The 72,089-nt window shown below is 41.0% G+C and overlaps 1 long non-coding RNA gene and 1 pseudogene across 5 annotated transcripts; both read right to left on the bottom strand.

Annotated features, from left to right (window-relative positions):
• Positions 1–6,870: 6,870 nt before the first annotated feature.
• On the bottom strand, positions 6,871–10,417 carry LOC149985658 (uncharacterized; annotated as a pseudogene).
• Positions 10,418–37,819: 27,402 nt separating this feature from the next.
• LOC149985657 (uncharacterized) lies at positions 37,820–48,680 on the bottom strand. Of its 5 annotated transcripts, XR_016483138.1 has the most exons (7): positions 47,967–48,680; positions 47,537–47,598; positions 41,357–41,558; positions 40,305–40,374; positions 40,023–40,195; positions 38,257–38,310; positions 37,820–38,167 (listed from the first exon to the last, which is right to left on the bottom strand). It is a non-coding gene; the product is annotated as an uncharacterized LOC149985657 (long non-coding RNA). The 5 variants fall into 5 exon arrangements; XR_016483135.1 differs by having other exon boundaries at positions 40,305–41,558; XR_016483136.1 differs by having other exon boundaries at positions 40,023–40,374.
• Positions 48,681–72,089: the final 23,409 nt, after the last annotated feature.

Below are 72,089 nucleotides of genomic sequence, written 5' to 3'. Positions count from 1 at the left end.
ATTTCTCAGCAACAAAATAGTGATTAAATGAAGATCTTACATCTGTATTCAATCTGTATGGGGATAGGTAGTTCTGGGAAGACAGTGAGGGGGAGGGGGTTGGATTAATGTACTACCTTAAAGCAGTAGAGTGGCTGGATTTGGGGGAAACTGATGGACTGTCCTTAGTTACTCCGCCTCCATACCATCACTTCTCATCTAGCTATTTTACAAGGCATTCTTAGCATCCCAAGTCAGACACAAAAGGAGTAGGAGGAAAAGAAAGACCAGGAAGTGAGAGAGGAGGGTGGGAGTTGAAGGTGTGAGTGTGAGATAAAACAGCTGTCATATTCACACACTTCCACTCCTGAACTCTGTTTTGTATGTTGGGCAGTCATATTCAATATAATTTCTCTGTCTCTTTACTGAAATCCATTTACTTTGCCAAAAATGTTTAGCTACTATCTTTATGTCTTTGTCTGGGGAAAAACACATCCGTAACTGTTATAGGGATCTTATCGTCCTTCCTCTGCTAACCTTTGTGCACTCGAGGAGTTAAATAGTTTGTTGTATTTTTTTTAATTAAAACAGATATTATCCTGTGTGATCTAAATTATGATCTGGAAATGCAGGCTTCAGACAATCTAAAAGACATGTGTAATGATCTAAACCTAACCCAGCTGGTTACTAAGCCTACACGGCCCAAAGTCAACTTTGATTGATCTTATCCTAATAAATACACCAGAGAAAGTGTCTTTGCCCAAGACATTAGTGACCATTGCCCAGTTGTTTGTGTTAGAGATGTGAAAATACAAAAATCTAAGCCTTGTGTCATCACAAAGAGGAACTTTAAAAAATTCCGTTAATAGTTATTTTTACAAGATCTTTATTTTTGTGACCTTATTTGTATTTCAGTTTTCTCAGAACCTGATTTAGCTTTGAGCCTTTTTAGAAATGTCTTCAATGCTATTGTGGATAATCATGCTCCCTTGAAAAAATTAAGGGTTAAAGGTCGATTGAATGCTTGGTACACTCCGGAATTATCAGAAGTCATTCATAAAAGAGATAATGCTTGTGTCAAGGCCAGGAACACAGGCTTAGGACCGGACTGGTAAGCTTTTAAGCAACTGCGGAATCATTGTGTAAGACAAATCAGAAAGGCTAAATCTGATTATTATGTAACTGCTCTATCGGATTGTAATGGGAACCCGACAAAATTCTGGAAAACTGTAAATCTCTGAAGGATTCTACTTCCTCTTCTCTGCCACAACAAATGAATTCAGAGACTGGCCTCATTACGGGAAAAAATGGCATCATTGAAGCATTTAATCATAATTTTATTTCAGTGGGCTATCTCTTTGAAATAACTTCTAAGCCAATTCACAATGATATTAGGCTGGATGCTGATAGGGGAAACTTCCTGAATGATCAGAATTATAGTCAAAGCTTTTCTTTTAGGCTATTTACAGAAAGCAATAGACAACCATAAATCCACAGTGGCCCACTTTTTTTATCTGGGAAATTGTCACGCCCTGACCTTGGAAAGCCTGTTTATTTCTCTATTTGGTTAGGTCAGGGTGTGATTTGGGTGGTCATTCTAGTTTTCTATTTCTTTGTTGGCCGGGTATGTTTCCCAATCAGAGGCAGCTGTCTATCGTTGTCTCTGATTGGGAATCATACTTAGGCAGCCTGTTTTCCACCTGAGTTTGTGGGATCTTGTTTTTGCATAGTAGCTGTATTAGTCCTGCAGAACGTTATGTTTGGGTATCTTTTTTTTGTAGTGTAGATGTACACTTTCCACGCTTTGGTCTCATTCCGATGACGGACGTAACAGAAATGTATTTTGAATGTAAACCAATCAGGCCTGGGCGTAGCACTCTTACAGCAACCACTTAGTTGTTAATGATCTTGTCAATACTTTAGACATTAAAATGAAATGTGCAGCTTTGTTTGTGGACCTTGATACTGTTGATCATGATATTTTATTAAACAAGTTGTCCTCGATAGGCCAGAGCTCTGACGCCTGTTCATGGTTTCATGATTATCTTAGTGACATAACTCAGGCCATCGTGATTGATCGGGTTAAGTCTGAATTTCCTGAAGTACATAAAGGTGTACCACAGGAGTCGATTTCAGGAACGATTTTCTTCACTATTTATATTAACACCATTGGTCAATCTGTTAAAAATTGATAACTTCATCTATATGTATGCTATTATGTATGCCCGACTGTTGATCTGTCTGTGTCAAAACTACAGTCAGATTTTATAGCAATGCAGGAATTCCTTTGCTGATTTAAAATGTATGCTTAATATGAGCAAAACAAATGACATGTTCTCAAACTCTCCTTAGATGGTTCTCAAATCGAAATTGTTCCCTCGTATAAATACTTAGGCACATTTGGATTGATGTGGATGAGCTGGTTAATAAGAAGCTACGTTGTAAAGTTGGCTTTTTCTACAGAAACAGATCGTGCCTTTCTCTAAGCAGTAGGAAGCAGATTATTAAGCCTACGTTTTTATCCGTTCTTGATTATGGTGATATTATTCATCAAAGTGCAGCTGCTACTAATCTTAAACCTTTGGATGCTGTCTACCATAGTGGGCTTTGTTTTGTTACAGCTGACAGTTTTGATACTCATCACTGCATCCTGTATCAAAAGTTAGTCTGGACTTCGCTAAAGACCAGTAGATCTCTACAATATTTCAAAATACATTTTATCTTAATGTTCTGGTGCTGTTTGGGCAATGTAAAGCATTGATTGGGGACTTATTTGTGAAGGAATGTAACTTGTTTTTCTGGGTGATTTGTGATGTTTTATTTGTGTTTCCCATGACTGTGTTGTTGTTTTTTTCGTGTTTGTATATAGGTTGGGCATAATGTGTGTATTTATGTTGTATATACAGGGTGGATGTGTTAAATAGACCTACAGTGAATTCCGAAAGTATTCAGACCCCTTGACTTTTTTCACATTTTGTTACGTTACAGCCTTATTCTAAAATGGATTAAAATGTTTTACTCCTCATCATTCTACACACAATAACCCTTCACGACTGTAGGTCTCAATATGTAGGATCTTACACTACATCACCAACAGTACGTGGACACCCCTTTAAATTAGTGGATTCGGCTATTTCAGCCACACTCGTTGCTGACAGGTATATAACATCGAGCACACTGCCATGCAATCTCCATAGACAAACATTGGCAGTAGAATGGCCTTATGAAGAGTTCAGTGACTTTCAACGAGGCACTGTCATAGGATGTCACCTATGACAACGAGGCACACAAGCCTAAGATCACCATACACAATGCCAAGCGTTGACTGGATTGGTGTAAAGCTCACCGCCATTAGACTCTGGAGCAGTGGAAATGCGTTCTCTGGATAGATTAATCACCCTTCACCATCTGGCAGTCCGACGGAAGAATCTGGGTTTGGCAGAGACTAAGAGAACGTTTCATGACCCAATGCATATGACCAACTGTAAAGTTTAGTGGAGGAGGAATAATGGTCTGGGGATTTGTTTCATGGTTTGGGCTAGGCCCCTTAGTTCCAGTGAAGGGAAATCTTAACACTACAGCATACAATGACATTCTAGATGATTCTTTGTTTCCAACTCTGTGGCAACAGTTTGGGGAAGGCACTTTCCTGTTTCAGCATGACAATGCCCCTATGCACAAAGTGAGGTCCATACAGAAATGGTTTGTCGAGATCAGGGTGGAAGAACTTGACTGGCCTGCACAGAGCCCTGACCTCAACCCCATCGAACACCTTTGGGATGAATTGGAACGCCGACTACAGGCCTAATCGCCCAACATCAGTGCCTGACCTCACTAATGCTCCTCTTGCTGAATGGAAGTCCCCGCAGCAACGTTCTAACAATTAGTGGAAAGCCTTCCCAGAAGTGTGGAGGCTGTTATAGCTGCAAAGGGTGGACCAACTCCATATAATAATGCCCATGATATTGGAATGAGATGTTCAATGAGCAGGTGTCCACATACTTTTGGTAATGTAATGTAAGTTGAGGAAATATAAAACGTATAGTGTATTTGAAGTTTTAAAAGGCTTCTGAAGTCTGTAATTTCCACTTTGAAATTTCCACTTGATTTTCCCTTACGAAAAATTTATCAACCCCTACGAAAATGTCCATTAATTTTCGTCCACATAATAATTTACATTTTCCTGTTGCTGCAGGATTATTTTCCTTCTGTAGCAAACTGTCTCAAATGAAGATTCTACATCCTACATTTTTTCAGAAGTTTTGTGTTTAAAAAAATATTTGTTATATTTTATATTTTTGATGCAGACTCTGTGTTGTCAAGCCCTACTGGATGATTTGGAATGTCTTTGTGACTGTGACTGATTCATTATCTCAAATTGGCATGTGGGGGAGAGCACCGACCATCAAGCACACAAACCATCATAGACGACATAAGGAATGACAGATCTAGAACAAACATGCTAGTTAGGGTAGCGAAGCCCACACAATTTGAATACATCATTTCAGAGAAGAAGAAAGAACAAGTTCAGCATGACTCAGACCTACCATCCTCCCCAACCTCCTACCCACTCTGCAACCCACCCCCCATCCAAACTTCTGTCTGTGGCCGACAGTGTCCTACTCAATCATGTCTTCCTTTGCTGTCACTTCCCCACGCTACATCCCATCACATCCCAACATGCTCCCCTGCTTTTGCACTCTCAAACAATATAACAAAACCCCTGAAAAAAATTCTCACCGTGAACATGTTGCAAAAGTACATCATTCATGATGTGCTGTATTATTGAGGAATTTAAATATTTTTTTGCGGGGTGAGGGCAAACTAAAATAGAGGCACAGTAATTGTGTTTAGCTCTTATCGTCATTGTCAGAGACAGAGGTGAGGCACAGCAAAGTGTCAACAGTGTTTAGAGTGGAGAAATGTACATGGGAAATCAGCAGGCTCACAAAAGCCGCTATTTGATGTAATTTGGGGATAAGGAGAAGTGGTGTTTTTCTGTCGTTTGAAAAATGACTCTGATTTAATGAAATTCTTCTCTCATTACTTTCCGCTATCTTGCTTTTATCAAGGTGCTCACAAATGTTTATGTTGCTCTTAGCAGCCGCACTCGCAAGCAAAAGTCGGCTTTATGCGTGCGGTAAAGAGTGAGCAAATAGAAAGGCTATTTATCTAATTCTATCATTGCTTTACTCATGGAACACACTGTTTGCCCCCTCAAGGCTTCTAAATTGCGAACTGGAGTGGATGAAAAGCAGTTGCCTTGTTGTGTTGTAGAGCTGTGACTGGTGTGGGGTTTAAAATTGTGTTGGTGCTGCAGGTTAATGTTTCCTGTGTGTTTATTTCACTTATTCAGATCATTCTTAATGTTTTATTGTCTGCCATGATTGCTATAAGCCTAAACCAGGGGTTCGATAGGGTCAATTGTGTCATCAAAATTGTGTGCCTTAATTATATACATTTAGGCTGGTCTTCCCTTGTGCTACTGTCCCGTTCGAATAACACTGTGGATACAAATGTAGATATTTTCTCAAATTGATCACCATACATAACATCACTACTGAGCATGTTCATAGGGAAAAAGTCGAAGGGGGATTTAATTAATGCAGACTGTCTTTTGTCCCAACTTTGCTTTGTTGCTGAATTGCTTTCTTTTTTAGATAGTGTGTTTTCTCCAACAAGTGCTCCTGCATAGAGGATTAGCTACATTGCAAAAGGTCAGCTCTCAAAAATAAGAAAAAAAACAAGAAAGGGGAAAATATTACTTTAAAAAAAAGAAGATAAAATATTGCCAAATATTTCACTTGCCAAGATTTTGTAAAATATCTAGTCTCAAAGAACGCACTGATATCTTAAAACTAGAGTGGCTAGACTAAAAACAAGTAATTTGTCTGGATACAAAGAAAATATTTAAAATACTTTTCTCAATATGTAGAAAAACGTGCTTAAATTTAGAAAATGCTAGTGCCATTGTCACGTTCTGACCTTTATTTCCTTTGTTTTGTCTTTATTTAGTATGGTCAGGGCATGAGTTGGGGTGGGCAGTCTATGTTTGTTTTTCTATGTTTGGTTTCTGTTTCGGCCTAGTATGGTTCTCAATCAGAGGCAGGTGTTGTTAGTTGTCTCTGATTGAGAATCATACTTAGGTAGCCTGGGTTTCACTTTTGAGTTGTGGATGTTTGTTTTCCGTGTGTGTGTTTGTTGCCACACGGTACTGTTTCGGTTTTGTTCGTTTCACGCTTATTGTTTTGTATTGTTCAGTTTATGTCTTTTAATAAACGTTATGGACACTCACCACGCTGCGCATTGGTCCTCCGATCCTTCTCGCTCCTCCTCAGAGGAGGAATGCCATTACAGCCATCATCTTGAAATAAGGCTATATGTTGAGTAAACATATCTTAAAACCAGTACAGCTACACTAAAAACAAGTACATTTGTCTGGATATAAAGAAATATTATTTTCTCAATTTGTAGGAAAATGTGCTTAAATGTAGAATCCAATGCTATTGCAATCATCTAGAAATAAGGCTATTATCCCTGGAATTTACAGAAAAATTGCATATTGTGCTTAAAATAAGTAATCCTGACTAAGGTAAATGTACTTGTACTACCACTAGAAATTAGATTGGCTTGCTTATAGAAAGAAAAAAGAAATTAGATTCGTTCTCACTTCTTTATTGAGGACTCAGTATATCCAAAGGCTGACATGGGCAGAACAAAGGATGCAAAAACAACAACAAAGACCATTGGTGGTCAAGGTGAAAGTGAAAATGTAAGACCTATGGCAAGATAACAAACGTAGCAGTGCTTTAAACCTTCATATAATAAACAACAAATGCCCTGCCTATTTATTAAAGGTTATCAGATCGGCCGATACACACAGTTCTGTTATCAGGACCGGAAATGAAAGAATTGTATCGTGCAACCCCAGTCAGTAATGAACTTTTTCCACTCGGCCATAGCCTTTTTACATGAAGAAGTCATGTCCTGGTCGTGGATGGCGTCTGAGAGGACTTCTGTCTGCAGCACGGAGAGGAGTGTCACAATGCACTTAGGATATGTGAGGTGAAAAGGCGTAATAACACACCATGAGATATGTTATGCTAGCATAGATGTCCTCTTTTGGGAAGGTCACCACAGGCATGGTACCAAAGCCAGTATGCATTTGGTTTCGCAGACAATCACAACAGGGCTGAAGAATGGTCTTGCCTGAAGAATGGTGTTGGGGTCTTCTGCAGACTGACACAAACACAAAGAGAAAATCAAATATGACCACAAAAACAATTCACACTCTTTTTATGTTATGGTCAAGTAATATGAAAATTATTATACATGCACACATTTCTTACCTCAAGGATGTGAAGTGTCATGACTGTCCTGATCAGGTCAGGTTACAGGAGACCACAACCCTATCTCTCAACCCCAACAGAGGAGGAGAGATCTAGGGGTCTGAAGATGTGGGGGTTTTATGATCCCTCACGCCCCTGGTAAATCTTAGGCCACAGACAACATCCCTTTGTCCCCTCACTATGGAGAACCAGCCTCAGAACATTAGACATTAAATAAAGGGACTTTGGAACAATGGTTCCCGTCAGCCACAATAGTGGTCATGACGATAGATGGAATATGAAAAAATATGTCATTTTTGTTTTGTTATTAAAGATTAATAGATGACGTTATTACGGAGACATTGTAACTGTAAGAGTTTTTCTAGGATATGCTTGGTAGGATATGCTTACATTGTACGTTGTGTGGAAAATGTCCAAATCAAAGAGAATGTTTTGGTAAAGATGAAATGTGAAGTTGTCTAAAATTGGATTTGAGTAAAATCTAGACCTTGCCTCTTAACTTGGTACGCCCAGAGAATTGCCCTAAAGGTGGTTTGACCCCACTTCTGACCCGAGGGTATAAGACATGTGAGTGAAGAATTAACATAGCAGACTAAGTGACCCAAGCTGCAGCCGAGGTCTGAAAAGTCGACGAACCCAAAACTCAACCCAAGGTTGAAGACAAAGAAATATTTTTCTACCCAAGCTATGGATGAGTAGCTGTGTCTAAGCGGGTGAATTCAAGCCGGACCACCTAACCTCCACTCTCCATCGAATCGTGGTATCTACACTGTTTCATTCCTACGCTATGAGCTCTGAGCTACAGGGCTATCTGTCCTCAGAAGACCCCTCCCAGAGCAAGGGCGAGGAATCAGACCAAAAGGACACTGACACCGTGAGGACTACCAGAGAGTTGCCCTGGAGAAGTGCGTCATTGAGAGGCCTAAACGACCCACGCGGAGCTTCCCATCTGAGACCTCCAGCACGTAATTACATCATTATATTCTGCCCATAAGAGCGGCAGTTTGCTCTTATGGGTCAGGGTTAGGGTAGGGTTAAAATAAGCATAGCTGACAAATGCACCCAAATGTATATTGCTCTCGTGTACTTTCTCTTTTTCTCTCTCTTTTAAATCCCCATTTTGGGTAACACGCGGCATAGTGTGTTGGCCCGTTATACTAAGTTCTAATCAATATCATAGAATGTGTTTTTGTGTATCTTTTATCATCATTTTAGCTTTCTAGTAAATAAATACTCAACCAAGATTGGTGTGGTACGAACTCATTGGTGAGACCCGGGTCCGTGCAGATTCCCGGATTATGCGAAGTTCAGAATGAGACTGTAGAGGAAACGGATTAATTAGCGACTGTTGTAAAATCGATATTCTGATATTCTTTGAGTTAATTTGGGAAATAGAAACTCAATAAAACTAATTTTCCCATGTTGCCCCAGGTTAATGAGTTAATAATTGCTTGATTCAGTTAATCATGCAATTAGAAACCTTTAATCATTCAATGAGCAACAGTAGTCACATGAACTAATCCAACGTCACGACAGAAGCATAGTCTCACTTGCATGTCCTAACTTCTTCGGTGGAGCCACAGCTGATGCCACATGTCTGAAGCCACAGCTGAAGCCACATGTCTGGTAAAGCCTTCATCATTGCAATTGAGTGCTTCACTTACATTTTTTTTTTTAAATAGTCTCATTTGATTTACAGCAGCCAGTTATTTAAACAAACATTCTCCATTGTCAACAGAGCCAGTTATTACCTTTGTCCAGCAGCGGTGGCTTCATCACCTTTTTGAACACTCCATAAAACTGTGCCTTGTTGTAAAAGGTCCCCCAGCAGGTCTTCAGTTTAGGTACGAAGCGGGAGTTCATCCATAACCTCACACACACACACACACACACACAGAGAGAGACAGAGAGAGTCTTACACTATCTAGCTGGAGGCATAGAAAGCATTAGCCTGGTTACTACCAGACCGAATTCTTGCGAGCTCACTGTTTTACATTTGCCCGAAGTAGTTTACCCCGGTTCCCGCTATGGCTTTTCACTAACCAGGCTAAGGAAGCATAGGCCTACTTAAAAATAATACATTTGCTTGCATGATCCAGTTCTCTGAAGCAGGGATACGCTTGAAGTATCTTGGTAGGCCTGTCCTGCTCCTTAATATTAGAGTCGATAAAGGCCCGTCTGGCTTGGAATTCAAGGTCCAGGAGCTGGGAAACATCATTCTGGTTGGGTCTGACCTTGGTTTTGTACATCTCCTGTAGAGTTTTATAATGTCTCGCCTGGTTCTGTAGGCTCTCAGTAGTTTCTGATGCCAGAAAACATAACAAACCCAACCAATTAACATTTAAAAATGTAAACTGAAATTAAGACCAACGTTTCCACTGGGACTACCCCACCAAACCTCTCATTCCACAGGAAACACTGAAGACTAAATAATACATTTGTTTCTAGTTCCTCGTTTAGAGTGGGGATAGAAGTTGCATTTATACGGAAACACTATCCACTATTTCAATTTGTGTACTTACCCCCCAACTGTTCAACCTCTGGGGTGCCGGATCTAGATTGTGGGGATCTCGCCAAGATCAAAGTTGAGAAGGTGTACTCATCAGTCTCATCAGTGGACATCTCCTGGCTGCTCTTACAGCTAAGGCTTCGTGGCCTCTTTCTTGAAGGGGTCACTCCCTGCTTCTTTTTGGGGGTTGCCACATTCTGAATATTTCAAAAGCTCCTTCTTCACAGATTCCTAACAAACAACAACAAATTGTTTGTGTTATAAATCACATTAAACAAAATCAAACCCAGAAGTGAAACGATACAAGCAGACACATGTTGCCCTGATTGATCTGAATGAAGCACATCCCTCCTATTTTGAGTGTCAGATGTTTGCACTTTGCCTGCCAGGTATCCAACAGCGCTGCATTTGGAAACATGTGTTGAACACCTGAGTTGTGACTTACCCACTCAGCTCCACTGGTTGCAGATCTGTCCCGCTGCATTGGGTAGTATTCTATGAGACACTTTTCCATTACAGTGAGTTCACGGCTGTATGGATACTGGAAGTCATCCCCTGCTGCTCTCTTAAAGGAAATCATGCTTGTTACTGTATTCCTGATTAATCAACAACGAAGATCTTTGGAAAGCATATTTGGAAAGGGTGATTCTTGATTGCTCCAACTCTGTGTTTGTGTATAAGACATACTGTGGGCTGACAAGCTGTATGGTTCTGGTCTACACAGGTCTGATTCTTCACCCTGTGTAAGACGTACATTTATTCAATGGTAATTATAAAGAAAAAATAACACCACACTGTAACAACAACCTAACAGCAAACACCAAAACAACTACATCTTCAGATACATGTGTTGTAATGATGGCTAGGAAATGCTTCTTTGATAACAGGAAACACTGCCTGCATGGCTAGATTAAATCTCTCCCAAATGTCAAAATCTAACATTACCTAATTTTCACCATGAGTAAGTCTCCAAATGGTTCTCTGGCCTGGCAAAGAGATCACGTAAACCCTCCTTAAAGAGGCTGGGCAGCATGTCTATGCTTATATTAGCAGCTGAAAAAAACCATTTAACCACATAGTTAAATAGTTGAGTAATTAGCAATTAATATATAGTTTATAGATGCAAAGTGTCATATTGATATAGGTTATGAGACATTAGCATACTGTCTTCCCTTTCCAGTTAATGCAGGAATGATTTACCTAGCTTGTCACACCCTGATCAGTTTCACATGTCCTCTTTATTGTCTCCACCACGTCCAGGTGTCCAGTTGTCGCTTGTTTTCCCCGGTGTATTTTTCCCTGTGTTTCCTGTCAGTTCCTCTTATATGTTTCCAAGTCAAACAGCTTTTTTCCCGTTCGACTGCTTTTTGCATTCTCCTTTTTCTAGTCCTCCCGGGTTTGACCCTTGCCTGTTTCTGGACTTTGCACCCGCCTGCCTAACCGTTCTGCCTGCCTTGACCACGAGCCTGTCTGCCACTCTATACCTCCTGGACTCTGATCTGGTTTTGACCTTTTTGCCTGTCCATGACCATTCTCTTGCCTACCCCTTTGGATTAATAAACATTGTAAGACTCCAACCATCTGCCTCCGGTGTCTGCATTTGGGTCTCGCCTCGTGCCGTGATAAAGCTAGCTAATGTTAGCTAACAAAATTAGAATACCAGTATATCTTTGACGTTTATTACTTTAAACCAAAATATAGTGCAAGCTAATGAAACTAACATTAACTCTAAATTGGCGGCCATATTGAAAATCTTAGTTATGTTAATCTTTGCTTGCCTAGCTTATATTGTAGATAATGACTGACAGCTCGATAATTTAGCTTGATTCCTTTTCTATTGTCATTAGAAAGGGCGCCAAAGACAGCGAAGCTAAATAATCGACGGTATCAGTCATTAGGGCACATTTACACCTTATTAACACTACTTCAGGCCATAAACACTATCAATCAACCCAAAGTTCAAGTGTTTTCAACAAATGGCATATCGTGCAGTTATTAACTGCTAACAGTCAACGTTACCTCGTTAAAATTAGCATGCCAACTTTCCAATTCAAATGAATGTTAGCTAAAGTTATCTTGCTAAGGAGAAAGGTAGACGGGTATAAACAAATTAACTTTACCTTTTAATACTGCGGTTGATATATGATCCATGCCCGGATATGTGTCATCCATTCCATCTTCATTCATGGTGTTGTTAGATGACTCAAAGATTTGGACCGTCTTTGACTTTTTATTTATAGGCCTCCCTTAAGTAGCTAGATAATGTGATGACCGTACATCAGTTAAGCAATATCACACGAGAGGGAGTGCTGAATATCAGCACAGCTGTGATTCAGTCGTAGGTTCGGGGGCCGCAGGCCGAGTGCCGAAGATAATAATATTCAGTATAACAGCACGACCTCGAGTGTGATATTGCTTTAATACAACAGTTCTACAAGCTCCATTTATTAGTTAACAGTAATAAGCGACAACAGATTATGATTTGTTTATTTATTTAATTGTTTATTTGGCTCCTCCAACACACATATTTCCCCAACTGGACTGGGGCAGGACTGTTGCCAAGCGCCACATAAACATTTTCCTACACACTAGCTTGCTACTTTGTGTAGGTCTACACGTTACCGTCCTCTCCTGATGACCATTCATAATCTAACTCAAATGTTATTTGTGGAAATATATTCATCTTTGCGATGCGAAGTTTGTTACAATCTAAGATAGATAACAATCGTTAATGTAATTAACGGTTCTTGGAACACCTGTAAAGCGGAGTGATGCATGTATAGTCAAAAGTGCGAGTGCTGTTATACTCTACTCTACTTGGTTGTGTTATAAATACTTGTGAACATAATTTTCAGTACTTTCCGCCCTTGTCATTGAAAGCAGTGGGAACGTTTTACTTGAGTTTGCTTTTCGTAACGTTCAAGATGCTTTGGCGGTGCTTTATCTGCTGCGTATTTGCTACTTTTTCAATGAAACTGTTATTGAGCCATATCAATAGATTGCACAGTCGCAGCCCTGATTTTAGGTTGCTCTGTGGTATTGACGGATGCACTGAGGAATATAGCGTGTACAATTCCTTCTATCATCATGTAAAGAGAAGGCACCCGACCAGGTGAACAGCCATCAGAGGAAAGCCAAGTACCACCGGAACAAGTAAGTAGCTAGCTAGGATTTGTTTTTGTTTTCTGGATTAAAAAAATAATAATTATGAACGGACGGTACACGGACCAAAGTCATAGGCTATTTGATTATTTTAGCTATAACGATTCTTATGGCTAAAGCTGGGTTAATGTGAAAATAATCAATGATAAATTGGAGCAAAACACTTAAATAGCTCTATTGGTGAAACTAAATAATAATCTGTTTCTTTGATATGTGGTACACAGGACAACATTCAACCCAATTAGCTTCTAGCTAACTCCAGCATCACTGATCAGCAACTTCATACACCTGACTCAGATGAAGGGAAAAGGTGCATTGACCAACATGGAACTGTCACAGGGCAACATAATGTACCATTAGTCAAAAGTCTAGAAAAGTTCTCATCACACCCAAGGATTTTGTCTATGGTTGAAAAGGGGCCCCAGATTTGCAGGAAAAGTTTTTTTTCATGACATTGTTGATGGTGCTCTTCTAAAATCACATCCCTTATTTTCAGAGAATCCAAATGCATTGCAGATGCTTGTCCTGCTAAGGATATTGCCGTTTGTTTTGGAGAGTTTGGAAGTCAATGCATATATACAACTGATAATTGAGCTAACAGAGATTGTACAGATAGTATTTGCACCTGTTCTTTCCATTGCGACTGTGTCTAGGTTGAAGTTAATCATTGAAAATCATTTGAAGCATTGGAAGGAGCTTTTTCCATGTTACACCTAAACAGCATTATATGATTTGTTTGCCTTCACAGATAAAGTCATTGGGTCCAATGGTTAGACATACAGTATGTGTAAGAGGTTTGAGTCTAAACATTGTTTCTTTAAACAATGGGCTTCCAAGCTCAATTTTTTAAATATTTGATCAATCAGAACCAAATATATGAAAGGTCCCAAAATGTTGACAGTTCAATGCACCCAATTTTTTCAAATGAAAGGGAGATGGGACCTCTGTCAGAGGTTAAAGATCTACAATATTTACATGGAAAATTGAGGGACTTCCTAGGTTTCAATGAAGTAAACCATGCTGTATCACTCAAATGACTTGTAATAAATATATAACTCAGGAGTCCATGATCTTTGCCAAAGTACTGAATGGTAATATGGCAGAATTTGCACTAACATATTTCTTGTTGATTCTAGGCTTTATTGTTTGGAATATCAACCATTTCAAACTATACACTTTGATAGAAACGTCATGGCTTATCAAGTTGAGGTCCCACACCTTGCACAGGCCACTGAGTTAGTGGATGCTGAAAAGCTGGTAGATTTGAACTCCTATTACACAATTAGCAAAAAGAGCCAAACTTATGAACATGTCAAATACCATCTTGGGTATGTAATAGAAGTGTACAACAATTCAAATGACTCATAGTGTGTTCCCCAGATATGAAAAGTGTATTGTCTTTGTTCTGTACTGTATTTTGTCTACATGATTGCTGTGCTGTATGTAAGATTGACAATAAAACAGTGAATTCCATTTGGTCATTATCTGTTCTTAATATGTGAAGAGATGAAAAGGATAAGGATAATTCCAACTTTGACAAAGCAGGTTTGTACTTGTCAGTGTTGATCAAACAGCTTTATAATTCTGGTAATTCTAGTTTCAAGCATTAAGTTACTCAGAACCAGAAATACAATCTCAGTAACAAGTTAAATAATCTTATTAAGATAATTTAAGGACAAAAAAGCTTGAAACAAGTGAAATGCTCTAACAAAAAACTGCCTGAATATCTTGTCTGACAAAAAACAAGAATATATTGCCTTGATTTAAGATATTTAATCTTACTTAGATTTCAATTTTTGCAGTGTAGTTTGTTTGTAGTTCTCTTGCATAAACGATTGGCTAGTTTGATTGTCTCATCCACAACATCTCCAACCTTTACATATACATTTAATATTAAACACACACATGGATGTTCACGACCATGCTCACATGCATACACAGACACTCTGTTTCTGTCTCTCTCTCTCCTTTACTGTAAAATGTATCTAATTGGAATGCAACCTGAAAAAACGTGTGGTTTGAGATGAATCAGACATCGTTTTTGGACAAGTGTAACATTTCACAATTTTTCACAAGAAAAAAATCACGTGAGTCAGACACATGGTATTCAGACACGTGTACATTTTACGTGCATTTTTCATATGTACATTTTTCACGACTCAGGCACATCGTATCCCAACAATTCACATGTGATATTATAAGTTACACAGGTGTGCTTTTGTAACAGCCAGAATCAGAAGTTAGAAATGTTTAATTTTCAGATGTGAATGTTTCATACATGTCGAATCAAATCAAATGTTATTTGTCACATGGGCCGAATACAACAGGTATGGATAGACCTTACAGTGAAATGCTTACTTACAAGCCCTAACCAACAATGCAGTTTTTAAAAATTATCAAAAAATTATAATAAATAAATAACAAATAATGAAATAGCAGCAGTAAAATAACAATAGCGAGGCTATATACAGGGGGTCCCGCTACAGAATCAATGTGCGGGGGCATCGGTTATTCAAGGTAACTGAGGTAATATGTACATGTAGGTAGAGTTGTTAAAGTGACTATGCATAGATAATAACAGAGAGTAGCAGCAGTGTAAAAGTCTGGGTTGATTAGATGTTCAGGAGTCTTATGGCTTGGGGGTAGAAACTGCTAATTTGATTTTCACCTGTGAACTTACAATTTCACATGTGGAGTTCTTACATGTGAAACTGCAAATGAGATTTTCACTTACAGTATGATTGTTTTTCACATGGGAACTTGCAATTCCACATGTGAACGAGTGATTTTCATACGATTTTTTTTTTTAAATGGCTAACTACAAATTTGATGTGTTTTTTTGTAAGGGTGTGACTACTGATTGATCAGAGTATGAACAATACTCAACTTTACAGTTCATTCTCCTCCCCCTCCCCTATCCCTCTCCTCCAACGCAACATGCTAGCATAAACGCACGGATGCTCACATCCATGTAAATATACTCACAGAACGACAGGGAGGTAAAATATTTCTGTTATTCTGGTGAGCTGAACTTTTTATTAGGGGGGGCTATCAATGATCCCCTACTGTTGTCCTTTCCCCAGTTTAAGTATGGCAGATTTTTGTCAACTTCATGTCTTTCCTTCTTATCAACAAGGAATCTTGCATTTGTGCCTGATTCGCTTTGTGATATAAGTGGATATTTTAAAGATGTTTGAAAGTAGTGCAGATCAATTCAAAGGCGCCTTTATAGAGAGATAAAAAACAGCTTGTTCAAATGGGAAATGTTGTGTAAATACGGGAGTGCGTGTAGACGTTGCTCATCCTTGATCCTCAGCAGCCTGGACTTTATGGTTTAGGAGATAAGAGAGAGAAGGGCAATCGTTACTGACAAGCTCAACTTGAGGCGGTGAGCATCTCACGATAAATCCTCTGGCTCCTCACGTCGTGGCAAGTAGATGTTGGCATCTTTAAGTGAAATGAATGGAAGCAATTATGACTGGATGAGTTTGGGTTTTTCCCCCCTCAAAAATGTTTAAAGGACCAGGTAGTTTAGGGAAACCAGCACCTCATGGTTAAAACATGTATTTTTAACTTTTCGTTTGAAGGGTCTGGTTTTTGTTAATAACCATACAGTGTTTTGATGTGTCGGGATATGATATTCCTGGAGTGATAGACCACAGCAGTGCAGCACTAGATTAATTGCCAACAGGCATTACATAGGGAAAAGAAAGCCCAAGTAGCCTTCAGAGGCCTACAGTCAGAGTTCAGGGAATGGAGGGGTCATTTTGGGTCGTAGAGTTTATATAATTATTGTAAATCCCATTGACTTAAATATTTAGTGGTCTCTTGAGCCACATCCCCTCCCCCTCAAAAGCATAACGGTAAGCAAACACACACAAACGCATTTAGAGTATACCCAGATGAACATTGGTAAGAGAGCACGGTCGGTCTCCTTTCCCCGACCAGAAGCGTCTGAATGTAACTTTGCCAGTTATTGATTTTTTTTAAAGCGGCCAAGCACTGCTATTCTGGTCTGAGAGGAGTTGTCAATACAAATCTTATTGCTGCATTGACAAAGCAAAATAATTTCATTCATTCTACGGGAAAGCAGAAGGGAGAGCAATCTGCTCTGGCCCGAGTGTGGACAGAGCAGTGTGTTTTCACTCAGACTGACCATTATCTGACTGGTTGTGTTAGAGGGGAAATTCTGCAATCTTGGCAAGATAAATGATTAGAGTGAGGATGTAAATTATCCAATAAATAACATTCAAAACCAACAAATGTTCTATATCAGAAGTGACAATAACACAAATATGATTAAAACACCCATTATTGGTGCCTCATTATTGGTATTAGAGATCACATGTGAATATTAATAGGATTTGAAGCCAAGCTTATGATATTTCCAGTGGCTTTAGGGTGCTATTTTTATGCTCCAGTTGACATCAATGAAATAAATCAGTCATTATACCACTGCTGCCTCCTTTGGATGCCTGACCTGGATCGCATAACCATTGGTGTTGAACTGATGAATACCAAAGTGCTTTCAGCATTTCAGGAAATCACAATCATTTCAGGAGTTTTGTTTCATTTCATTTCCTCTGAGAGGCAGTTAATTTAGAAAACAGATTTGGTCTCCTTTAACACACGAAACCTAGTTGTCAGGCTTAACACTTCTAAAACCCACAGATACAACTGTCTCCAAGGACACTCCAAGGACACTGTAAATTACTACATATAACTGCCATAGTTTAAACAGTGAATAAACAAAGTTTGAGTAATAGCGGTCCTGTGATGAATTGAAGGTTTTGCAAGTAAATCCAATCTCTCAAAGTATCATAATGTCAACCGAATCATGTCACTGGTAAGCCATGTTTGTGACATGGGACAATATAAATGGTTTGATAGAGCTAACAATTATTAATGAAAAACAAGTTTATGATGGGAACTGGGAACTGTGTTGATTTGAAAGACAACAATGTTAATAGCAATTCCAGGAATGAGAGTGTGCTCGAAACTCATATTGACTGATCATTTTTTCAAGGCTAGTATTTTATTCTCATTAGCGTCCTTCCATTCAATTTCCCTAAAAGAACGTTAATGCAAAAAAAGTGTCCAGCTGTGATGGCTCGATAGCTGTGTCAGAATTGTAGTCAATTTGAGAAACACATTTTTTCCAGAGATTTGAGTCTCACTACTGTATTGGTTTAATGAAACAAACAACATCCATTTCCCTTCCCTTCCCTCCCCCTCAAACCCCAAGCTATTCACACTTTCAACACCCCCCCCATCTGATCCCCCCTCTTTGCAGCTTTACTGCTAGTACCTATGGAATGTCCTATCTTGGTAGCGCTGAGCCAATTAAAACCTAGCTGGACAGGGGAGAGCACAGAGTAGTGTTAGGGAACAATATAGGATCAGCAACTCACTCATAGTCAGCAAGCTACTCAGTCATAGTCAGCAAGCTACTCAGTCATAGTCAGCAAGCTACTCAGCTGCAGTCAGCCTGCGATTCTGCTAGGTACTGTATTGGCTTGTATGTCAGCCCTGCTCCAAACTCTCCACAACACCCAGTCTTTAGCCACACACTGAGTAGGATGAACTCCTTGTTTACAATCCTCTCAATAGTAATGAGTTACCTGATTTACACACAACACTCAGGACTCCTTTATAATTGACACATATTGGATATATATATATGGAATGTGTTACTTGATCAGAGATAATGTAGGTACTACTGGTAGGCAGGGCAAACCCTTTTTTGTATATTTCTGGTATATCATCAAAATAAATAAATCGCAGCATGTTTTTACCTGATTAAGTACAATATTATTGGAAATTAATCTTGAAAGTTCCATTTATATTCCTAAAACTCCTGTTGAACATGATGCTGTCACTGCTTCCTGTTGACAAGACATTTTGATAAATAGCCCAATGTAAGACAAAGTTTTAACTTGTCCAAATCAATAACCAATAAACACATACAGTTTGTGATATATTGAAAACCTAAACTTGACATGTACTATCTACACATACAAATACAACAATAGAAAATCATATTACGTAAAAAATAGTTTTTTATGTGCACCTTATAAATTGCACATGCATTAAAACCCTGTTGTTTTGACCAGTGGTGTGAAGTACTAAAATAAAAATACTGTAAAGTACTACTTAGGTAGTTTTTTGGGGTATCTGTACTTTACTATTTATATTTTTGATTACTTTTACTTTTACACCACTACATTACTAAAGAAAATATGCAACTTTTTACTTCTTAAATTTTCCCTGACACCTAAAAGACTCATTACATTTAGAATATTCTTTTTTTTTTTTTTTTTTTTAGAATAGTACTTTTTCTACCACTGTACTTAAGTACATTTAAAACAAGATACTTTTACACTTACTCAAGTAGTGTTTTACTGGGCAACTTCCACATTTACTTGAGTCATTTTCTGTTAAGGTATCTTTACTTTTACTCAAGTATGATATTTGAGTACTTTTCCCACCACTGGTTTTGACAAGTGGCAATAAATCACTGAGAAATCGGGTTGTACGAGCTGTTGAAGCTAATGCAACAAAAACAAAAAAATAGCATGGTAACTGGAGATATTTTTTTCATAACTGGTTAGAGAACAACCTGTAAAAGACAGTGAGCTACATTTTGGAGTGATGCATTTTGATTTGGGGGTCACCAAAACGGAAAGATAAACGCAACACTTATCTTCCCGGTTACGACCTGCCCTGAACCTGAGCCTGCCGTTCTGTCCCTTGTTGACACTGCCTTGGATTACGAGCCACAAACGTGCTCCTTATTCCAGGGCCTGGTTGCATAAAACATCTTAAGTGTTCCCCTTTACCTCAAGGAATAATGTTCCCATACCAAAGGGAATTGTTTAAGGGTGTTGCATAGAGCCACTCAAACACTTCCTTAGGTAAGGGCATCATTTAAAGTGGAACTGACAGCGTATTAGCAACATGAAATATGGTTAAACTCATATACACTTTTTTAGTTTTTTGACATTTTCTGACAAGTGAGCGCATAGATATGGTCATTTTCAGGTTTTCATAAATTCATAGAATTACATACATCGTAGTTCGGCTATTAAGGCATTTGAGAAAATTCTATAGCAATATAGAGTGGGAAAACGGACGTGCGTTTTGACAAATAATATTTACACTGCAGAAAATACAACTGAATAAAAACATGTCTGGTCCAGGACCGGTGTCTACGCAGACCGGTGCGCCATATGCAAATAAGCCATTTGCCACATGCAAATAAGCCATTTGCCTTCCACCATTCACTTTGAATTGGACTGTGTGTTTACAGGCAGTACAAACTGTGCAACTTTAGATCATTAGAAAGCATCCACCAAAAGCCACAAAATACACCTGAGTGGATTTCTGCTAATATGTAAATACCACGGGAGTCCTCTTACATTTGGGAACTTCACAATCCTATTGATCAAACAACCATGAAAGGGTTTGATATCTCCCTCAGTCGCCTATACACATCAACAAGATCAACTAATGCTAGCCAGAGTGAGATGAGCTAAAAATCTAATGAGGGAACACTAGATAAACCCTCAAAATTGCACTGATAAATGATGGTGAATAGCCTGTTCGTCCTTCTGCAGTTTGCCTGCCAATGCATGCTTTTCCTAACCCATGTTTTGACAACTGAATGGGAACTTGCTTGCTTGCCAAATACATTTGAGTGACAACTAAGAGATACATATGCTAACTGGGTAACGGTCGTTCAATTCAGCATAGCTAGCTAGCTAACCAAGCGATTCACATTTCTGGCTAGCTAACCAAATTACACCTGCATCTCTAGCCACTGAAAAAGTCAGTCACCCCAATCACATGAGTGGCTTACATGTTTCTCCTTTGCATGGTGTTTTGAAGAAAGGTTTAGGTTTTCGGTTATTAATTGTCAGGCTTTAATTTCAAAGCTAGATTCCAACATTTTAGTAGCCTAACTAGGATGTGTCTGTACACTTTGCCTCCGCTGCGCGCTATGAGCAGGACACACGAAAGTTGAATTCACCAATGCGAGCGCATCAGGCTGTAAATTCATAAGAAGATGACTCAACTGTTGACTCAATTACACTCACTTGTATGTCCTAATTGGCTGATGGACATTGTGTTTGACACATGTGCACTAGCCTATTAGCCACGTTATGCCAGACGTGATCAAATCAGATCAAAGTTTATTTATCACGTGCGCCAAATACAACAGGTGTTGGTAGACCTTAGAGTGAAATGCTTAATTACAAGCCCTAACCAACAGTGCATTTTTAAGTAAAAAATAGGTTTTTAGGTGAACAATAGATATGTAAAGAAATACAAAAGAAAAAGAAAACAGTAAAATTACAGTGAAAATAACAGTAACTAGGCTATATACAGGTGGTACCGGTACAGAGTCAATGTGCAGGGGCACCGGTTAGTCAGGCTAATTGAGGCAATATGTACCTGAATGTATAGTTAAAGTGACTATGCATAGATGATAAACAGAGAGTAGCAGCAGCGTAAAAGAGGGGTTGGCAGGACACAATGCAAATAGTCCGTGTAGTTATTTGATTACCTGTTCATGAGGCTAATGGCTTGGGGGTAAAAGTTGTTGAGAATCCTTTTGGTCCTAGACTTGGCGCTCCAGGACTGCTTGCCATGCAGTAGCAGAGAGAACGGTCTGTGGCTGGGGTCTTTGACAATTTTTAGGGCCTTCCTCTGACACCGCCTGGTGTAGAGGTCCTGGATGGCAGGCAGCTTAGTCCCAGTGATGTACTGGGCCATATGCACTACCCTCTGTAGTGCCTTGCGGTGGGAGGCTGAGCAGTTGCCATACCAGGCAGTGATGCATCCAGTCAGGATGCTCTTAATGTTGCAGCTGTAGAACCTTTTGAGGTCCTGGATGGCAGGCAGCTTAGCCCCAGTGATGTACTGGGCCGTATGCACTACCCTCTGTAGAACCTTGCGGTTGGAGGCCGAGCAGTTGCCATACCAGGCAGTGATGCTCTTAAAGTTGCAGCTACAGAACCTTTTGAGGATCTGAGGACCCATGCCAAATCTTTTCAGTCTCCTGATGGGGAATAGGTTTTGTACGACTGTCTTGGTGTGTTTGGACCATTCTAGTTTGTTGGTGATGTGGACACCACCAAAGAACTTGAAGCTCTCAACCTGCTCCACTACAGCCCCGTCAATGAGAATGGGGGTGTGCTCGGTCTTCCTTTTCCTGTAGTCCACAATAATCTCCTTTGTCTTGACTACGTTGAGGGATAGGTTGTTATTCTGGCACCACCCGGCCAGGTCTCTGACCTCCTCCCTATTGGCTGTCTCGTCGTTGTCGGTGATCAGGCCTATCACTGTTGTGTCATGTGCAAACTTAATGATGGTGTTGGAGTCAGGGATCATTGCCCTTGCTAGCTTGATTGTATTGACATTCCAAGCCTTAGTTGCAGCCATCCGTTTTTGTTCAAAATATTGATTCATTAAAATTGAAACAGTGCATTCCGAATGGGTGGAGGCAGAAAAAAATTTACCAGGCCAGCTATGATTTACAACCTGATAGCAATATTTTTGGGACTACCAAGAAATGTATTGGTGAATGATATTAATCATGCATTGAACTGCATCCACCTATTCTGCCAACAATGCCTTACTATATGTCATTGAATGTTGAGTAAAATATCACCTATTTTTTTTAAAACACTTATTAAATAGTTTTTGTAGAATAAACTAGGAATTTTATATTTCAAACTGATATTGTGATTGTCTGTTTCATATCTGCCAAGTAGTTAAAACGCTGTCAGTTCCACTTTAAGAGTTTATGGTTGTTGGAAGGCATGTATGGCAGAAAGAGTCTCTGGTTAACATGGAGAGGACCTGATTCACTGAGTGAATATCTAGTCAAAGAGATCTAATTTATTTTGGTAGATGGAGATGACAGATGAAAGCAACATTCACCTCCACAAATGCTGTTTACATTGAAATCCATACTGAATGAAGCCGTTAAGGGACCTCATGGGCACCCTTAACTGTTTCACTTAATTTAAGGGGGAAATTCTCCTTAAAAGGTTTAGTGCAACTGGTTTAAAGTTAAGGAAAAGGGAAAGATTATCTTAAGGTGTTTTATGCAACTGGGCCCATTACTTTAGCGACTTCTATCTTGATTTTGACTTCAGCACATTGTTATCGCCACAGAAATATAAGTCAGGAGCCAAAGTCTACGCCCCTTCATCGGTGATTGGTCAGCACTAGGGATTCTTCAGTCTTTGTTGTCATTCAACTATAGACAAATTATTATCGTACACATGTTTTCATTGAGAAATACTGCATCAAACATCATAGTTAGATGTAAAATTGCGTGACTAAGATCTCCTCGGCAAAAAACGTCAAAATGAATGACTGTTCCTAATTGAAGCATGCTGACGCCTTAATAGATTGACTGGCAGCCATTTTGAGTGTACTCATGCCTAGGTTGAATAGTTATCAACGGCGCCATGAATTTGTTATTTTTTAACGCTGCCTCATGGAATCATTACATTGTCTTAACCTGTCATTTTTCAACCTAGACCCATGACAGGAAGTAAATGCTGTAACGATTCTCCTCTTCTTCGGACGAGGAGTAAGAGAGGTCGGAGCAATGTGCAGCGTGGTAAGTGTCCATTTTAGTTTATTAAACTGAACACTAAAGAATACAAAATAACAACGTGACTGATACAAACGAAAACCGAAACAGTCCTGAAATGTGAAACAAACATTACAACAAGAAACAATCACCCACAACTCAAAAGTGAAACCAGGCTACCTAAGTATGGTCCTCAATCAGCTGCCTCTGATTGAGAACCATACCAGGCCAAACACAGAAAACCCAAAACATAGAAAAAGGAACATAGACAGCCCACCCAACTCACGCCCTGACCATACTAAAACAAAGACATAACAAAATAACTAAGGTCAGAACGTGACAAACGCAGCAAGTGTACCCTTCAATCTGTGCTGTGATTTGTCGAGTCAACTCAACTGATGTCACAAAAAACAAGGTGTTCATGGTATTCAACTTGTCAGTTGGAGCTGGAGTTGGACCCTGAAAGTGACAAACTTCCAAAGGTGTGTAGAATACTTTGTTCTTCAAATTAAAAGACATACACAATGCATCTTAATTTGCTATATCATTGTTGTACTGTTTTCAATAGCTCACTAGAAGATGCAGGACCGGAACAGCCTGTTTGCAGGGTGGAGAATCCTGGCCTCTATACCTTGTCTTCCGTCTATTCATTGCAGAATGGAATGATTATCTGCAGGGCAGACTACAGTATACTTAGTATTACTTGCTGTGTTAGGCCTCTGAGATGCAATGGCCAATGGTATAATCTTCAGTGCCATCACAAAGTCTATTTAATAATTTTGCAAAGTACACTTTGTGATGATACTGGAGATGATAACTTATAAAATAAATTCTAATGAGTAAACAGTCTTGAATTCTGTTGTTGAAAGTAAATAAAGAAACCAGACTGCAATGAAAGGTTGTTGTCATTCTTCATAAATTCTCGCCAGTTATTTACATAACACAATAAACAGATGCAATGCAATTTAGTTTTCTTTATTGCGGTAGCGGTGCGTGGGTAAAATCACTGGGGAAGCCAAGCCAGAAAATAAAAGCCATATTACAATGTGTTGTGATAATTGTGTTTTTTGCTCTATAACCTTTTAGTTCAAATACCTTGCGACCGTGATATATATAGGCCTAAGATATATAGGCCTAAGGCAGAGACAATAAGAAGACACAGAATAAAAATTCAACCACACCTTTGTTTTATCACAAAACCGGAGAGCCACATCTGTCCAGCGAAGTCCACAAAGCACTTTGCATGTTAACAAACAGTTCATCTGAATCCATGCTTCAAGATTGTTTTGATCTCAATCAGCATGAAAAATTCTTTTTCATGCTGATTGAGATCAAAACAATCTTGAGGGGTCAACACTGCAAATATTGACTCTTTGCATCAACTTTATGTAATTGTCAAGAAAAGCCTATGACACTTGTGAAATGCTTGTAATTATAATTCAGTATTCCATAGTAACATCTGACAAAAATATCTAAAGACACTGAAGCAGCAAACTTTGTGGAAATTAATATTTGTGTCATTCTCAAAACTTTTGGCCGCGACTGTTTAGGGGATGTTGTTCCTCCTGCGATGACTATGGCAGCTGCGATGGCAGCATTCACGCAAAATTTAAAGTGGGAACCACCACATTTAACCAGTGCAAAGTGACTGGGAATATGGTTAAGTACAAACAGTCCAGTTATACCCTTCGTAAGACAATCAAACAAACAAACCGTCAGTACAGAGACAAAGTGGAGTCACAATTCAATGGCTTGGACACTAGATGTATGTGGCAGGCACTCCAGACAATCACAGGAAAACCAGCCATGTCTTGCTTCCGGACAAGCTAAACACATTCTTTGCCTGCTCTCGTGGACTGTGAGCTCTTGTTCTCTGGGGCCTATGAGTAAGACATTGAAGCGTGTTAACCCTCACAAGGCTGCCGGCCCAGTCGACATCCCTCGCTACGTCCTCAGTGCATGTGAAGACCAGCTGGCTGGAGTGTTTAAGGACATATTCAATCTCTCCTTATCCAAGTCTTTTGTCCCCACTTGCTTCAAGATGTCCACCATTGTTCCTGTACCCAAGAAAGCAAAGGTAAATGAACTAAATTACTAATGCACCAAAACACTCACTCATGTCATCATGAAGTGCATTGAGAGGCTAGTCAACACAACCATGGTAGACCTGATTACCAACAATGATGAGACAGCCTACAGGGAGGAGGTGCCAGGAACATAAGCTCTCCCTCAATGTCAACAAAATGAAGGAGCTGATTGTGGACTTCAGGAGACAGCAGAGGAAGCATGACACCATCCACATCGACGGGGCCGCAGTGCAGAAGTTTAAAAGCTTAAAGTTCCTTGACGTACACATCACTGACCATCTGAAATGGTCCAACAACACAAATGCTGATGCTCCAGATAAATCACAGTCATTGTCACCAGCAAGCACAACATCACACCTCTTCCATGCTTGACGGTGGGAACCACAAATGCAGAGATAATTTGTTCACCTACTCTGCGTCTCACAAAGACGATGCGGTTGGAACCAAAAATCTCAAATTTGGACTCCAGACCAAATGATAGATTTCCACCGGTCCAATGTCCATTGCTCATGTTTCTTGGCCCAAGCAAGTCTCTCACTTTATTGGTGACCTTTATAGTGTTTTGTTGCAGAAATTTGACTATGAAGGCCTGATTCACACAGTCTCCTCTTAACAGTTGATGTCGAGATGTGTCTGTTACTTGAACTCTGTGAAGCATTTATTTGGGCTGCAATCTGAGGTGCAGTTAATTCTAATGAACTTATCCTCTGCAGCAGAGGTAACTCTGGGTGTTCCTTTCCTGTGGCGGTCCTCATGAGAGCCAGTTTCATCATAGCGCTTGATGGTTTTTGCGACTGCATTCGAAGACACTTTCAAAGTTCTTGAAATGTTCTGTATTGACTGATCTTCATGTCATAAAGTAATGATGGACAGTCATTTATCTTTGCTTATTTGAGCTGTTCTTGCCATATTATGGACATGGTCTTTTACCAAATAGAGCTATCTTCTGTATACCACCCCTACCTTGTCACAACACAACTGATTAGCTCAAACGCATTAAGAAGGAAAATAAATTGCACAAACTAACTTTAAACAAGGCACACCTGTTAATTGAAATGCATTCCAGGTGACTACCTCATGAAGCTGGATGAGAGAATGCCAAGAGTGTGCAAAGCAATCAAGGCAAACGGTGGCTACTTTGAAGAATCTACAACTTACTACAAGATGTGTTATTTCATAGTTTTGATGTCTTCACTATTATTCTACAATGTAGAAAGTAGTAAAAAGAAAGAAAAACCCTTGAATGAGTTGGTTTGTCTAACTTTTGACTGGAACTGTATATATATATACGAAAGCTCCACAAACGATTATGTTAGGTCACCACCAACTCACAGAAAAACACAGCCATTTTCCAGCCAGAGGAGTCAAAAAAGCACAAATAGAGATACAATGAATCACTAACTTTTGATGATCTTTATCAGATGATACTCATAGGACTTCATGTTACACAATACATGTATGTTTTGTTTGGTAAAGTTTGTATTTATATCCAAAAATCTCATTTTACATTGGTGTGTTACGTTCAGTAGTTCCAAAACATGCAGTGATATTGCAGAGAGCCACATGAATTCAGAGAATACTCATAAATGTTGATGAAAATTCAAGTGTTCGACATGGAAATATAGATAGACTTCTCCTTCATGCAACCGCTGTGTCAGATTTTAAATAACTTTACAGAAAAAGCATAATCTGAGAACGGCGCTCAGAGCCCAAACCAGCCAGAGAAATATCCGTCATGTTGGGTAGTCAACATTATTCATAAATAGCATTATAAATATTCACTTGCCTTTGATGATCTTCATCAGAATGCACGCCCAGGAATTGCAGTTCCACAATAAATGCTTGTTCTGTTCGATAATGTCCATCATTTATGTTCATTTATGTCCAATAGCTTCTTTTGTTAGGGCGTTTGGTAAACAAATCCAAAAGCGCAATCTGGTCCAGTCGCACAAAAAGTTCAAAAAGTTATATTACAGGTTGAAGAAACTTGTCAAACTAAGTATAGAATCAATCTTTAGGATGTTATCATAAAAGTTCAATAATGTTCCAACCGGAGGATTCCATTGTCTGTAGAAAAGCAATGGAACGAGTGCTACCTCTCATGTGAAAGCGCGTGACTGAGAACGAGGCTGCAGGCAGACCCCTTAGTCAAACAGCTCCCATCTGGCCCCCCATCACGAGAAGCCTGAAACAAAGTTCTAAAGACGGTTGACATCTAGTGGAAGCCTTAGGAAGTGCAAACTAACCCATTTCCCAATGTGTATTTGATAGGGGTGAGTTAAAAAACTGAAAACCTCAGATTTCCCACTTCCTGTTTGGATTTTCTTCTCAGGTTTCTGCCTGCCATATGAGGTCTGTTATATTCACAGACATCATTCAAACAGTTTTAGAAACTTCAGAGTGTTTTCTATCCAATACTAATGCATATGTTAGCATCTGGGACTGAGTAGGAGGCAGTTTACTTTGGGCACGCTATTCATCCAAATGTGAAAATGCTGCCCCCTATCCCAAATAATTTTTAAACAGGTCAAGGCAGACAGGGGTCAATTATCCAGAGAGGGTGTAAGGCACCAGAACAGCAGGTGGGCTCAGGGTCAGGTCAGGCAGAGATCAGTAATCCAAAGTAGTTGGGCAAAGGTACATGACGACAGGCAGGCAGGCTCAGGGTCAGGGCAGGCAGAGACAGGGAAACTAGAAAACAGGGAAACTAGAAAACTGGAGTATGGAACAGGCGAGAGCAGGGAAACAAAAGACTGGTAGGTTCTACGAACAAAATAAACTGGCAACAGATAAACAGAGAACACAGGTATAAATACACAGGTGATAATGGGGAAGATGGGCGACACCTGGAAGGGGGTGGAGACAAGCACAAAGACAGGTGAAACAGATCAGCGAGTGACAATATGTACTGAACAAAAATATAAATGCAACATGGTGTTGGTCCCATGTTTCATGAGCTGAAATTAAAGATCACCGAAGCTTATTTATCTTAAATTGTGTGCAGAAAATTTCTGACATCCCAGTTGGTGAGCATTTATCTTTTTTCAAAAAAATCCACAGGTATGGCATATCAAACAGCTGATTAACTTCTTGTGTAGGGGGCAGGATTTTCGTTTTTTGCAGAACAACGTACCCATTTGAAACTGCCTATTTCTCAGGCCCAGAAACTAGAATATGCATACAGTATAATTGATTAGGATAGAAAACACTCTAAAGTTTCCAAAACTGTCAAAATATTGTCTGTGAGTATAACAAAACTGATATTGCAGGCGAAAACCTGAGGAAAATCAAACCAGGAAGTGCTGTTTTTCCTGAAAGCTCTCTGTTCCATTGGATGCCTTGCCTCCATTTAAAGGGATATCAGCCAGATTCCTTTTCCTATGGCTTCCTCAAGGTGTCAACAGTCTTTAGACAGTTTCAGGCTTTTATTTTGAAAAAATGAGCGAGAAAGATAACATTGCGTCAGTGGATAGTGTGTTCGCAGAGTTTTGCTTGCGCAACAGAGTGGGGCAGCCATTGTCTCTCCCTCTCCTATTGAAAAAGAGACAGTCCCGGTTGATATGTTATCGATTATATATTTTAAAAAACAACCTGAGGATTGATTATAAAAAACGTTTGACATGTTTCTGTGGACATTACGGATACTATTTGGAATTTTCATCTGCGATGTCGTGACCGCTCAAGCCTGTGTATTTCTGAACATAACGTGCCAAACAAATGGAGGTATTTTGGATATAAAAATTATCTTTATTGAACTAAAGCAACATTTATTGTCTAACTGGGAGTCTCGTGAGTGCAAACATCCAAAGATCATCAAAGGTAAGGAATTTAATTTATTGCTTTTCTGACTTTCTTGACCAATCTACTTGGCTGCTAGTGTTTGTAATATTTTGTCTACTGAGAGAGATGTTCATACATAAACGCTTGCTTTGCTTTCGCCGAAAAGCTGTATTGAAATCTGACACGCCAGGTGGATTAACAACAAGCTAAGCTGTGTTTTGCTATATTGCACTTGTGATTTAATGAAAATTAAATAATTTTAGTAATTTAATTTGAATTTGGCGCACTGCAATTCAGCGGATTTTGATGAAAATGATCCCGCTAAAGGGATGGGTGCGTCAAGAAGTTATTTAGAATGATTATTACAAAGGTGCACATTGTGCTGGGGACAACAAAAGGCCACAATAAAATGTGCAGTTTTGTCACACAACACAATGCCACAGATGTCTCAACTTTTGAGGGATCTCCTCCAGAGCTGTTGCCAGAGAATTGAATGTTAATTTCTCTACCATAAGCCACCTACAACACAATTTTTTGAGAATTTTGCAGTACATCCAACCAGCCTCACAACTGCAGACCACGTGTACCCACACCAGCCCAGGACATCCACATCCAGCTTCTTCACCTGCGGCATCCTCTGAGACAAGCCACCCTAACAGCTGATGAAACTGAGGAGAATGTCTGTTTGTAATAAAGTCCTTTGTGGGGAAAAACATTTTCTGATCGCCTGGTGATGTGGCTCCACTGTGGGTGGGCCTATGCTTTTATATTTTTGTTCAGTATATATTTTACTCTGGACTCTGGACTTTTACTCATTGCTCATCCTAATATTTCTACATTTCTTGATTCCATTCTTTTACTTTTTAGATTTGTGTGTATTGTTGTGTATTGTTAGATATTACTGCACTGTTGGAGCTAAGAACACAATAATTTTGCTACGCCTGCAATAACATCTGCTAAATATGTGCATGCGACCAATACAATTTAATTTGATTTTGATTTACAGCATGGTCAAGGAAGTTAATGTTTCTGACATTTTCGGAGTACTAAACAACCATTATTTAAAGCCATGGACTGTTACCGCAACTCGAAAAGAAAACAGAAGCTGCCTCCACTATTCCAGTAACATTTTAACTTCAATATATAAATATAATCAAATCAAGGCCTCCCGGGTGGCGCAGTGCCACCAGAGACTCTGGGTTCAAGCCCAGGCTCTGTCGCAGCCGGCCGCTACCGGGAGGCCCATAGGGCGGTGCACAATTGGCCCAGTGTTGTCCGGGTGAGGAAGGGTTTGGACGGCAGAGATATCCTCGTCGTGCACTAGCGACTCTTGTGGCGGGCAGGGCGCAGTGCACGACTAGGATATCTCTGCCGGCCTGCTCACTAAGGGATGTCAGAACATTTCTGCACACAATTTAAGATAAATAAGCTTTGGTGATCTTTTATTTCAGTGTTTCCCCTGACACATCGGTGTGGCTGGCTTCTGGGTTGGATGTGTGTTGTGTCAAGAAGCAGTGCAGTTTGGTTGGGTTGTGTTTCGGAGGACGCATGGCTCTCGACCTTCGCCTCTCCCGAGTCCGTACAGGAGTTGCAGCGATCAGACAAGACTGTAACTACTACCAATTGGATACCACGAAATTGGGGAGAAAAAAGGGGTACAATTTTAAAAAAATAATAATAATATCAAATCACCTATGCTTAGCTTAATACAGTGACAACTAAAAGATACCAAAATCAATCAACATAAGCTAAATATGATATGGCTGTCCATGGTACTGATTTGTGTGTGTTTGTGTGTGAAAAAAACATGTTGACTCACCCTACTTGTAGAGAAACGCCAATGGCATCCTTTTCTAATTCATGTTGCCGAAACAGTCTATGGCTTTTGTCATACAGTACACACTTTAATTTTTTGTTGTCCTAGGCTACCTGGCTAAAATGCTTGCTCGCTAGCCAAACTTCCTTTCATCGGCAACGATGTGCCAGGCCAGCTGGTTAACGTTAGCCTACTACATCTAGCTACATACTGTATTGAAATTACATCCTCTCAGGCCAGCGGCACAATGCATACATTTATGGTTGGATCAAAATCTCCTTTCTATTCATTGGCCAGTACGGAGAATTAAGTAAAACCACAAGTCCAAACCCCTTTCTCCGCCCATGGCTAATTTAGGAAATGAACGATTTTAGCTAGCTAGCTAGACGCCAGAGGACAACGTTTTTTGCTGTTCGGGGATTTAGGCTGGTTTTCTGTACAGCACTTTGATTGATTGATTGCAATCAATCAAATTACAGAAAGCATTGAGTCTTACATATGATATGGAAAGACATAAACAAGTAATATAATATTACTATCACAAAAACTAACAAGGACAGGGGAATACATTGTCTCATTCAAACCTGAAAACAAAGTGTAAGTTACCACATATTCTCCTTTCTACCTTTCCTATAACAAAGCCAACAATTTCTAGAGTAGTCCTCAAATACATTTAAGTCTCACTCTTTCTGTTCTGAAAATCTGCCAAATGTTAGCTTGGTCTTTGGTCTGTTTTTGTTATATAGCCAACTAGTATGTATATTCAAGACAACTGCTATGGTAACATGGCATGACAATTATCATGCATTAGTAGTTAGCAAGACAACATAAACAGTTCTGGGACCAGGTTATCACATTTCTATGAACTGCCAACATACAGACTCAGATCTCTGGCTACTTTAATACTTTTAATACATTTATTTAATAAAGGTATCACTAGTCACTGTAAATAACGCCACTTTATTTATGTCTACATATCCTACATTACTCCTACATTATCATATGTATATACTGTATTCTATACCATCTACTGCATCTTGCCCATGCCGCACGGCCATCGCTCATCCCAATCTGACCCTCAAACCATCACGGTCACCTAATAATCCCCAGTTTACAATTGGCTCATTCATCCCCCTCCTCTCCCCTGTAACTATTCCCCAGGTCGTTGCTGCAAATGAGAACGTGTTCTCAGTCAACTTACCTGGTAAAATAACGGATAAATAAAAAAATAAAAAAAAATAAAAAAAATCCATCTATTTATACAGTGCCTTGCGAAAGTATTCGCCCCCCTTGAACTTTGCGACCTTTTGCCACATTTCAGGCTTCAAACATAAAGATATAAAACTGTATTTTTTTGTGAAGAATCAACAACAAGTGGGACACAATCATGAAGTGGAACGACATTTATTGGATATTTCAAACTTTTTTAACAAATCAAAAACTGAAAAATTGGGCGTGCAAAATTATTCAGCCCCCTTAAGTTAATACTTTGTAGCGCCACCTTTTGCTGCGATTACAGCTGTAAGTTGCTTGGGGTATGTCTCTATCAGTTTTGCACATCGAGAGACTGACATTTTTTCCTATTCCTCCTTGCAAAACAGCTCGAGCTCAGTGAGGTTGGATGGAGAGCATTTGTGAACAGCAGTTTTCAGTTCTTTCCACAGATTCTCGATTGGATTCAGGTCTGGACTTTGACTTGGCCATTCTAACACCTGGATATGTTTATTTTTGAACCATTCCATTGTAGATTTTGCTTTATGTTTTGTTGTCATTGTCTTGTTGGAAGACAAATCTCCGTCCCAGTCTCAGGTCTTTTGCAGACACCATCAGGTTTTCTTCCAGAATGGTCCTGTATTTGGCTCCATCCATCTTCCCATCAATTTTAACCATCTTCCCTGTCCCTGCTGAAGAAAAGCAGGCCCAAACCATGATGCTGCCACCACCATGTTTGACAGTGGGGATGGTGTGTTCAGCTGTGTTGCTTTTACGCCAAACATAACGTTTTGCATTGTTGCCAAAAAGTTCAATTTTGGTTTCATCTGACCAGAGCACCTTCTTCCACATGTTTGGTGTGTCTCCCAGGTGGCTTGTGGCAAACTTTAAACAACACTTTTTATGGATATCTTTAAGAAATGGCTTTCTTCTTGCCACTCTTCCATAAAGGCCAGATTTGTGCAATATACGACTGGTTGTTGTCCTATGGACAGAGTCTCCCACCTCAGCTGTAGATCTCTGCAGTTCATCCAGAGTGATCATGGGCCTCTTGGCTGCATCTCTGATCAGTCTTCTCCTTGTATGAGCTGAAAGTTTAGAGGGACGGCCAAGTCTTGGTAGATTTGCAGTGGTCTGATACTCCTTCCATTTCAATATTATCGCTTGCACAGTGCTCCTTGGGATGTTTAAAGCTTGGGAAATATTTTTGTATCCAAATCCGGCTTTAAACTTCTTCACAACAGTATCTCGGATCTGCCTGGTGTGTTCCTTGTTCTTCATGATGCTCTCTGCGCTTTTAACGGACCTCTGAGACTATCACAGTGCAGGTGCATTTATACGGAGACTTGATTACACACAGGTGGATTGTATTTATCATCATTAGTCATTTAGGTCAACATTGGATCATTCAGAGATCCTCACTGAACTTCTGGAGAGAGTTTGCTGCACTGAAAGTAAAGGGGCTGAATAATTTTGCACGCCCAATTTTTCAGTTTTTGATTTGTTAAAAAAGTTTGAAATATCCAATAAATGTCGTTCCACTTCATGATTGTGTCCCACTTGTTGTTGATTCTTCACAAAAAAATACAGTTTTATATCTTTATGTTTGAAGCCTGAAATGTGGCAAAAGGTCGCAAAGTTCAAGGGGGCCGAATACTTTCGCAAGGCACTGTATGTACATATTCTTATTAATTCCTTTACATTTGTGTGTATAAGGTAGTTGTTGTGAATTTGTTAAGATTACTTGTTAGATATTACTGCACTGTTGGAACTAGAAGCACAAGCATTTCGCTTCACTCGCATTAACATCTGCTAACCATTTGTATGTGACCATGTTACGATGCGTGAATGAGGACCCAAAAGCGAATTAACGTAAACAGAGCTTCTTTAATAACAAAACAAACGTAGGCTCAGATGGACCGGTAGATTCCGACAGGACAGGACAAGGTTGCAGCAAACATGACGATAGTCTGGTTCAGGCATGAATAACACAAACAAGAATCCGACAAAGACAGAAACAAAAACAGAGAGAGATATAGAGGACTAATCAGAGGGAAAAAGGGAACAGGTGGGAAAAGGGGTGACGAGGTAGTTAGGAGGAGACAAGGAACAGCTGGGGGAAAGAGGGGGAGAAAAGGTAACCTAATAACGACCAGCAGAGGGAGACAGGGTGAAGGGAAAGGACAGAAACAAGACACAACATGACAATACATGACAGACCAATACATTTTGATTTGATTTTGACTTGCACCACCAGCTTAGTATGTACAGCAACCACCAGCAGCATCAACTGGGTTAGGGGGAACCAGTTCAGCTGCTTCTCTGCAAGTCGATGTTCACCTATCTGTCCTGTCTGTGTGTGTGGGTGTGTCTTATACTCTTCGTCCTAGTCTTCACCAAGTAGCTCCTCATCAAAAGCATCTTCTTCCAAGAAGTCCATAACCTCATGGTCCTCCTCATCCTGCAGACCTTCCTCAGACCTCCCTGGCCCTTTAGCACATAAGAAATCATCATGAATGGAAGGAAATTGTCTAGCTACAAGGTATCAACCTGTGTGGCAAAGTTATATTGCAAAATTCTAATTCATGTAGCAAAGTAAAACCAGCTAGATCTCCAGCCTGAGCTTTCATAAGTCAAAATTACGCTTGCTTTTGGGTGGGACCAGTACCAAAACTTGGAGGGAATATGTAAATAAACTATAAACGTTAATTGGTTGTTAGATGAATTTAGTTCTTATGTGTTCATTAACCAATTCAATTTAAAATACCCTGTCTGTTTCTAAGAATTTGTAAGATCCTTATTTGCATAAAATGGACAGAGACCAGTCAACCGAAATTAGCCAATAGCATTTATTCTCGAGAGCGCTGCTCATAATACCATGTACATTGGTTTATATACCTCACATTTCATCATAGCGTCTTGAACAAGGACAAAGCTACTTCTAAAGTCCATTCCAACCCACAAGCGCACATACATGACACACTATATCTGGATTATCTCCTGAAGTCTCATCACAGTTTATTACCACTTAGCTGACAGTTCCAGTCCCCCCCAGATACGGAAAACCTGGAGGGGCTCATGCTGTCTTATTTTATCGCCACAGAGTTATAGCTGGGTAGGTTCAAACATAGGTTAAGGATTCTCTTTGCTTACTTTAGACACACACATACATTCCTTCTTCCACAATGGTTATCATGTCCAATTACCCCTTGTCCATGCTACATAACCTCTTTCTTATGAACTAACATTATTAATCAGATATAATAAAACAGGGTAAAATTCAAATAGTTATAGTTAAATGCATACATTGTTTAATCATTATTCATAAAATTCACAGCATCAATCTATTATAATCAGATCGCCAGGTGACGTTATGCGGTGGGAGAAAATTACATTTTACCAGAACAGGGAACAATTCCAGGCATCTTTTTCTTTTCAAACAACTTTTACTCAAAAAGGCCACTGTCATCATTTCATAGTTTTAGAGTTTTATTTCAACCTCATAGTGTGGAAATATCATTAAATACTATAAATGAACTGTACTGCCCCTTTCAATAATTCTCAAAATATTCTCGAAGACCACACTTTCCATGTTTGTCTTTCACCCTCCGAGTTCTCTCTTCACTGGTATTATTTCTGTTTGTGACAGTGTTAGGTTTTCCCCTTTTCTGTAAGCCCGGCTGGTACAGTATGTAACATTGTGCTGTGTTTGTTTCTATTTCTGACAGGGTTAGGTTTTAGCCCTGTCGGTTCTGTCAGAATGGGCAACAGCACCCAGTAGCAGCAGCCAGTTTATGACGGATGTTTTATAATCCAGAGAAATAACCATATTGCAGTAGAGTGAGTGGTCTGAAGACAGAAAGGAAAATGAGATCGCTTTCCTGACAGACTACCTAGAGAGGCCTTTTCCACAATAATGAACTGTCTATAGCCTACAGGTACAATAAAATAGAGCTCACGAGACTGACATTGCTGGGTTCACACACAACGTGAAACAGGTAGACAGACACAGAATCCATTCAGATACACCAGAGAGAAATAAGACAAACCAGCAGAGAGTGTAAATCGTTGGTGATTGAGCATTCCCCTCAAATGAATAGAATTTAAAATGTTATTGTACATTATTAATGTACTATATCAGCTTCATTGGCTTTACACAGTTAGAAAAAAACAACATATCCCAGCCACTCTACCCATTTCAGATCAAAGCCACGTTTGAAAGTGGTACAGCAGAATGGATGAATTATTCCTGTGTAACAGCTCTTCTGGGCTATTACAGGCTTTAGTCTGCAGTCTGAGGCAAGCATTTGAAATGACTTCAGTTGTTGTGCTGTCATAAAACATGTCCAGGGATTTGCTCTCCATTGGCTGTATGTAGCCTACAGGTGTTGAGCTTGTTAACTTTTGTTGTCAACTATTTTAATGGCCTGGTATCATTTGAACCACACTGTAAAACGTTTCCCTGTAACTTTACAGCATTATACTGGCACCTCTGTTGTCAGTTTAATACTGTAATTTTGTTTCACAGCAGTGATGCTGTAATATAGTTTACAGTATGATTTTCCTTACTGTAAAACATATTACAGCATCCCTGCTGCTAATTTATAGGGAAATACCTACACTAATATACAATAATTTTACAGTACTAAGCAGGATTGCAGGTTGTCTTTAGAAGATAGCTCCCTGAAATGCAATATTGTAAGAAAAACAATGTGTGTAAATATATATATATATATATATATATATATATATATATATATATATATATATATATATATATATATATTCAAATTCATTAGCTGCATTTTTCATGAATTGCACTTTAACCACAAAGAACAACATTTGAAAAGAGCAACATTGCAACTCCAGATAGTAGGGGAGAGAAAGAGAGAGAGATATAGTGATAAGAACATTGACAAATACTGGCCAATAATGTACTTCATCATACACAAACCAAGACATCAGAATAGGTAATTCTTGAAAATACAGGATTATTTAAGAAAAAAATGTAATCTAAACAGATTAATGAAAAATAGGAAAACAACAGTTAAACAGGGAGAAATGTTTACAAAAAACTATAAGAAGAACTGCTTGCCTGCCTGTCTTTGAGAGAGAAACAAGAGAGAGATCGAGAGAGAAAGGGGCTGAGAGAGAAGGATGGATAGAGAGGAGTGAGCAGGGCTAGATTGGAGCCAGAGAAGCAGGCTACCTCAAGCCAAAACAGGCTCCGGGATGGCGCAAGCAGATCATTTGCTCAACCAACCCGTATGGCAGGATTTCTGAGAGAATGAAAGATGCAAACAAGTCTAGAATAAATCTCAATGGCTTGCAGATTATCACCCCAATCTTTGAAACTCTGATCCTCCTTAGCTCTGATATGTCAACTATGACAAACATGGACGTAGAAAGAATAGAAAGAGAGAGAGTACTTGCTGTGTAGAAAGGCAGATGACAACTGACAAATAAAGTTTGTGTTCATTAGGTGTGTGTTTTTGTACTTACATGTTGGAGTTTTTCCACTCGAACTCCTTCAGGTCTACCAAAAAACGTGTAACGTGTGGGTTAATTGGCAATGGCTTCCTCTGAACGACCTTTCCGGTCTTGCGGCTCACTCTTGCTTTTGCTGTGCGTTTGGTTCCTTCAGGGTTTATTCAAACCAGGAACCTGCACAACCCAACATATAATATATTAAATCAGTTTAGGCATTGACATTTAAAAAAAAAAAATATTTATTTATTTATTTTTCATTTCACCTTTATTTAGCCAGGTAGGCTAGTTGAGAACAAGTTCTCATTTGCAACTCCGACCTGGCCAGGATAAAGCATAGCAATTCGACACATACAACAACACAGAGTTACACATGGAATAAACAAAACATACAGTCAATAATACAGTAAAAAAAACAAAAACAAAAGTATATATACAGTGAGTGCAAATGAGATAAGATATGGGAGTTAAGGCAATAAATAGGCCATGGTGGCGAAGTAATTACAATATAGCAATTAAACACTGAAATGGTAGATGTGCAGAAGATGAATGTGCAAGTAGAGATACTGGGCTGCAAAGGAGCAAGATAAATAAGTAAATACAGTATGGGGATGAGGTAGATAGATGGGCTGTTTACAGATGGACTATGTACAGGTGCAGTGATCTGTATGCTGCTCTGACAGCTGGTGCTTAAAGCTAGTGAGGGAGATGTGAGTCTCCAGTTTCAGTGATTTTTGCAGTTCGTTCCAGTCATTAGCACTAGAGAACTGGAAGGAAAGGTGACCAAAGGAGGAATTGGCTTTGGGGGTGACCAGTGTGATATACCTGCTGCAGCGAATGCTACGAGTGGGTGCTGCTATGGTGACCAGTGAGCTGAGATAAGGCGGTGCTTTATCTAGCAGAGACTTGTAGATTACCTGTAGCCAATGGGTTTGGCGACGAGTATGAAGCAAGGGCCAACCAACGAGAGAGTACAGGTGGCAGTGGTGGGTAGTGTATGGGGCTTCAGTGAGAAAACGGATGGCACTGTGAAAGACTGCATCCAATTTGTTGAGTAGGGTGTTGGAGGCTATTTTATAGATGACATCGCCAAAGTCGAGGATCGGTAGGATGGTCAGTTTTACGAGGGTAGGTTTGGCAGCATGAGTGAAGGATGCTTTGTTGTGATATAGGAAGCCGATTCTAGATTACATTTTGGATTGGAGATGCTTAATGTGAGTCTGGAAGGAGAGTTTACAGTCTAAGCAGACACCTAGGTATTTGTAGTTGTCCACATATTCTAAGTCAGAGCCGTCCAGAGTAGTGATGCTGGACGGGCGGGCAGGTGCGGGCAGTGATCGATTGAATAGCATGCATTTAGTTTTACTTGTATTTAAGAGCAGTTGGAGGCCACGGAAGGAGAATTGTATGGCATTGAAGCTCGTCTGGAGGTTAGTTAACACAGTGTCCAAAGAGGGGCCAGATGTATACAGAATGGTATCGTCTGCGTAGAGGTGGATCAGAGAATCACCAGCAGCAAGAGAGACATCATTGATGTATACAGAGAAGAGTCGGCATGAGAATTGAACCCTGTGGCACCCCCATAGAGACTGCCAGAGGTCCGCACAACAGGCCCTCCGATTTGACGCACTCTATCAGAGAAGTAGTTGGTGAACCAGGCGAGGCAATCATTTGAGAAACCAAGGCTGTCGAGTCTGTCAATAAGAATGTCGTGATTGACAGAGTCGAAAGCCTTGGCCAGGTCGATGAATACGGCTGCACAGTAAAGTCTCTTATGGTGGTTATGATGTCGTTTAGGACCTTGAGCGTGGCTGAGGCGCACCCATGACCAGCTCTGAAACCAGATTGCATAGCAGAGAAGGTACGGTGGGATTCGAAATGGTCAGTAATCTGTTTGTTAACTTGGCTTTCAAAGGCCTTAGAAAGACAGGGTAGGATAGATATAGGTCTGTACAACAATAAGAAATATCATTGCAATGTAACTAACAAATGCTAAATGTAAGTGTCGGATCAGTGAATGTTCAATGCTTACCTCTGTATCAGCTCCAAGGTTGCAGAGGCCGACCCCTGTTAAGCTAAGTTAAAAACATAGAGCGTGCTGAAGAACACAGAGGGCAGCAGCAAAGTTGGACTCACTGTCCAAAACACAGACCACTCTCCCCTCGATTGATACCATTCATTTTGAGGAATATAATAGAGTATTTCCTGAAATACACAAAAGTAAGGGTGTTAGTGCATTCCTACTAGATATTTCTAGATAGGTACCACAATACTATATATTTCTGTTCCTCCTTAAATCAAATAAGTGCATTACTAAGCATTATCAGCCTTGGTGTGTCTGGCAAAGGAATTTACGCCTCTACATCAACCCGAGTTGCAGTGACCTAAAATCACAAAACATACATATAAAAAATATTCAAATCATATGTAATAGTACAGTATAAACACCATTAATCATATAAACGTTCTAAGTATAAAAACACTATTCATTACATCTGCCAAGAGGAACAGAGATTCGTCCTTCTCTTTGAAGTGGGTCATCAACAAAAGAATGGCAGCAGTGGCTGTTAGATCGTCCCTGCCTTTGATGTAACTGTCGATTTCATTCAGCAGGCACTGGATCTCTCTCCGCAACTTGGTCTTTTTTTTTAAGTTGACAATTCTCTTACCTTTATTCAGGAGAGCTTGAGTCAGGCGACTGTCAATCACGATGCCAGTGAGGGTTTTGAAGTGGTCGCATAGTCATAACTTGGTGAAAAGGAAAGGCCACTGTTCCTGAAGGTCACTGATGCTTGGAGGACAACAAGTGTCCTATCCATTGTTACAGATCCTATCCATTTTTTATTTTCTTAAAATACATTTTATTAAACTGTTTGGCTGTGCTCCATACCAGCACAAGAGGACAAACAAACAATTTACAGATACATGAAAGTACAAAAATATACAAATGTATTTTTGTCATTACTGTCCCTTTTATTGCATATACCTCAGTCCCTCATAGAATAAACCATTTATTTTGAGGGAAAACAAATAAACTATTTACATAACCTTTTTAACCTTGTGTGTGTACACTTTTAGAAAAAAGGGTTCCGAAAGGGTTCTTTGGCTGTCCCCATAGGTGAACCCTTCTTGGTTCCAGGTAGAACATCCTGGGGTCCATGTAGAACCCTCTGTGGAAAGGGTTATACATGGAACCCAGAAGAGTTCAACCTGGAACCAAAAGGGTTATACATATACCTGGAATCAATAAGGGATATTCAAAGGGTTCTCCTTTGGGGACTGCCAAATAACCATTTTAGGTTCTAGATAACACCTTTTTTCATAACAATGACATAAATATGTTACATTTATCACTCCAGATCTCACCTCTTTGCTTGAAGGACTGAAGCAATTCCCGGCACTGTATCGGTGTCAAATGGTCTTTTATGTCCTCTGGCTGAACATATTCAAGGTCTTTAATATTCTCCACTCCAACATTTGCCCTCAGATTCTTCCGACAAAGATCTCACCATCTCGGCCTCCAACTCGGGCAATTGGTGTTTAATTGCATCTTGAAGACCCTCCATTCCTACACTGGTTAGAGTAAAATACTACTTGAGTAAAAGTCTAAAAGTATTTGGTTTAAACACACGTATCAAAAGTAAATGTAATTGCTAAAATATACTTAAATACAAAAAATGCAAGTAAAAGTACAAATCCTTTCAAATTCCTTATATTAAGCAAACCAGATAGGGACATTTTTTTTAATGGAAAGCCAGGGGCACACTCCAACACTCAGACATAATTTAGAAACAAAGCATGTTTGTTTAGTGAGTCTGCCAGATCAGAGGCAGAAGGGATGACCAGGGATGTTCTCTTGATAAGCACGTGAATTGGACTCTTTTCTTGTCTTGCTAAGCATTCAAAATGTAACGAGTACTTTTCGGTGTCAGGGAAAATGAAGGGATTAAACATTACATTATTTTCTTTAGGAATGTAGTGAAGTAGAAGTACAAGTTGTCAAGAATATTAATAGTAAAGTAAAGTACAGATACCCCAAAAGACGACCTAAGTACTACTTTAAAGTATTTTTACTTAAGTACTTTACACCACCGACAATAGGGAGTAATGAGAAACATGACATGTTTATGAAGAGTGACACCTATGTCACATACACTGTAATCTAGAACAACTCAAGTCAGTGAGTAGCCAATGGTACACGATATCTTGAGGCTTGTAGAGAGACACACAAAGACATACAAGGCTCAAATGACAGACCCTCACAAACAGTTTACAGTGATCTTTAGACGGTTCTTTGTTCTTTTGACATTTCCCTCAGTGTCTCACGAATGCAGAGCCTTTTTCTGAGCCTCCAAGCAAATCAAGATCTCCAGCCGGTGCAGCAGGGGAGCCTCTGTGGCCTCTTTTAAAGATGGTGGTTCAGTAGGAGTGTAAGAGCGGACATGCTCCTGAACGTTAATTATGGTGATTGGTAGAGATTAATAATGCATGACCCTGGAGCTGCAGACCCCGCCGTCAATGCTACGCTAGCTGTGTGCTGGCTAAATGTAGTGTGATCTCTTATAGTCCTACAGCAGCATATTGTACTGTACACACTATAGACGTAGAATACACACATATGGACAAGCTCACGCACATATGCCTGTTAGACACCCAGAATAGACGGAAGTGAGTTCAACGTGAGTTGACAGGCAGAAGGAGACTGTTATTGTCATCAACCACCTAAACAGCAAGAAGTGGTAAAAATACAAGTACAGGACAATTACATGTTTCGGAACATGATTCATGATCTGCTGCTTCCTGTGTGATCAATAGGCTAATTATTCAGTCAATTAATCCTCCACCTTATTGGCTCACTCTCTCTGCTGCTGATGCTCCCCACTGGGCACAGAAGTCAGTTCAACGACTAGTTTTGATTTACATTTGGTTGAGTTGTCAACTAATGTGAATTCAAATGTGAAATCAACACCAATGTCACCATTTTAGATTACATTTTTCCCCAATTGTTAAAACCTCTTGACGCACCCATCCCTTTAGTGGGATCATTTTCATCAAAAATGAATTGCAGAGCGCCAAATTCAAATTAAATGACTAAAAATATTGAATTTTCATGAAATCACAAGTGCAATATAGCAAAACACAGTTTAGCTTGTTGTTAATCCACCTGGCTTGTCAGATTTCAATAAAGCTTTTCGGCGAAAGCTATCCAAGCGTTTATGTAAAAACATCTCTCTCAGTAGACAAATATTAAAAAGAGCTAGCAGCCAAGTAGATTGGTCACGAAAGTCAGAAAAGCAATAAATTAAATTGCTTACCTTTGATGATCTTCGGATGTTTGCACTCACGAGACTCCAAGTTACACAATAAATGTTCCTTTTGTTCCATAAAGATCATTTTTATATCCAAAATACCTCCATTTGTTTGGCACGTTATGTTCAGAAATCCACAGGCTCGAGCGGTCACGCTCGCAGATGAAAATTCCAAGTAGTATCCGTAAAGTGCGTAGAAAGATGTCAACATTTTTATAATCAATCCTCAGGTTGTTTTTACAATATATAATCGATAACATGTCAACCGGAATGTAGCTTCTTCCATAGGTGAGAGAGAGAATATGGCTGTTGCACATGAAAAACTCCCCAGGCACCCAGCCATAGATTCTTTCTCGCTAATTTTTCAAAATAAAAGCCTGAAACTATGTCTGAAGACTGTCACAGCTTGAGGAAGCCATAGGAAAAGGAATCTGGTTGATATCCATTTAAATGGAGGCAAGGCATTCAATGGAACAGAGAGCTTTCAGGAAAATCAGCACTTCCTTGTTGGATTTTCCTCAGGTTTTTGGCTGCAACATCAGTTCTGTTATACTCACAGACAATATTTAGAAAATGTTGGAAACTTTAGAGTGTTTTCAATCCTAATCTGACAATTATATGCATATTCTAGTTTCTGGGCCTGAGAAATAGGCAGTTTCAAATGGGTACGTTTTTTTGTTGCCAAAAACAAAAATCCTGCCCCCTACACTCAAGAAGTTAAAAGATTCAGCCATCTACTCAAACCTTGGCCCTCTCGTTATCGAGGTAAGCTGGTCTGCAACCTTTGTCCTCTCGTAATTGAGGGATACATGGTCTGTTGAGAAATTCTCAAAGTGGGATTTTTATTCGGAACATCGAAAAGGGCTGTCTCATGATGCCTGGTCCTGTCTGTACCCCTGGAGGTGTACCAAGGACTTTTTAGGGAATTGGAGTTTCCTTCATTAAACAGTCTAAAATCACATTACACAATTTTACAAACAGTATCATCCTCACTCATTCATTTTATACAACAATTAGATGTAAACCTCATATCTCATATCCGAGGCTATTATATAAACAGCATTATGGTATGGTATTGTAATGTATTGTATTGTCTCCCAGGAGTTCACCAAATTGTACCAAACGGACCAGTTTGTAGCTGGATTCTTCACCGATTTTTTATACCTTCTCCAGAACATAAATGTTCACTCTGTCTCTATACTGTAGCCATGAGGAGATCATCTCCTCCAGGAATTTACGACCTCTCTCTGACCACTACAGCCTGTGTGTAGGAGACAGGGAGAGGGGAGGTGGGGCTTGCCAAAGCACGTCATGACAAAGCACACACGAAATAACTGTCACGACTTCTGCTGAAGTCGGTTCCTCTCCTTGTTCGGGCGGTGTTCAGCTATCAACTTACCGCTCTTCTAGCCATCGTCGATCCATTTTTCATGTTCCATTTTTTTTGTCTGATAGTCACACTCACCTGGTTTCAATTCCCTAATTACATGTTGTAAATGTTCCCTCTGTTTCCACCATGTCCTTGTAGGGAATTGTTCATTGTAAGTAAGTGTGCCTTTTGTGACTGGTGCGAGATGGGTTTTGTGCCCATGTGTTTTTTGTGATTTTTGTAAGCCGGGAGTTATGTGCGTGAAACGGCTCTGGCCATTTACCAAGTTCTGCTCTACTGCTTTTGACTTCCATGCCACCAGTCACAAAAGGCACACATACTTACAATGAACAATTCCCGACAAGGACATGGGGCAGATAATCGAGAATTTCAATAAGATTTTTTCTCCTGGCTACCCCTACTCCAGTCAACAGTTCTGCACCCTCCACAGCAACTTGCCCAAGCCTCCCCCACTTCTCCTTCACCCAAATCCAGATAGCTGATGTTCTGAAAGAGCTGCAAAATCTGGACCCCTACACATCAGCTGGGCTAGACAATCTGCACCCTCTATTTCTAAAATGATCTGCCGCAATTTTTGCAACCCCTCATCTGAGTTCCCTAAAGATTGGAAAGCTGCTGAGGTCACCCCCTTCTTCAAAGGGGGAGACACTTTAGACCCAAACTGTTACAGACCTATATCTATCCTACCCTGCCTTTCTAATGTCTTCAAAAGCCAATTTAACAAACAGATCACCAACCATTTAGAATCCCACCGTACCTTCTCTGCTATGCAATCTGGTTTCTGAGCAGGTCATGGGTGCACCTCAGCCACGCTCAAGGTCCTTAACGATATCATAAATATCATACAATACTGTGCAGCCGTCTTCATCGACCTGGCCACAGCTTTCAACTCTGTCAATCACCGCATTCTTATTGTCCGGATCTCTGGCAGTCTCTATGCAGGTGCCACAGGGTTCAATTCTCGGGCCGACTCTCTTCTCTGTATACATCAATGATCTCACTCTTGCTGCTGGTGATTCTCTGATCCATCTCTACGCAGACGACACCATTCTGTATACTTCTGGCCCTTCTTTGGACACTGTGTTAAAACTTATTGCGACTAGCAATCCCGGATCCGGGATCGTAATCATAGCCTCAAACGAATTAGCATAACGCAGCGGACAGAAATACCCCTTGAAACTTCTCCTATTCATGAAAATCGCAAATGAAATGAATGAAATATATTCAAACACAAGCTTAGCCTTTTGTTAACAACACTGTCATCTCAGATTTTCAAAATATGTGTTACAGCCAACGCTAGACAAGCATTTGTGTAAGTTTATCATGGCATAATGCTATGCTAGGCTCTGCTGGCAGCAGAGCCAGCAGAATAAGAAAAGCAACCAAATTAAATAATTTACCTTTGAAGAACTTCGGATGCTTTCACTCAGGAGACTCCCAGTTAGATAGCAAATGTTCCTTTTTTCCAAAAATATTATTTTTTGTAGGCAAAATAGCTCCCGTTTGTTCATCATGCTTGGCTGAGAAATCGACCGGAAAATGCTACCACTACAACGGCAAACTTTTTTCAAAATTAGCTACATAATATCGACAGAAACACAGCAAACGTTGTTTAGGATCCATCCTCAAGGTGTTTTTAACATATATATTCGATAATATATCCGTCGAGGCAATTGGTTTCTCATAAGAAGCGAGTGGAAAAATGTCTACCTCAGTATTTTACGCAAGATTTTCTGCGGGAGACACCATGTGACCACTTGCTAAATATGCTCCCTTACGGCTATTCTTCAATGGAAATGCGTAAAAAGACGTCACAATGCTGTAGACACCTTGGGGAATACGTGGAAAACGTAAGCTCATTCGTAGCTCATTCACAGCCATATAAGGAGTCATTGGAATGAGGCGGTTTCAAAAAATGCGGCACTTCCTGGTTGGATTTTTATCTGGGTTTCGCTTGTAACATCAGTTCTGTGGCACTCACAGACGTTATCTTTGCAGTTTTGGAAACCTCAGAGTGTTTTCTTTCCAAAGCTGTAAATTATATGTATAGTCAAGCATCTTTTTGTGACAAAATATCTTGTTTAAAACGGGAATGTTTTTCAACCAAAAATGTTAATAGCGCCCCCTAATGCTTAACTGGTTTTAACAAACCTCCAAATGACAACACTCCTTCCGTGGCCTCCAACTGCTCTTAAATGCAAGTAAAACAAAATGCATGCTCTTCAACCGATCGCTACCTGCACCCGCACGCCCGCCCGTCTAACATCACTACTCTGGACGGTTCTGACTTAGAATATGTGGATAACTACAAATACGTAGGTTAACAAACCTCCAGACGAGCTTCAATGCCATACAACATTCCTCCAGTGGCCTCCAACTGCTCTTAAATGCAAGTAAAACTAAATGCATGCTCTTCAACCGATCGCTACCCGCACCCGCCCGCCGGTCTAGCATCACTACTCTGGACGGTTCTGACTTAGAATATGTGGACAACTACAAATACCTAGGTGTCTGGTTAGACTGTAAACTCTCCTTCCAGACTCACATTAACCTTTCTGATCTCCCCATCCCGGATCCGGGTTCGTGAATACAGACTCAAGCTCATTACCATAACGCAACGTTAACTATTCATGAAAATCGCAAATGAAATGAAATAAATATGCTAGCTCTCAAGCTTAGCCTTTTGTTAACAACACTGTCATCTCAGATTTTCAAAATATGCTTCTCAACCATTGCAAAACAAGCATTTGTGTAACAGTATTGATGGCTAACGTAGCATTTAGCATTAGCATTCAGCTGGCAACATTTACACAAAAAAACAGAAAAGCATTCAAAAAAATAATTTACCTTTGAAGAACTTCAGATGTTTTCAATGAGGAGACTCTCAGATAGCAAATGTTCAGTTTTTCCTGAAAGATTATTTGTTTAGGACAAATCGCTCCGTTTTCTGCGTCACGTTTAGCTATGAAAAAACCCCTGTATCCAGGATTGTGTAAATCTATCAGCAAGCTCATTAGCATAACACAACGTTAACTATTTATGAAAATCGCAAATGAAATGAAATAAATATGCCATCTCTCAAGCTTAGCCTTTTGTAAACAACACTGTCATCTCAGATTTTCAAAATATGCTTCTCAACCATAGGAAAACAATCATTTGTGTAAAAGTAGCTAGCTAGAGTTAGCATTTCGCGTTAGCATTTAGCGTTAGCATTAGCGTTAGCATCCAGCACGCAACATTAACAAAAACATAAAAGCCTTCAAATAAAATAATTTACCTTTGAAGAACTTCTGATGTTTTCAATGAGGATACTCTCAGTTAGATAGCAGATGCTCAGTTTTTCCAAAAAGATTCCTTGTGTATTAGAAATAGCTCCGTTTTATACATCACATTTGGCTACCAAAAAAAATCCATAAATTCAGTCCTCAAAACGCAAACTTTTTTCCAAATTAACTCCATAATATCGACTGAAAACATGGCAAACGTTGTTTAGAATCAATCCTCAAGGTGTTTTTCACATATCTCTTCATTGATACATCGTTCTTGGAAACATGCTTTCTCTCCTGAATCCCAGGAGAAAATGCCTGCACCTGAAGATTACGCACAAATTTAGACAAAGGACACCGGGCGGACCTCTGGAAAATGTAGTCTCTTATGGCCAATCTTCCAATGATATGCCTACAAATACGTCACAATGCTGCTAAGACCTTGGGCGAACGACAGAAAGTGTAGGCTCATTCCTTGCGCAATCACAGCCATATAAGGAGAGAATGGAAAACAGAGCTTCAGAAATTCTGCTAATTCCTGGGTGATGCATCATCTTGGTTTCGCCTGTAGAATGAGTTCTGGGGCACTTACAGACAAAATCTTTGCAGATTCTGAAACTTCAGAGTGTTTTCTTTCCACAACTGTCAAGAATATGCATAGTCGAGCATCTTTTCGTGACAAAATATCGCGCTTAAAACGGGAACGTTTTTTATCCAAAAATGAAATAGCGCCCCTAGAGCTCTAACTGGTTAAGCATATCCAATCCAAAATTAAATCAAGAATTGGCTTCCTATTTCGCAACAACGCATCCTTCACTCATGCTGTCAAACACACCCTCGTAAAATTGACTCTCCTACCGATCCTTGACTTCGGCAATTTGTCATGTCATTTACTAAATAGCCTCCAACACTCTACTAGCAAATTGGCTGTAGTCTACCACAGTGCCATCTGTTTTGTCACCAAAGCCTCATATACTAACCACCACTGCGACCTGTATGCTCTCGTTGGCTGGCCCTCGCTTCATATTCATCGCCAAACCCACTGCCTCCAGGTCATCTATAAGTCTTTGCTAGGTAAATCCCTGCCTTATCTCAGTTCACTGGTCACCATAGCAGCACCCACCCGTAGCAGCGCTCCAGCAGGTATATTTCACTGGTCATCCCTAAAGCCAACTCCTCCTTTGGCCACCTTTTCTTACAGGTCTCTGCTGCCAATGACTGGAACGAATTGCAAAATCCCTGAAGCTGGAGTCTTATATCTCCCTCACTAACTTTAACCATCAGCTCTCAGAGCAGCTTACCGATCATTGCACCTGTACACAGCCCATCTGTAAATAGCCCACCCAACTACCTCATCCCCATATTGTTATTTATTTTGTTGCTTTTTTGCACCACAGTATCTCTACTTGCACATTCATCTTCTGCACATCTATCACTCCCATGTTAATGCTAAATTCTAATTATTTAAACACTATGGCCTTTTTATTGCCTTACCTCCCTAATCTTACTACATTTGCACACGCTGTATATACACTGCTCAAAAAAATAAATGTAACACTAAAATAACACATCCTAGATCTGAATGAATTAAATATTCTTATTAAATATTTTTTCTTTACATAGTTGAATGTGCTGACAACAAAATCACACAAAAATTATCAATGGAAATCAAATTTATCAACCCATGGAGGTCTGGATTTGGAGTGACACTCAAAATTAAAGTGGAAAACCAGACTACAGGCTGATCCAACTTTGATGTAATGTCCTTAAAACAAGTCAAAATGAGGCTCAGTAGTGTGTGTGGCCTCCACATGCCTTTATGACCTCCCTACAACGCCTGGGCATGCTCCGGATGGGGTGGCGGATGGTCTCCTGAGGCCAACTCCTGGACAGTCTGTGGTGCAATGTGGCGTTGGTGGATGGAGCGAGACATGATGTCCCAGATGTGCTCAATTGGATTCAGGTCTGGGGAACGGGCGGGCCAGTCCATAGCATCAATGCCTTCCTCTTGCAGGAACTGCTGACACACTCCAGTCACATGAGGTCTAACATTGTCTTGCATTAGGAGGAACCCAGGGCCAAACGCACCAGCATATGGTCTCACAAGGGGTCTGAGGATCTCATCTTGGTACCTAATGGCAGTCAGGCTACCTTTGGCGAGCACATGGAGGGCTGTGCGGCCCCCCAAAGAAATGCCACCCCACACCATGACTGACCCACCGCCAAACCGGTCATGCTGGAGGATGTTGCAGGCAGCAGAACGTTCTCCACGGCGTCTCCAGACTCTGCCATGTCTGTCACATGTGCTCAGTGTGAACCTGCTTTCATCTGTGAAGGGCACAGGGCGCCAGTGGCGAATTTGCCAATCTTGGTGTTCTCTGGCAAATGCCAAACGTCCTGCACGGTGTTGGGCTGTAAGCACAACCCCCACCTGTGGACGTCGGGCCCTCATACCACCCTTATGGAGTCTGTTTCTGACCGTTTGAGCAGACACATGCACATTTGTGGCCTGCTGGAGGTCATTTTGCAGGGCTCTGGCAGTGCTCCTCCTGCTCCTCCTTGCACAAAGGCGGAAGGTAGCGGTCCTGCTGCTGGGTTGTTGCCCTCCTACGGCCTCCTCCACGTCTCTTGAAGTACTGGCCTGTCTCCTGGTAGCGCCTCCATGCTCTGGACACTACGCTGACAGACACAGCAAACCTTCTTGCCACAACTCGCATTGATGTTCCATCCTGGATGAGCTGCACTACCTGAGCCACTTGCGGGTTGTAGACTCCGTCTCATGCTACTACTAGAGTGAAAGCACCGCCAGCATTCAAAAGTGACCAAAACATCAGCCAGGAAGCATAGGAACTGAGAAGTGGTCTGTGGTTGCCACCTGCAGAACCAATCCTTTATTGTGGGTGTCTTGCTAATTGCCTATAATTTCCAACTGTTGTCTATTCCATTTGCAGAACAGCATGTAAAATTTGTAAATCAGTGTTGCTTCCTAAGTGGACAGTTTGATTTCACAGAAGTGTGATTGACTTGGAGTTACATTGTGTTGTTTAAGTGTTCCCTTTATTTTTATGAGATTATTATATTCTGTTATTGACTACATTTGTTTATCCCATGTGTAACTCTGTGTTGTTTGTGTCACATTGCTTTACTTTATCTTGGCCAGGTCGCAGTTTTAAATGAGAACTTGTTCTCAACTGGCCTACCTGGTTAAATAAAGGTGAAATAAAAAACAAATTAGTAAGTGGTGTCAGGTGTGGTTACGGGACATTTCCAAGTGTCCCTAAACATCTCCAAAGTGCTATATTTCTGTAAATTAGATATTTTCAGTGCTATTACATATTTGCAATCCCTAAATGCTATTTGTTCAGTATAAAACACAATTTCTAACATATCAACCTCACTCAAACGTGGTGATGTTATAGGGTATCCAGGGTACATTCAAGTTTCCTTTCAACCTCTCCAAAGTGTCAGAACGTGGTAATTGCACTGGTTTTGCACACGGGATGTGCCTATTGTTCACTATAAAAACTACATTTCTACAACACCAACCTCTCTCAAACATTGTGGTGGTGTCGGGGACATACAGGGGATATGGATGCCTACAGCGCGTAAGGAGGCAACATCATATTTTTAATGCGCAAAGATCACCCGTAGACATTCGATGTTGCCATTAAGTTATACATCATCGCATAACATTGGCAATAGGCTAGAATTTGTTCCTACCAACCTAAGGATTAATTTCATACTCGCCATGTAGCTATAGCTCAAACACAGACCGAATCGAAGTTTACCTTGTAAGATGTTTCCTGTTTGGTGAAAACGTTTGGTGAAAAAATAAAATAAATATTTTGACTGTTGGAGCTGGTGATCAATAACGGTAGATCACAGGCAGACAAATAAGATATCCTCATGGTGTGTATCAATGTATTCCGTGTTTAATTAGTTTATTCTTCACAACGCTAACCGAAATGTAGGTAGCAGCCATCTTGAAACGAGATCATCAGCCTGACCTGCCATTATGAATTCGTATGCCCATGTATGGTAGGTAATAAGTCATACCAAAGATTTGAAGGCCCCAATCAATAGCCAATACTCAGTTTCCCGCAGACACCCTGCTTTTACAGATAGGGGCTACCGTTCTCATACCAGGCTGAATTTAATAACATTTTAAAAAGAGGGTCCCCAAATATGGGGACTTTACATTTAAGAGGCTCGCTTGCTAGCTAAGATTTTGAAAGTATGATGTTGATATGATCAGTCCAATTAAAGCTACGGTATAACGTGATTTGACTTAAATTTATCTGTGATTTTGCAGTGACATAGTGTCCCCATGAGTGACAGAACATTGAGCCAATCACAGAGTAACTGGAGAACGTTACCCACCCCTACGCCCTGTATTTTCTGCTGGCTGCCCCACCAACACAGAAATCACTGAGCTAGGCTGGAACACCTGCATTTGGAGCTGCCTTACTCAAGAAAGCAACATTTTTAAAATAACATGCGAAACAGGCAACAACAACTAAAAAACAAAAACAATTTTGCTAAACAGGTGGGGCTCAGAGCTTCACCTGGCCTGAATGATGGGTTGCCACTGTTTGTACTACTGTACTGTATGTTAAACCAATTGTACTGAATAAATAAAGAAACTGTCAAAATACAGTAAAATCTAAATCATAAGTCAAGAATCAAATGCTCCATTGCGAAAACAGGACTCTGCTGGAATGTCACCTCAGGCCTCCGCCATTACCTGGAGAAGGGCAGTACGTTCATGGGGTTTGCGATCATACATCTTCCACTGCCATGCTGAAAATATCTTGAGAAATGGGGAATATGGTGGGAGATGGATCATTGTAAACCTGTCATGGTCATGGAACCAGTTGCAGACCTGAGCAGCACAATGGAAACTAACATCCCAAATTGGAACATACATTTTCTGCTCAGGATCACCTGGCCCTCTCTGCTCTGGCTGAAAAACATTGTCATGTAAGATGTTCAGGGAATTAAGGAGATGGGCAGTGTTGTATGGTTTTAGGGTGGCATGGGGGTGGCTCATAGCTGGGCATATGGTGACATTTCTACCACGCTGACTAGGTACTTCAATGATGGCACGTTGACCAATGATGTTCCTTCCTCTCCTCCTCTTCGCTAAATTGAATCCAGCCTCATCTGTGAATATGAGTTCCTGGGGGATGGGACTTGCATCCAACTCCATGATTCTCTGAAATGACACTAAATACTGCAATTGCTTTATAATAAAGTTCACTGGCAACATCAATGAGTCTCTAATGTTTCAAGATTGTAATACTAGTACATTTACTTACTTGCACATATTCATATTGTTTATCCTTGTATTTCCTCTTTGGAAATTCCTTTCAAAAGGGGCTCTGTAGATGTGCTTCATCCAGAGATGGTGTTTCTTAAGGATGCGGGCTGTGTTTGATAAGCTCACTCTGATGTTATTAAAGATGGCAGGGTTTTCAATAATTTGTTGTATGATTTCCCACAGTCTTATGGCATTATTTTCAACTACCATTTGCACAATGGCAGCCTCCTTTTAGTCTGTAAATAGACGCGTTCTACCAACGTGGTGGTCGTCTTTCAGTTCTATAAAAACAAAATAGGATACAGTACAGTACACACTACAGTAATGCAGTATACAAGATAAACATGTTATCAAAGTAGTATTTCTCCCAATTTCATGCATACAGTAATACATGAAACATTTACTTTGTTTCCCCTTACAGTGTGTATTGGAATCGACAGTCTTCACTGTGCTTTATGTTGTACTACTGTCAAGTAGTAAAAATAGTAGAGCCAATGTCTGCAGTACATACTGTACCTATTCTCATTTTGGTACTTCCGGATGATGGATGCTACGGTGAAGCGGCTCAGATTGGGCTCTCTGCCCAGCCTCTCTCATGGTCAAACCATGGTTCAGATTGGGCTGCACTCTCTGCCCAGCCTCTCTCATGGTCAAACCATGGTTCAGATTGGGTTGCACTCTCTGCCCAGCCTCTCTCATGGTCAAACCATGGTTCAGATTGGGCTGAACTCTCTGCCCAGCCTCTCTCAAGGTCAAACCATGGTTCAGATTGGGCTGCACTCTCTGCCCAGCCTCTCTCAAGGTCAAACCATGGTTCAGATTGGGTTGCACTCTCTGCCCAGCCTCTCTCAAGGTCAAACCATGGTTCAGATTGGGCTGCACTCTCTGCCCAGCCTCTCTCAAGGTCAAACCATGGTTCAGATTGGGCTGCACTCTCTGCCCAGCCTCTCTCAAGGTCAAACCATGGTTCAGATTGGGCTGCACTCTCTGCCCAGCCTCTCTCAAGGTCAAACCATGGTTCAGATTGGGCTGCACTCTCTGCCCAGCCTCTCTCAAGGTCAAACCATGGTTGACCACATGGACCACATGGTCCACCACAGTCACCCAATTTCATCAGAGATTAGTCTTCTTGTTCTTGGTCTTCCTCCACCTAAGACCTCTCTTTGCCTAGTTTGCCTCCATTGTTTTCCAAACACAGGAGTACTCACCTGTGACCTTTTTATCCATACCAAAGATCTGATCTGAACATTTACGCAATTAGTGTTTGCAAAGTGAAAGGGATCAATTTGTAATTGAACTTAGCTTGTTGAACAGTGTTGCTTTTCATTTGCACACAAGATATTTTAGTTGTGAAGGTTGTGCCAACGGTAGAGAATTGTGTGGTGTTTTGCCAAATGTTTGTTATAGAATTGCAATCTGAGTGTAAAGCAAAATATGTGCCAGTAGTATTGCAGATTTTATGTATGTTTCTGCTAAATGAGTTACAGGTTTGCGTCATTGTGCCTCATGGGCCAATTTTAGTGTGGAAACAATTGGCAAAAACTGTAAAAGAAAGAAGACGGAATTCCCTTACGTTGATTACTTTTTGCAAATCCAATCAGTTTTCATGTTGATTCAATGACATCGCACTGATTACTTTAGTTGAAATTACGTGGAAACAATGTTGATTTGACCAGTTTTTGCCCAGTGGGTTGTGATATTTCGAGGACAATTGTGAGGGTGCCTGGACTGATCTCTGTGCCGAATACGTCACTGAATGTCACAGGACAGGAGAGCTCTTTGTGAGGATGAATTGAATGGCAGCAAGGGATCGACCATAAACAAACAGAGAGGAATTGATTTTGTCTATGAGGAATATCAGGCTATGTCTGTTCGCTTGAAAATGCACTGTGACAAGCCAGGGGACTGATGTGGTTTTAATCACATTTATATACCTCAAAAGTTATGTTTATAACTTAAATCACAATCGGTTGGTGTCAATACGTAAGAATTTTTCTGTGTCCACAGTGCAGTATATGTGAATGTAAGATATGTCTTTTAATCTGTACTGTAGCATCATCACCTAACCAACCATTTAGATCATCCTTTAGCTGTGTTCAATCAGATTAAAGGCCCAGTGCAGTCAAACATGTGATTTCCTGGGTTTTATACATATTTCCACACTATGAGGTTTGAATAATACTGTGAAATTGAGGAAAATTACCATAATGCCCTTTTAGTGTAAGAGCTGTTTGAAAAGACCACCTGAAATTCCTGCCTGTTTTGATGGGATGGATATTTGGCGTCCTATGGTGATATCACGAGACTGCCAAAGTGATAAATTAGTTAATAGACCAATAAGAAAGTGAGTTCCAAACCTAGTTTTCAGTTTTCCCCTCCCCACTCAGACCACTCCCAGACAGTCCTAGCAAAATTCTTTCTTGAGAAATCTCTGCTAACATGCAATTTTTTGGGTTGAAAATCTTTATTTAAAACAATCACAGTAAGACACTTAATTGGTACCCAGAAATGATTTGATATTGAGATAAAAACAAAACAGCTGCATTGGAACTTTAAGTATTTAAGGCTGCCATTTTACATCCCTCTCCTCCCATGATGTTGTATGTTAGCTGTTTGGTTTCATTGTACTGAGGGAGACAGTGAGAGAGTGGTGGACAGAGAGAAAACAAGAGAGAAAGCAAAAGAAAGAGAGAGATAAAGAGAGAGAGAGAGAAGGAGAGCAATCACAGGCAGTAACAGAATACATTTACATATCAAGGGAAATGGGAATGGTTGAGAACACCCTCCTTCCATCTTCAATTTAGCACAGATGGGGAGGTTGCTGAAACCGGCAGTGCGGTTTATTCTCTCTCCCTCTTTCTCCCTCCCTCTCTCTCTCTCTTTGTGCCATCATCTCTCTGTCCCCGACACTCCCCCCTCCCTGCCTCTCTCTCTGTCTCTCTGCAGTATCTCTCTTCCAGTACAGAGGATCAGCTTGGGTTCACAGTGCTCTGTGGGCATGTCCATTAAAAAGTAGTGGTGCCATTAGCGATGCGGTTCATTTACTATGGCAGGGCTGTAAATCAGCCGTCACAGATGCCAGAGTCTATACAGAGTTTCAGTTCCGGCCATTAGACCAAGTCCTAGAGCCCAACCCTCCCCTGCTTTACTGTATGCCTCTCTCTATTGCTCTCTGTCCCCCTCCCCCCCCGTCCCCCCCCCCCCCCCCCTCTCGCTCTCTGTCTAGGGCACTGAGATTTACCTAGCGTTATGATCCGTTTCCTCCCTTCTTTGCTCTGCTGAAGCCTGATTACTATGCCAGTACACCGGGTGGCGCTGTAATTCTTGTATTGTGTTACCCCTGAATCCCTCCAGTGAACAGATCTAATGGTGTCTACGTGTGGTAATGACTCGCTCTCATCATACTTCAATATACCTTTATAGAGACAAACATAAATATGTCACCCCCTGTGATGCAATCACTGTAGCATCAGTAAATTAGTCATTTGACCTTGAGAATCTCAAAACAAGACTGAGGACAGAGCCGGTGAACTGGCTACATCCGAATGGCACTTTCCTAGCCTTGATAAGCCTTATTTAAGAATTACTAGTTGAATTTGCCAGTGAAGGCATTGGACGAAGAGAGGAAGAGTGAAGGAGAATACACAAAGAAGAATAGTGTATGTATTCGCCTGGCAATTTTCCTGTTCGCTGCAGACATAATTATTTGATTTCTGAGTAACAATAAAGGATTAATGTATACAGAGGGAGTCGGTGTTCTGGAGCTGCTGAAGGTTACCGCTGGAGTGTCTGCTTGATTTACAGCGTGGTTTGGCAAAGAGCTGTTCCTTGGCACTGCCAGCCCACCTCTCCATATGCACAACCTTCTCCCTCTCTCGTTCTAAGCCCAGGGACTGGCTGCTCTGCTCTGTTCCTCACCACTCACTTCATTATAATTTTGCTCAGCGGTCGATGCGGCAGTAAAGCAGTTGTGAATATATGTAGTACAGCTATGACCGGAAGTGACTTTTCGTAGCAGGTAGGGTAGCCTTTTAACTAACCCTAATCTCTTTCCTAACCTTAACCTAATTTCCCTGACCTGCCACATTAATTCCCCTAACCTGCTGCTTAAGTTCTCATAACCTGCTACAAAAAGTCACTTCCAGTCATAGCTGTATACCACGTAGTCAAAACCAAGTGGGGCGAGGCACCAAGTGGAGCTGCAGACTGATGGCTCTGTGATCAGGTGCTCTGACCTCACTGGTTAGAAGCCCCTGCCAAAGCAGATGCCATTGCCATGAATCACACTCATTTGGGATGGTTGGCCCCACTCTCTGTGGTTACGTGATTAAATCAGAGCCCCGCAACAGCTTGTTTGAAACTTAGGCCCATTGGAGAGGCAGGCAGGTATCTGGCTCACAAGTTTGTACACACAGGTATGAACAGATGCCTTGACTTCACATGTGTTTGTTTTGGCATAGGGGTCCTCCAATATCAAAAGCTGTTAGATGGAATGGCTGCCCTGATGGTGATGCCTGCCATCTATCACCTTATCCCTTAGCTGGTCAGTGATGCTCTTTGGCGAAATAAACACAGATGGTACACTCAAACAATGAAGCATTGCAAGGGGCATGGCATAAGAACGTGTTTAAACCACCCCACCTGTTACACAGGACCAATCAGTATCAGTCTTATTAAAATACTTTTTTACACTGATCCTAACTTTTTTTTTACATAATGTCTCCACCTATGAACGAAAGCAGCTTATGGAGATCGGAACAGTGATCACGATTTGGATAACAATTTCAACTTCAATGAGTCGGCAACTCTCGACCTTCTGCTTACTCCGGACCAGGCCCTAAGCGACGGCGCAGAAAAGGCGATACAGAGGGTAGTGTGTACAGCCCAGTACATCACTAGGGCCAAGCTTCCTGCCATCCAGGACCTATACACTAGGGTGTCAGAGGAAAGCCCAAAAAACTGTCAAAGACTCCAGTCACCCAAGTCATAGACTGTACACGGCATGCGGAACCAGAGCGCCAAGTCTAGGTCCAAAAGGCTCCTTATTAACAGCTGCTGCCCCCAAGCCATAAGACTGCTGAACAATTCATCAAATGGCCATATGGACTATTTGCATTGACACCTCCACCCTTTGTTTTACACTGCTGCTGCTCGCTGTTTATTATCTATGCATAGTCATTTCACCCCAACCTACATTACCTCGACTAACATATACCTATACACATGGACTCTGTACCGGTACCCCCTGTACGGTCCCAGAGATAGATTGCCTCATTGTTTTTTATTTTATTGTGTTACTTTTGAAAAATATTTTTGAGACAATCTTATCAACCGGACCTGAAGAACTGTATTATGCTGTACTTCACGGAGTTGTGGCTGAACAAGGACATGGATAATATACATCTCGCTGGCTCGGCCATGCATCGTCGGCAGCTTCAGGTAAGATAAGAGGGGAGGGGTCAAATCAAATCAAATGTATTTGTTACATACACATGGTTAGCAGATGTTAATGCAAGTGTAGCGAAATGCTTGTGCTTCTAGTTCCGACCATGCAGTAATATCTAACAAGTAATATAACCTAACAATTTCACAACAACTACCTTATACACACAAGTGTAAAGGAATGAATAAGAATATGTACATAAAAATATATAAATGAGTGATGGCCGAACGACATAGGCAAGATGCAGTAGATGGTATAGAGTACAGTATATACATATGAGATGAGTAATGTAGGGTATGAAAACATATAAAGTGGCATTGTTTAAAGTGGCTAGTGATACATTACATCAAAATGTCAAGATGCAGTAGATGGTGTAGCGTACAGTATATACATATGAGATGAGTAATGTAGGGTATGTAAACATTATATAATATGAAGTGGCTAGTGATAAATTGATTATATCAATTGTTTCATTATTAAAGTGGCTGGAGTTGAGTCAGTATTTGGCAGCATCCACTCAATGTTAGTGATGGCTGTTTAACAGTCTGATGGCCTTGAGATAGAAGCTGTTTTTCAGTCTCTCGGTCCCAGCTTTGATGCACCTGTACTGACCTCGCCTTCTGGATGATAACGGGGTAAACAGGCAGTGGCTCGGGTGGTTGTTGTCCTTGATGAACTTTTTGGCCTTCCTGTGACATCGGGTCATGTAGGTGTCCTGGAGGGCAGGTTATTTGCACCCGGTGATGTGTTGTGCAGACCTCACTACCCTCTGGAGAGCCTTCCGGTTGTGGGCGGAGCAGCTGCCGTACCAGGCAGTGATACAGCCCGACAGGATGCTCTCGATTGTGCATCTGTGAAAGTTGTGTGAGTGCTTTTGGTGACAAGCCGAATTTCTTCAGCCTCCTGAGGTTGAAGAGGCGCTGCTGCTCCTTCTTCACCACGCTGTCTGTGTGGGTGGACCATTTCAGTTTGTCCGTGATGTGTACGCCATGGAACTTAAAACTTACCACCCTCTCCACTACTGTCCGTTCAATGTAGATAGGGGGCTGCTCCCTCTGCTGTTTCCTGAAGTCCACGATCATCTTCTTTGTTTTGTTGACATTGAGTGTGAGGTTATTTTCCTGACACCACACTCCGAGGGCCCTCACCTCCTCCCTGTAGGCCGTCTTGTCGTTGTTGGTAATCAAGCCTACCACTGTAGTATCGTCTGCAACTTGGTGATTGAGTTGGAGGCGTGCATGGCCATGTAGTCGTGGGTGAACAGGGAGTACAGGAGAGGGCTGAGAACACACCCTTGTGGGGACCCAGTGTTGAGGATCAGCGGGGTGGAAATGTTGAGATCAGCATATTCGTCAATGTTGTTTTTCGCCACAATGCATCACACATCCCAGTCCACGTGATCGAAGCAATCTTGAAGCGTGGAATTCGATTGGTCGGACCAGCGTTGAACAGACCTGAGTGCAGGTGCTTCCTGTTTTAGTTTCTGTCTATAGGCTGGAAGCAACAAAATGGAGTCGTGGTCAGCTTTTCCGAAGGGAAGGCGGGGGAGGGCCTTATGTGCGTACAGTTCTTCAATTCTCTTGGTAGATAATGCGGTCGGCATTTGATTGTGAGGAATTCTAAGTCAGGTGAAAAAAAGGACTTGAGTTCCTGTATGTTGTTATGATCACACCACGTCTCGATAATCATAAGGCCATATCCATGCCCTTCTTCTTACCAGAGAGATGCTTGTTTTTGTCGGCGCTGGTGTTGTTAAGGAAGTCTCACGTTTTTGAGTACCTCATGATAAGCTGCAGACCATACTATTTACCAACAGTTTTCAACTATTCAACTATAATGTCAACATGTTTTTAGACATTTTTACAAATTCATTAAACATTTAAAGTTGAAATGATTTCAGTCAATAAGTATTCAACCCCTTTCTTATGGCAAGCCTAAATAGGTTCAGGAGTAAAAATATGCTTAATAGTTCACATAATAACTTGCATGAACTCGCTCTGTGTGCAATAATAGTGTTTTACATCTCTATACCCCACACATACAAGTATCTGTACGGTAGCAAATAACATTTGATTTGATTAGCAAAAAGTATTTGGGTGCCGGGTTCAAAAAGCACACGCTGAAATATTCTTTAGGTTTCTATGACTTTTTTTTAGCAGTAGCAGTTGTCAGAGAAAATGGACGCGTTTTGGTGACAGCCTTCATCAGCATTTCATCCAAACGCTAATGAAGGCTGTCACCACAAATCACGTCCGTTTGCTACATTTAAAAAAATGTAATTTATTGGTGGTTACTTCCGTCTTAAAGGCACGGTCAATCCAAGGTCTGAAGTAGCAGTACAGCATTTACTGCAATGCAGCCTTCGCAGACTTCAGTGCTTTCATACTTGCACTTACAGTAGCATAGCAGAACAGAGCTATTGTGAAGTAAGTTGTCAATGAAGTGAGTTTGTGTTTATACAGGACGTACCGCACTCACCTACGGTCAACCAATCATGTGAATGTGGAGCTATACAGAGCCCTCCGCATTGTTATGAAATTTGAGAGGCACATGGCAATGCAGTACTGAGATTGATTGGGCCTCTGCATGCCCCCGGAGGCTCCGAAATTGTGTCATACCCTCCATTTGAAGCCTCCGGCCACAGTTTTGTATCAAGCATAAATTGGGTTTATGACAGAGCTCTCCAACCCTGTCTTCTAGGTTTTTGCTCAAACACCAATCTAGCTCACCTGATTATAATAATTAGCTCGTTGATAAGATTAATCAGGTTAGTTACAGGGGTAGGAGCGAAAACCTAGCTTTCCAGGAACAGGGTTGATATTGTATAAATGTGATCTTGTTATGAATCACACTGCAATACTCATGAAATTGAATGACTGTTTTTTATAAAGGTGTTGTGAATGTCTTACTGTATGCTCAAGGACAGACAATTCCAGGAAGATGCTATTATATTATAATATATGCCATTAAGTATAAACTTTTATCCAAAGCGACTTACAGTCATGCGTGCATACATTTGACGTATGAGTGGCATTACAAGTACCATGGTCTACCAACTGCACTAAAAAAGGACCACAAAAGGACCACAAAGGACTCAATGTTAGCAGACAACAGGATGCATATTGATGTATAAAACATTTGTATAACAATAGAGCAGGAAATGCAGTGTTAAGGTCACAGGAAGTGTAGTCATGACGTATAGTCATGACTATTAAACAGGGCAAGGGGTCCCGGGGAGCACAAGCATATAGTTCAAAGGGTTTCCTGTTTGTTGCTCCTGTTGGATGTGTGTCTGCTTCATTATCAAACCCACTAATTATCCAAGAGAGACACCTCTTTGTCTCCCTGTGAACTGGAGCAGTAAGGACTGTTAGGGATGTGTGCACCCCTCCCTAATTAACAACAGACTGACTGACGGTTAACGCGCTCCTTTGTTGTTTGCAGACTCTCAGCTAATGCGTCTGTCTCGGCACTCAGCATTCATAGCTCATTATTATGCTCCGTTTGAAGAAAAAAACATTATCAGGGGTTCACAGCTAAGCTGTAAAACCTATTGTTATTCTTAGATTTTTAAAAAAAACTTTCTTTCTAATTTGGCACATAGAAACTAGAGGCCATGAGTAACTTGGTTGAAAAGAATGGCACCGAAAAGTGGCACTGTTATAAGCAGTCTCACTTAAACCCTCATATCTGCCGCCCAGTTTGGTGTAGGACCAAAAACATGATGAGCCATGTTAAGTTTGACATTGATATTTTAAAAAATGAGGAAACTACTAACAATTATACATTTTGACTATAACGCTAATGCTTAAAATAATAATAAAAAAATTATCGTGGACAAAAATTCACTCAAAATTTGGTCTTTGGACTCATCACAATAGTCCCTAAAGAGTTTGAGAAAATAACATTGATGCATTCAAAGATGGCCACACTATTCCATATGCTAATATAATAAAATATGCTAAAAATACTTTGCTGCAGGAGTGGGACATGTGTTTTTGGAAGATGCTGGGTTATTGCAGTCGTTACCACCAACTTCAATGACAGTTAACTTAAAATTTAAAGACAAATCTAACATTCCCACATTTCAATAACATTGGTGCTGAGGAACAGTCTAGCTACAGTGTTTGAGTCATCTCAGATGTTTTCTTGTAAAACAGCTCAGCTAACTAGCGAAATGCTAATTCACAACGCTAGCTAGCTAATGCGTTAGCTAGAGTGCTTTTAGACTCTGGAGCTCATGGGGGCTTCAGGAGTCAGTTGGCTAGATGATTCCACCATGGGCAACAACAACGGCCTACTAGAACTGAACCGATGGACATGGGGCAATGAAATTTGGTATGTTAACATTATGTATATGTCCTTAGAAGCTGTGTGAATAGAATGTCACTGAAACATTAACTGTTGCCCAATTATGTGGTCTGAACATAGTGAAAATAGGCACAACATTTTTTTATCTGTAAAATGAAAAACTGTAAGTCCTGCCGGCTGTGCAGTCAGTGTATTACAGATGTGAGAGTGTATTGAAGTATTTTGGAATGCTAATGTGGAGTGTACCAACTGAGATTGAAATCAACATGGTAATGCTTTCATTTATTTACATTTTTGCTGTTCCTGACTTTCTGGAACCCTGAAGTTTTGAACTAAAGATATAGAGATTTCTGAGCATGTGCAGGATCTTCTGCATGCCTCCCCCTCCGAGTCCTTTCAGCTGCTGCTCAGTTCTCACTCAATCTGTGACTCTGCTGCCTTTTGTTCAAACAAACTTAGTTCTTTGTCTGTTGTTGGAGTAATCAAAGCAAACATAAGCACGACACAACAGCCAGTCTAGCGATTTCATGTATTTTTTTTAGGAGGGGAGTTAGCCTACATGCAGATATGTAGGCAAGCCGCAAAAACTATGTATTGGTAGCCTAGGCCTTCACTGATTGCACATAAAGAAAGATGGTTCCTACATGATAGTGGTTGCTTTGTTATTCAACTGATCTTGAGTCCTTTCTGTCATCCTATGAACCCCGTTCACTGCTGCTCGCAGCTATATTTTGGGAGATGTTACTCTTTTCATGTCCAGGCTCTTTACTGATCTGTCCCATTGCAAGACATTGGGGGCTCGACTTCCCATCTTCAAATTTCCTTTAGGACATTCTGTTTGTGCTCCATACTACATAATACTTTTGCATCTTATGTGATTGAAATTCTGCCTTTAATGCGGGTGATATTGTCTGACCCAATGGTGGTGTAGAATTTGTTGTGCTTTCCGAGTTCATCATTAGCTGCCGCTCTGCCTGATATAAATCGCTCGACTCTGAGGCTCTCATTTGAAGCTGAGAGGCAGAAGAGGGATAATCCCGGGCTAGCCACAGCTGCTCAGATTAAAGTGATGCTCCAGAACCTTTGTTCCAGTATTTTTGTAAATCAGGGCCGGAATAATGCAGGAGTTTACAGGGCTGAGGCCCCTGGGCCCAGGCCCATAGGGGACCCGAGAGGCAAAACATAAATTAAATAAATAAATATATACCGTATACACTGAGTGTACAAAACATTAGGAACACCAGCTCTTTCCATGACAGACTGACCAGGTGAATCCTGGTGAAAGCTGTGATACTTTATTGTTGTCATTTGTTAAATCCATTTCAATCAGTGTAGACTAACGGGAAAGTACAGGTTAAAGAAGGATTTTTAATCCTTGAGACCATTGAGACTTACTGTAGATTGTGTATGTGTGCCATTCAGAGGGTGAATGGACAAGACAGGAGATTTAAGTGCCTTTGAATAGGTTATGGTACTAGGTACAAGGCGCACTGGTTTGAGTGTGTCAAGAACTGCAACGTTGCTGGATTTTTCACGCTCAACAGTTTCCTGTGTATATCAAAAATGATCCACCACCCAAAGAACATCCAGCCAACTTGTCACAACTGTGGGAGGCATTGGAGTCAGCATGGGCCAGTATCTATGTGGAACGCTTTCGTCAACTTGTAGAGTCCAGCCCCAACAAATTGAAGCTGTTTTTAGGGCAAAAGGGGGTGCAACTGAATATTAGGAATGGTGTTATTAATGTTTTGTACACTCAGTGTATATTTCATGAATAGTACAAGTCATTCAAAATGCCTTGTGAACTTCCATTGATACATGGCAATAGATATGAAAATTAACCTTATTTTTTTCTTCTGAAAAGTTAATTTGTTTAAGATACAATGTTTTTCCAGGACGCCGACAATATGCCTGGTAAGTCATAAAATTCCATGTCAGACATTGTGGAAATCAATGTTTTGTCTGGTCAAATTAGAAGGACTGTGGCTGCTCTTCCATGCTATAGTTAAACAAAATAGCAATGTGATACACACGCACATCACAATGAAAATATTGTTTTTATTCTTGGGGAGCATGAAGTCATACATGCCTATCTAGTCACACTTGATCTGTTTAGTTTGCTGTCAGAAGTAACATTATTCATTTTAGGGATACACAATGTAAGGTAAAGAGAGTATGAAGAGAGAGCTGAAAGTGGCTGGAATAGGCCATCACACTGGGACTCTTGCCATGGTGTGTGTGTATTTGTGTCTTTGTGTTTCTGCATTGTGTGCATGTGCGTACACATCTGCATGTGTGTAAAGCTCACTTTTTTTGAAGTGATTTGAGCCCAGTTGAATGTCACATCTCCAGTTATTAGTAGATATCAACTCTGACAGTGGCACATCATCCCTTAAAGGAGATGAGAGAAAGGGGTGAGCCATTAGGAGATAGGGGGACAGTGGCTGAGTAAGAGCTGGGACTATGGAGCCTTGCGTGCTACTCAATCCTGTTCTGAGGGGACCAACTGAGAGAGAAATCAATGTCTCTTTGTTCAAAACCCTGGATACTGTGCACACAGAGAACAAAGAAACAATGATGTACTTGACTTAGCTGCAGGTTCATAAATGTGCATTGTTGGAATTTGGGAAATGTACTTCCAAAAGAATCACCTAATTTTATTTTGCTTTGGTTTGATAATGTATTTCAGCTGCCTTCCCCAGAACAGAATGTGTTTTTTGAATGGCGTGACTTTTGATAGATGAAAGTATACTGTACCTCACCCTCATCTGTATTCAATTAAATTACTAAAAAGTTTGTGGCCAACGTCTACTAGCACTGAATTCTCCCTCTCATTTCACACCTATGTGTCTGTCCTGATGGTAGAGGCCGGTTGGATGTACTGCTAAATTCTCTAAAACAACATTGTAGTCGGCTTAGGGTAGGAAAAGGAACATTAAATTGTCTGGCAACAGCTCTGGAGGACATTTCTGCAGTCAGCATGTCAATTGCATGCATCCTAAAAACTTGAGACATCTGTGGTTTTGTGTTGTGTGACAACGGAACATTTTAGAGTGGCCTTTTATTGTCCCCAGCTCAAGGTGCACCTGTGTGGTATGCCACACATGCCAGGTGGATGGATTACCTTGGCAAAGGAGAAATTCTAACTAACAGGGATGTAAACAAATTTGTGCATTTAAACCTTTAAAATAATAATATTTTTTTGCATATGGTACATTTCTGGGATCTTATATTTCAGCTCATGAAACATGGGACCAACACTTTACATGTTGCATTTATATTCTTGTTCAGTGTATATACTGTATACATACATATGGGGAATAGTCAGGTGCAATCTATCAGCCGGATGTTGGTTTATCTGATTATGCGTGACCCTCAGCACAGTGTTATTACATTGGCTTATTACTCAGACCCTCTCGTGGGCAGGAGCAGGTGTTGCAGTTGGGGATGTAGGGAGTAAGAGCCAGGTACACATTTGGGCATGTGTGTGCGCGCCCCACCCACACGCACAAACACACACACGGTGGACGTTTTCAGAACTTTTTGCCATACAAGGATTCACCAGTGGAGATCATAGCTGGCAAGAGAAGGAGAACATTAAATTGAATCAATGATTACATCACACATACTGTACTAGTAGCTAAACCCATAGAGTGGTGAGCCCGTATCACATAGAGAGTGTCCATCCTGACTAGTTTATAAAGGTAGAGGGAGGCAAACAGCAGTTAATGAAAAAAGGCAGCTGCCGTATCATCAATTACTACTGTGTTCTGCACCATCTCCCAGACAGAGGCGATAATAATATACATTAAGCCACCACACGTTTGGGAGTTTCCCAATTCACACTCGGCCCAATTGCCGCGCATTTGCATACTTGGGAGGGTCCCGTTCCACAAAGTGGCCCTGTGCAAAACAGATAAGGACATTAAAAAGCCAGAGAGCCAAGGTTCCTCTCCCTCTCCACACATTAATATTTCCAGGCCTTTTCATCTCCTGACTGGACCATGTGTCTGGGGATAGGGGTATTAAACTTATCTCCACAATTACCACTGAACCCCCCCGAATTGTATCATTTCTCAGAGTAATAGAGAGCAGGCGGAGGAAATCTCCAGAGTTTTTTTGTGTGCATATTCCTGCAGTGTAATACCTTGGGGTGCGGAAACATGAATGCATTAAAGCATATATCCTTATGAAGACATCTGTGCTTAACCCCAATACCTTCCAGCCTCTCCAGAACCACACAGGAGCACAGGATGGGTCGCTGAGGGGGAGCCAGGCCATGTATAGTGCCTTCAGAAAGTATTCACACCCCTTGACCTTTTTTCACCCCTTGACCCTCCTCATTTCGTTGTGTTGGATTAAAATGCATTTAAATTGTAATTTTTTTTGTCAACGATTTACACAAAATATTATGTAATGTGGAAGTGGAAGAAGATGTTTAACATTTGTAAATAATTAATGAAAAATAAAACACTTGTCACGCCCTGACCTTAGTTATCTTTGTTTTCTTTATTATTTTGGTTAGGTCAGGGTGTGACTAGGGTGGTATGTGTGTTTTGTCTCATCTAGGGTTTTTTGTAATTCTATGGGGTTTTGGTATGTCTAGGTATATGTAGGTCTATGGTGGCCTGAATTGGTTCCCAATCAGAGACAGCTGTTTAATGTTGTCTCTGATTGGGGATCCTATTTAGGTTGCCATTTTCCATTTTGATTTTGTGGGTTATTGTCTATGTGTAGTTGTCTGTCAGCACTTGTGTTATATAGCGTCACGGTCATTTTGTTTAGTGTTCTTCGTTTTAATAAAGAAGAATGTATTCACATCACGCTATGCCTTGGTCTCCTCATTACGATGAACGTGACAACACTAATATATCTTGATTAGATAAGTATTCAACTCTGAGTCAATACATGTTAGAATCACCTTTGGCAGGGATTACAGTTGTGAGTCTTTCTGGGTAAGTCTACACCCGGATTGTGCAACATTTGCCCATTACTCTCTTCAAAATGATTCAAGCCCTGTCGAATTGTTTGTTGATCATTGCTAGACAACCATTTTCAGTGCTTGCCATAGATTTTCAAGCAGATTTAAGTGAAAACTGTAACTCGGCCACTCAGGAACATTTACTGTCTTCTTAGTAAGCAACTCCAGTGTAGATTTGGCCTTGTGTTTTAGGATATTGACCTGCTGAAAGGTGACTACATTGTCCAGTGTCTGGTGGAAAGCAGACTGAACCAGGTTTTCCTCTAGGATTTTGCCTGTGCTTAGCTCCGTTACTTTTATTTTTTATTCTGAAAAACTTCCCAGTCCTTAATGATTACAAGCATACCCATAACATGATAAAGCCACCACTATGCTTGAACATATGGAGAGTTGTTCTTAGTAATGTGTTGTATTAGATTTGCCCCAAACATAACAATTTGTATTTTGGACAAAAAGTTAATTGCTTTGCCTCATTTTTTGCAGTTTTACTTTAGTGCCTTGTTGCAAACAGGATGCATGTTTTAGAATATTTGTATTCTGTACAGGCTTCCTTATTTTCACTTTGTCAATTAGGTTAATATTTTGGAGTAACTATAATGTTGTTAATCCATCTTCAGAGTTCTCCGGCAACTGAGTTGGGAAGGAAGTTTGTATCTTTGTAGTGACTATGTATATTGATACACCATCCAAAGTGTAATTTTTAGTTTTCTGACATTTCTCTCTTGCTCAGGCCATTATCCCCACCTGCTTCAAGATGTCCACTATCATCCCCGTGCCCAAAAAAGGGAAAGTAACTGAACTGAATGACTGCCGACCGGTAGCACTCACTTCCATCATTGTGAAGAGCTTAAAGAAGCTAGTCAAAGACCACATCACCTCCTCCCTCCCCGATACACTATCCTATTCACCTTCCCCCTGACAGATCCACAGACAAGGCAATCGCACACTGCCGTCACCCACCTAGACAAAAGGAATGCATATGTTAGGATGCTGTTAATCTACTGCAGTTCGGCCTTCAGTACCATAAGCTCACCGCAATGCTCACGGCCCTGGGACTGAACTGCTCCCTATGCAACTGGGTCTTGGATTTCCTGACGGGCCACCCCCAGGTGGTGGAGGTAGGCAACATTACCTCCTTCACAGTGGTCCTCAACACAGTGGCCCCACAAGGGTGTGTCCTCAGTCCCCACCTGTACTCAAATCAAAAATCAAATGAAATCACATTTATTTATATAGCCCTTCGTACATCAGCTGATATCTCAAAGTGCTGTACAGAAACCCAGCCTAAAACCCCAAACAGTAAGCAATGCAGGTGTAGAAGCACGGTGGCTAGGAAAAACGTCCTAGAAAGGCCTTAACCTAGGAATAAACCTAGAGAGGAACCAAGCTATGTGGGGTGGCCAATCCTCTTCTGGCTGTGCCGGGTGGAAATTGTAACAGAACATGGCCAAGATGTTCAAATGTTCATAAATGACCAGCATGGGCAAATAATAATAATCACAGGCAGAACAGTTGAAACTGGAGCAGCAGCACGGCCAGGTGGACTGGGGACAGCAAGGAGTCATCATGTCAGGCAGTCCTGAGGCATGGTCCTAGGGCTCAGGTCCTCCGAGAGAGAGAAAGAAAGAGATAATTAGAGAGAGCATACTTAAATTCACACAGGACACCGGATAGGACAGGAGAAGTACTCCAGATATAACAAACTGACCCTAGCCCTCCGACACATAAACTACTCCCTGTATACCCACAACTGCACAGCCTCACACACTTCCAAATACATCATCAAGTTCGCTGACGACATGACAGTAGTAGGTCTGGTTACCAACAACGTTGAGATTGCCTACCTCCTCTCTGTAGGCTCTCTAACGGCATGGTGCCAGACGAACAACCTCTCCCTCAACTTCAGAAAAACAAAGGAGCTGATTGTGGACTTCGGGAGGAACCAGGCTCAGCACGCCCCCATCCTCATCAACGAGGCCACCGTGGAGACAATCAAAACGTCAAGTACTTTGGTGTACACATCTCAGAGCAGCTGAACTGGTCAAACCACACAGACACCGTAGTGAAGAAGGCACAACAGGGACTCTTCAACCTAATGACGATAATCGAGAGTTTTCTGTCGGGCTGTATTACAGAGGGTGGTATGCTCAGCAGAACAGACAATTGGGTGCACATTGCATGCACTCCAGGACACCTACAACACCAGGTGTTGCAGGAAGGCCAAGAAAATCATCAGGGACCTCAGCCACCCAAGCCACGGCCTGTTCTCTCCGCTTCAATCACTCAGACGCAGGCAGTATAGGAGCATCATGGCAAAAACTGACAGACTGGCCAATAGCTTCTAGCCACAGACCATCAGGTTGCTGAGTAGCCACCACTAGTCAGCTACCCGCTCCCCTCCCTGAAGTCAACAATCAACTCCTTTGTTTTGTTGATGTTGAGGGAGAGGTTGTTGTCATGGCACCACAATGCCAGTTCTCTTACCTCCTCTATATAGGCTGACTCGTCGTTGTTGGTTATCAGGCCTACAACTGTGGTGTCATCAGCAAACTTGATGGAGTTGGTGTCGTGCAAAGCCACGCAGACATGGGTAAACATGTTAAGTAGAGCAGCACAGGGGAACCCAAGAGCAGACTCAGACGAGGAGACAGATGAATGAAACAATGTATTTATTGTAACACAGGGAGATATGGAGTGCAGATCCGGGGAAGCTTGGATGAGTTGTAGGAAACCAGATGTGGAGGCTGAAGTTGGAGTGTGCTGGGTTGGGACAGGGTAAACGGGTCTGAAGGGGAATCCAAGGGTGCGGTGGTGTGGTGTGTCCAGAACAGGGCAGCAGGGTGGTGAGATGTGGAACAGGAGACAGGAGCCAGAGTCAGGGCGGCAAAACTGCATTGAGAGGATAAACAGCGTCACTCAGGGAAACAGGTACAGCAGGGTAACAGGATCTTGAATAATAATAATGACTAAAAGCATAAACTGACTGAGCAGAGAGTACGATCTGGCCGAGTGGAGGTCGCAGAACTGAGTATTTGCAGAGGTCTTGATAGTGGAAAAAGTTACAGATGGTAGGGATCTGCTCTGACTCCAACACACCTCTCTCCAACCACACAATCACACACAAACAGAAAGGGAGGGGAAGAGAGAGAGAGAGAGAGAGAGAGAGAGAGGGTGTACTGGGGGAATGGCTGCAGGTCAAGCACACACTGGATGACCACTAGGGGGTGTGGCAGGAGCAGATGTGACAAAACAGGGAGTGCAGCAGAGGAATAAGGAAACACCCCAGGGGGGCTCTGTGTTAAGATTCAGTGTGGAGGCGGTGTTGTTGCCAATCCTCACAGCCTGTGGCCTGCCCTGTCAGGGAGTCCAGGATCCAGTTGCAGAGGGTGGTATTGAGCCTGGAGGAAACAATAGTGTTGAATGCTGAACTGTAGTCAATGAACAGCTTTCTCACATACTGTAGGTGTTTATTTTGTCCAGATGTGTTACGGTCATGTGAATAGTGATGGAAATGGCATCATCCGTGGATCTGCTGGAGTGGTAGGCAAATTGGCATGGGTCTAGTGTGCTTGGCATGCTGGCCTTGATGTGGTCCATGACCAGCTTCTCGACACACTTCATAATGACAGAGGGGAGCGCAATGGGGCGATGGTGGTCTTCTTAAAGCAGGTGGGGACTACAGCCTAAGACGGGGACAGGTTGAAGATGTCCCTTTCTGGGGGTATTGTCGGAAGGCACCACAGTGTCTCCCGACCCTTCCTGTCTCAGCCTCCAGTATTTATGCTGCAATAGTTTGTGTCTGGGGCTAGGGTCAGTCTGTTATATCTGGAGTATTTCTCCTGTCTTATCCAGTGTCCTGTGTGAATTTAAGTATGCCCTCTCTAATTCTCTCTCACTCTCTCTCTCTCTCTCTCTCTCTCTCTCTCTCTCTCTCTCTCTCTCTCTTTCTCTCTCTCTGAGGACCTGAGCCCTAGGACCATGCCTCAGGACTACCTGGCCTGATGACTCCTTGCTGTCCCTAGTCCACCTGGTCGTGCTGCTGCTCCAGTTTCAACTGTTCTGCCTATGGCTATGGAACC

Source organism: Oncorhynchus mykiss, chromosome 1, assembly GCF_057628025.1.
Source record: "Oncorhynchus mykiss isolate SJ-2025 chromosome 1, ASM5762802v1, whole genome shotgun sequence".
Taxonomy (NCBI): domain Eukaryota; kingdom Metazoa; phylum Chordata; class Actinopteri; order Salmoniformes; family Salmonidae; genus Oncorhynchus; species Oncorhynchus mykiss.
The sequence above is the reverse complement of the archived record's forward strand: the minus strand, read 5'-3'. Positions and strand labels throughout refer to the sequence as shown.